Source organism: Quercus robur, chromosome 5 (assembly GCF_932294415.1).
Source record: "Quercus robur chromosome 5, dhQueRobu3.1, whole genome shotgun sequence".
In the NCBI taxonomy this organism is placed as follows: Eukaryota; Viridiplantae; Streptophyta; class Magnoliopsida; order Fagales; family Fagaceae; genus Quercus; species Quercus robur.
Window position 1 is genome coordinate 28,200,079 of NC_065538.1, and position 72,089 is coordinate 28,272,167.

General features: G+C 34.8%; 4 protein-coding genes across 6 annotated transcripts; 3 read left to right on the forward strand and 1 right to left on the reverse strand.

Annotated features, from left to right (window-relative positions):
- The first annotated feature begins 8,230 nt into the window (after nucleotides 1–8,230).
- LOC126725699 (methyl-CpG-binding domain-containing protein 11) lies at nucleotides 8,231–13,603 on the forward strand. The gene is made up of 2 exons (XM_050430534.1): nucleotides 8,231–8,606; nucleotides 12,648–13,603. The coding sequence occupies exons 1-2, from the start codon at nucleotides 8,526–8,528 to the stop codon at nucleotides 13,347–13,349; spliced, it is 783 nt and encodes a 260-aa protein (XP_050286491.1). The 5' UTR covers nucleotides 8,231–8,525; the 3' UTR covers nucleotides 13,350–13,603.
- Nucleotides 13,604–16,591: 2,988 nt separating this feature from the next.
- LOC126725700 (glucan endo-1,3-beta-glucosidase 14) lies at nucleotides 16,592–25,930 on the forward strand. 3 transcript variants are annotated; one of them, XM_050430538.1, is made up of 3 exons: nucleotides 16,592–16,910; nucleotides 17,495–18,531; nucleotides 25,686–25,930. In XM_050430538.1, the coding sequence occupies exons 1-3, from the start codon at nucleotides 16,811–16,813 to the stop codon at nucleotides 25,752–25,754; spliced, it is 1,206 nt and encodes a 401-aa protein (XP_050286495.1). In that variant the 5' UTR covers nucleotides 16,592–16,810; the 3' UTR covers nucleotides 25,755–25,930. The 3 variants fall into 3 exon arrangements, with proteins under 3 accessions (XP_050286495.1, XP_050286494.1, XP_050286493.1); XM_050430537.1 differs by lacking the exon at nucleotides 25,686–25,930 and adding an exon at nucleotides 19,029–19,258 and having other exon boundaries at nucleotides 16,603–16,910; XM_050430536.1 differs by lacking the exons at nucleotides 16,592–16,910; nucleotides 17,495–18,531 and adding exons at nucleotides 22,494–22,662; nucleotides 23,733–24,769.
- A 13,059-nt stretch (nucleotides 25,931–38,989) lies between these two features.
- On the forward strand, nucleotides 38,990–41,003 carry LOC126725701 (cucumber peeling cupredoxin-like). Its single transcript, XM_050430539.1, has 2 exons — nucleotides 38,990–39,261; nucleotides 40,391–41,003. Exons 1-2 carry the CDS (start codon nucleotides 39,078–39,080, stop codon nucleotides 40,822–40,824), a joined length of 618 nt encoding a protein of 205 aa, XP_050286496.1. The 5' UTR covers nucleotides 38,990–39,077; the 3' UTR covers nucleotides 40,825–41,003.
- Nucleotides 41,004–66,053: 25,050 nt separating this feature from the next.
- LOC126725702 (protein LURP-one-related 12) lies at nucleotides 66,054–67,740 on the reverse strand. Its single transcript, XM_050430540.1, has 2 exons — nucleotides 67,285–67,740; nucleotides 66,054–66,684 (listed from the first exon to the last, which is right to left on the reverse strand). The coding sequence occupies exons 1-2, from the start codon at nucleotides 67,507–67,509 to the stop codon at nucleotides 66,292–66,294; spliced, it is 618 nt and encodes a 205-aa protein (XP_050286497.1). The 5' UTR covers nucleotides 67,510–67,740; the 3' UTR covers nucleotides 66,054–66,291.
- Nucleotides 67,741–72,089: the final 4,349 nt, after the last annotated feature.

The following is a 72,089-nucleotide window of genomic DNA, read 5'->3' on the forward strand; positions in this document are numbered from 1 at the left end:
ATGACAAATCTCCATGAACACATCTTCATAAAAGAAAAAATCTCCTGAATAAATCTTTAAAAGGAAAAATCTTCTGAACAAATCTTCAAGGGACAAATCTCCATGAACAAATTTCAAAAAATAAATGATGAAAAATTTTCAAAGGACTTCATAAAAATCAATGGATTTTCCTTCAAAAGAGGAAATTCAAGTAAAAGAGAGAGAGAGAGAGAGAGAGAGAGGAAAATCACACATTTCAAAAATAGTCAAACAATAGGGCACCCATCATTTAAAATCAAATCCCAAATTTAGGTCTTTTGCAGGCAAAACTCCAGGTTCCAAGGTAGAGAAACCTCTTGGTTATCTCCCATTCAAATCGAGGTAGAGAAGCCCCTTGGTTGTCACAATTCAAGATTGAGATAGAGAAGCCTCTTAATCACCATAGGTTCCAAGGTAGAAAAGCCCCTTGGTTATCTTCCATTCAGATTAAGGTAAAGAAGCCCTTTGGTCGTCACAATTCAAGATTGAGAGAGAGAAGCCTTTCAATCGCCCTAGGTTCCAAGGTAGAGAAGCCCCTTAGTTACCTTCCATTCAGATCTAGGTAGAGAAGCCCTTTGGTCATTACAATTCAAGATTGAGATAGAGAAGCCTCTCAATCACCCCAGGTTTTGAGGTAGAGAAGCCCCTTAGTTACCTTCAATTTAGATTGAAGTAGAGAAGCCCCTTGTTCGTCACAATTCAAGATTAAGATAGAAAAGCCTTTCAATCACCCCAAGTTCCAAGGTAGAGAAGCCCCTTAGATACCTTCCATTCAGATCGAGGTGGAGAAGCCCTTTGTTCATCACAATTCAAGATTGAGATAGAGAAACCTCTCAATCACCCTAGGTTCCAAGGTAAAGAAGCTCCTTGGTTACCTTCCATTCAGATTGAGGTAGAGAAGCCCCTTGGTCATCACAATTCAAGATTGAGATAGAGAAACCTCTCAATCATCCCAGGTTCCAAGGTAGAGAAGCCTCTTGGTTACCTTCCATTTAGATCGAGGTAGAGAAGCCCCTTAATCGTCCCCACATGCGGATTGAGATAAAAAAGCCTCTCAATCCACCCCAGATTCAGATTGAGATAGAGAAGCCTCTCAGTCACTCTAGATTTAAAGATTCATTTCAAGTTTATCAATCATCAAGTAGGTCAACTATTTGCAATTTTCACTTTTCAAAACGGCAAAATACTAGTTCTATGTTTCAAGGTTTTAGGTTCTAGGGCTAGGTAATCTTTGAAAAGTCAACCTCAATTAAATCATGGCTGCTAAAATTAATGTCTTTGTTTTACATTGACATTCGCTTTGCAAGCTTTTTCAATGAGGGGCATTCTGTAGACACTCGATTTTGCACTCATTATGACTAGAGTGATCATTCACATACCCAAAATTTAGAGTTGCATTACATGCATTAATTCATTTATTGCATATCATAAGAATGATCTTGAGGTTCTAACGGTCACGACACTGTGTCCGATTTCCAAATCAGACCATCAGATTGAAAGATATCACATGATCAAGTTTGCATGGTTTGCATGCATTTTGTTTGGGTGGAATTGGCTAGGCATGATTAATTTAAATTAATTTTGATTAGCTAAAAAATTAAAATTAATTAAATAATTTTGTGATTGGTTGTTGGTTAGTGTCAAAAATAGACATGCTTGCATGAAAATAAAGTGGATAATCAGATAACAAAGAAGTTGTGGATAATCAAGACTTTTTGGAATGTTTATTTACAAGATAATTATCACTTTAAAGGCCTGAATATCCGGAAAAATAGATTAACTTTTAGAATATGGATTAAAAATGCATCTAAGTACAATTCCTAGCTAAAAAATCCTCAAAAAATAGTCAAAATTGGACTAAAACTAAAACTCGAGCTTGACACCCAAGAAGGCCATTTGGCACTCCCCAAGTGCTAATTGGCCCAAATTGTTGGCACGGCCTGGGGACTCCCTAATTGAGATAAGGCCTATCTTTTTCGATTTTAAAAGAGATAAGGATGCGTCCCAATTCATATCTAATCTCATTGAAGCATCCTAACCTCTATAAATAGAGGAAACAAATCAGAATTAGGGGCTCTTCTCTTCTGACTTTTCAATTCCCCTTACGTTAAAGATGTTCCGAAGACTTTTGCTTTAGGAACATTTTTTTTTTTTTAAGTAAAGTATTTTAGGCTTCAAAGAGGTGAACAAATTTCTTTGAATTCTAAAATATTCTTTCATTGGAAGAGCACGCTCATGCAAGAAGTGTTCTGTTTTTCTTTCTTTTCTTCTTTCATTAATTTTTATTGTTTGATGCATGAATATGTTTAGCATGTCTTTATTATGTTTTGTTCTTGATATATAATTACCATGCTTAAATATGTTGCTAGAATTTTCTTTAACATGTGCTTAGGTGATTGTCTATTGTAATTCTTTTTCTAAAGTTTCAAAATCTGCAATGACTAACAAAATTCTTTTATGAAAACAAAAAACTGATTTGTATTTTTCAGATCTAATTTCTTTAAAGATTCAAAAACTGATCTGTATTAACAAATTTGATTTTTTTTCAAAATTCAAAAAACTGATCTGTATTTTCAGATCTGATTTCCTCTAAACACAAAAACTAATCTGTATTTTTCAGATCTAATTTTTTTAATCCAAAACTTATTTGTATTTTTCAGATTTGATTAAAAAAAAAAAAAACTCAAAACTGATCTGTATTTTCATTAAATACAGATCTAATTTTTTTAGAAAAAGCTTTCTTTGTTACAAAATTGTAGAGTTTGAAATTTAAAAGAAGGGATTGAAAGTTAGGTTGTAGTTTTTTTAATACGTGATGCATGCATAATAAATTCACCTCATGAATGTGAATCCTCTTTCAAAAAGTCTTTTTTTTTTTAATTATTTTTTTGTTTCTAAAAACATATCTGATTTTTTTTCTTGATAAAACCACTCTTTTTTAACTTTACATAAAAGCAGATTTGATTCTTTTTAACAAAATCTTATTATTTCTTTTACATAAAAACAGATATGATTTTTCTTGATAAAATCACCTTTTTTTAATTTTACACTAAAATAGATTTGTTATTTTTTAACAAAGTCTTATTCTTTGTTTTACATAAAAACAGATCTGATTTTTTTACAAACCAAATTAATTTTTTTAATTCACAAAAAAGACCTGAATATTCTTTAAAAAGAGGGCACATCCACAAGGTAGATTTATTTAAATCAATTTTTGTAAAGCATTTGTCATGTATGTTCAACATATCATTCAATATCATGTAAAAATAGTATATTGGTCATTAGAGTCTAGAAGACCAGACTAGGTTTGGGTGGAATGGGTGCCTAACACCTTCCTATTCCATAACCTAACCCCCAAGCTTAGGGTTTTTGGATAGATAGATTAGTGTTTTGTCTTTTTAATTTTGGTAGATGGCAACTAGGACCAAAACTTTGTATTTTTTTGAATAGATTGTAACTAGGACCCAAAGCCATGTAAGGTTTAATTTACCAAAATTGTACTTGTCTTTATTCAATCAATGACATTCGAAATATTTTGATCATGTAATTTGTATTTATTTTTTCTTATTTTTTTGTATAAAAAATAAATGGCAACTCCACACCACTACCCAAAAGAGAGGTGCCCTTACAAGCACCCAAATCTCTTTTTTAAGAGCACCCCCTTAGGAAGTGCATTCTCTCACATAAAGGTTTTACTAAACCCAAAATGTTTTTTTATTTATTTTATTTTTATTTTTATTTTTGTGTAATGTTGATAGCTCTAATCTAAGTCAATTTGTTGTAGCAATTTTTCACAAATTTATTGGCTGTAGGATATGCTTGTCCTTTAACTGCTTTTCTAATTTAACATTAGTGACGAATAAGCTTTTATAAGTTTGTTCACCAATCAACCAAATTGACTCTTAAAGTTTTTTATTTTGATAAGTTACTCTAAAAGTTTCAAACTCATTTTTTAATAATAAAAGCTTAAAAATTTTAAGCAACATGTTTTATCTCATAAATTTTTATCCAAAGCTTTTAGTGACAGGTGTGATTAAAATTTTTATGAATCTTCAAACTTAAATTGTATCAATTGGTAAGGTGCGATTAAAAGTGACTAAAAAAATCCACTCAATTTGTTTTATAATATGCTCTTTTCATTTTTATTTTTATTTTACTAACCATGGTTAAACTTTGATGAAGAGAATATTTTAAATTTTGGAATATTTTGTCACTAATATTAACTGAAAGAGAGTGTTTTTTTCTTTTAGGTTTGGGCATGAGTATTATTCCCCCAAACCTCAAGGGAGGGAAGTGTAATTTGCCTTATTTTGTTTTCCTTGACAACCTATTAAGACAATTCAACTAAAATAATTTGTGCCAATAGTCTTGTAATTCAATTGACATCTCTTTGTGTTCTCAATAGAAACACTTAGGTTGTGTTTGGTAATAGTTTTTGTTTTCTATTTTCAAAAACTTGTTTTTGGGAATATAAAGAAAAAACAATTTTCTTGTATTTTTGAAATCAAAAACATGTTTGGTTAGTTGAAATTAAAAAAAAAAAAATTTCTTTAAGAAAAAAATAGAAAATACTAAAATATGCTGTTATTAGGATTTGGACTCTAATGCTAACTCATTAAATGAGACAATTTATTAAATTAAATGCATATTTTCATTGACTTTTGAAAATTAGAAATTGAAAACAGCCTTTTGCATATTTTCAATTTCCTTCACAAATTGAGTTTTAAGAATAGTTTTTGTTTTTTGTCCATTTTAGGTTGCCAAACAAGTTTTTTAGTCTCAAAAATAGAAAATTATTTTTAAAAACAGAAAATAAGGAGAAAAAACAGGTACCAAACATAAGCTTAGGTTCCATAAAAATAAAAAATAAAAAAAATAAAAAAAAACACTTAAAATTCAAATCCTTGAATTTCAAACTATAGATAATTAAAAAAAACTAAAATAATTTGTTGCCATTCTTTATTATGCACAAACATTTTCCTAATCTTTGGTCAAAGATTTTAACCCATCTAATTAGTTCATTTGAATTTGTAATTTTTTTTTAATCAAAGTAATGCTTTATTTGTTTTGGCAATAATAGTTTCTAGAAAATGAGTAATTTTCCAAAAAGTATTTTCCATAAAATTATCTCATTTTTCTATGTTTGGTAGTAACCTTAAATGAGTTGAAAAATAATCTCATAACTTTTCTTAATTACTTTGCTGTGAGATAGACTTGATTTCCAAAAAAAATTAATGAAAAATATCTCTAAAAGTAAGCCATACTTTTTCTATTGGCTAAAAATAGTTTTTGATTGTACCAAACACTTGAAAACACACAAAACTATCTTCACATAACATTTTTCATTGAAACAAACATAACGTAATTGACATCCTTTCCAAGCTACCAATCAATTTTCAAAATATCACAACAGGTTCAATACTTCAGTTAACTCAACTGGGGTTGAACACAAAAAAAAATCGATTAGTATGGTAACTTGATAATTACAATAATAATCTTGGAATTCACATTGTAAGCTAATATCCTATTATATTTATATCTATAAAAAAATACCGATTCTCAAAAGTCATAATATCACAAAAAAAAGATTTAAAAGGAAAAGTGGAAATGTTTTTAAACACCAGCATAAGAGCATTCTCATCAAAGGTGTTATAAATATTAAATGCTATTTTTTAGCATTTTTAACACTTCAAATCATAAAGTCACACCCACAATAAAGATGCTAAATGCTAAATATTTTAGCATTCAAGTACAGTGGAGTCTCATCTTTGACACCCTATTGTAGCAAGATGCTAGAGTTTTTTATTATTTTTTTCTTTCTCTCTCTCTCTCTCTTGTGTGCTGTGCCTCTCCACTGCTTTCCTCTCTCTGTCTTTCTCCTTCTCTATGCCTCTCTCCACTGCTAGGTTGATTTCGTAGTGTTGATCTGGTTGTTGCTGTCCTTAGGGGAAAAGCCAACCTTTCCGCCCTTAAGGTCGGTGATGTTGACGAAGCTGGAGGAGCTAGGGGCGAAGCCAGTGGCCTAGAACATGGTGGCGGCCAAGGAGGTCCCATTGGTGATCTAGTGGAGCTTTTTGGCACCAAAGTAGTCGAAGAGGATGTGGAGGGAGAGGATGTTTTCTATGGTGTAGATGGAAGGGTGGGTGGAGAGGAGGTCGGACATGGCAGCGTTGTCAACAACGCAGACGGTTATGGTGGTGCGGCTATTGATCTCGTCAGCGAGGTGTGTGAGGGAGAGGTAGTGGTTGAAGGTCGAGAAGTCTGGGTGTTGAGTTGATTTGTGGGTTTGGGTTGATTTAGTGGCTTTGGATGTGGAGGTTTTTTTTTTTTTTTTTTTCCTCTACTATTGTTTGTGGTTGTGGTGGATCTGATTGGTGGTAGCGATGGTGGGTGGATGCGGAGGGTTTTTTTTTTTTTTTTTTCCTCTGCTGTTGTTTGTGGTTGTGATGGATCTGGTTGGTGGCGGTGATGGTGGGTGGATGTGGTGGTTGTGGTGGGTGGGTGGATGTGGTGGCCGGCGGTGTTGGGTTGAGAAAGAGAAAGACAAAGGGGAGAGAGAGAGAGAGAGAATAAAAAATGATAAAGAAAGAATATTTAAATGAAGTGTTAAAAAAAAATAGAAGTTTTAGTGTGAGTTTGGCTCTAAATTAAAAAGCCAGTTTATTTTAATATTCAACTTATTTTTGGTACTATTCATAAGTCTCATTATACTATTTCAGTTAACTTTTATCTTTATCTATAGTATTTTTAGCTAAAAAATTTCAGTTTTAATAAGCGGATCTCAAATAAACCCTTAATGTAAGAAATATTAGAGCATCCACAGCAGTGGAGCTAAATATTTAGCTATTTAGCTCCACTAAAACTTACTTTATTTATTTTACCTATACATATGTTGCAGCAGTGAATCTATTTTAATTTTCAACACAATAAAATAATATAAATATCACAATAAAATATTATAACCACTATAATAAAATAATATATTATATTACCCAAAAAAACATCCACAGTACCAACCACAACCACCTCTACCATCAGCCACAGCCACAACCACCACCACCACCACCACCACTACCAGCAGTAGCAGTCCACAGCAGAAAAAAAAAAAAAAATCCAAATCTCCAATATTTTTCCTCAGCCACCGCCACAACCACCACCACCATCACCACCACCAGTCCACAGTAGAAAAAAAAAAAAAAAAAAAAAACCCAAATCTCCAATCTTTTTCCTCAGCCACAGCCACAACCACCACCAACACCACCAACAACAGCAGCACCAACAGTCCACAAAAGAAAAGAAAAAAAAAACCCAAATCTCCAATCTTTTTCCTCAGCCACAGCCACAACCACCACCAACACCACCAACAACAGCAGCACCAGCAGTCCACAAAAGAAAAAAAAAAAAAAAAAACCCAAATCTCTGTAATAGGTCATCGGTGGCTTGGGATGGTTGGGTTGGGCCGACGGCGGGGAAAGAGGGGGCTTGAGAGAGTGATGGTAAGAGAGGAGAGTGACGGTGAGTTTTGAGAGCAGCTTGGGGCGGTTGGTCAGACCGGAGTGAGAAAGAGGATGACAGCTTGAGGACGGCTGGTCGGGACGGTGAGATTGCACAGTGACAGAGAGGATGAGAGCTTGAGAGAATTCTGGGGAGAGGATAAGACTTCAGATGGAGTGAGAGAGAGGCATAGAGTGAGAAAGAGATAAAAGAATGAAAAAAAATGGAGCGGTATTATTTTAATCCCCTGGCTAGAATTATATATTATTATTTTTGTTTAGCTCTCATGAACAGTGCACATCTATACTGTTCATGTGGAGCTAAAAAAAATGGATATAGCTCCACTGCTAGAGCGTAATTTTGGTATCAGTGGAGCTAAATTGTAGTATTATAGTAATATAACACCACTGCTGTGAATGCTCTTATAAAGTGATGTGTTATATGTTATAAAGTTAGATGCTAAAATTTTTAAGATATTTGATGCTCTAAAGAAAAATATAGTTCACACGGCAGGAAAGAGGGTGGGTGCAATATCCCCACATTTGTGGACCTGATGTGGTCTTGGGATTTATTTTAAAATCTTAAAATTTAAATTCCGCAAACCATTTTGACACGTGCTGACATTAAATTTTGGAACCGAAAATTCCGTTCAAACCCAAAAAAAAAAAAATTATATCTTTTTAGGAAATAAAATTACAAAAGTGGTAATTACGAGGACAAAAAATCCAAACATCCAACTACGTTAGAGACGGGTTGAGAAACTTTGAAAATTGAAAAAATCTACCATAATTTCGTGGTAAAATTATCACCTCCTTCATTGCAGTACGTGACGGTTTGTGAGAGAGAAAGAGAGAGGTATATATCTATAAGATTTCTTATAAAGTAAAAACAGACACTCCCAACGATTTTTGTTACTCCTTTCTCACCACAAACACAAAAACAAGGAAGAGAAGAGAGAAAGAGGTGAAGGGTTTGCTCTGGTTTGAGAGAGTACTCTGTTTTGCAGGTGAACAATGGTGAAGGAAGCACAGAGTGGAGCCCAAGAGGAGGTTGTTTCAGTGGAGCTTTCAGCTCCTCCAGCTTGGAAGAAACTGGTCTCTCTCTCTCGACATATAAAAATTTGTACTTTTGTTACTGAAGTTTTGAGCTTTCTTGAAATCTATGTTCTTTTATGTTTGTTGGTTAAATTTTGGCATCTGGGTTTTGCTTGTTTCAATAGAGTGTTTTGTTTTTATATATATAAAAAAAGCTTTGTTTTTTTGAATATATGTTCTTTTATGGCTATTGGTAAAATTTTTGCATCTGGGTTTGCTTGTTTCAAATTAGTTCTGTTTTTCATATAAAAGAAACAGTGTTATTTTTTTGGCTGAAATTAGTGTTCTTTTTAATGTTGTCGGATTTTGCTTGTTGGTAAAGTTACGTGCTAGAATTTGGTTCTTACTATGAGTCATTTTTATTTTTATTCTTTTCCTTGGTAAGTTAGGTTTTGTGGATGAATTTTGTATTATGGGAGTGATTTTGTGTTTAGGGTTTTCTTGTAAAGTACTTTTTTTTAATAATTTTATAGTGATGCATTAAAGTTTGCTCCTTTCTCAGGATTACTAGTAAATGTATTTTGTTATTCAATTATTATATTACCTTGACAGAAGGGGACAGTAATACATTTATTTGGTTTCTGATTTTGCATTGCATAAAAAATGGGACTTGAGAGGAAAAGAAAATGTGAATATGTTTTTATTCAATCATCATATTCCCCTGAAAGAGGGTCAGTCTTGGTTTGTTTAATATCTGCCTCCATTTAGAAATCAAATCAGCTATGATGTTGTCTGATTTGATTTTGTGAGTCTCCTTTTGGCTTAAGCAATGTCTTCATTGCCCTAATATTGGTGTTGGGATTTTTTCCCTAGATCCTTTGTGAACTCTGCTGCTTTTGTGGGTGATGATATGTGTGTTTCTATGTGGTAATCAAGCTATGGGGTACGAGGAAAAAAGATATAACCTAATTGAGGGAAATAGAAATCTAATTTGGGGTAAGTAGTAGTTGTTTTTGGAAGGACGTCCAATTATACACTTAAAAATGCTGCGATTGTCGTACAAACATGAAAATTTGTTTGCTGTGCACAACTTGAAAGAGGAAGTATGAAAGTTTCATTGCCTCTGCTTATGACATTATATGCATTTATAGAACTTCTTGTCTATATGGTAAAAAATAAATTACTGGCTAGAGGTCACTGTTAAAAATTAATTTAGGTCTGTGTAACTGTTGGTAGAATATTATTATCAAGACGTACAACATTTATGCAAGGTGATCTTGTAGTAAGAAATAGTAGTATGCTGCTCAGTATGATTTGCCATGATCCTCAAATTTTGACTTGGCTTCTGATTAGTCGATCAGTATTAAATTCATTCTAGACTCTAGTACGATGATTTGAAGTGAAAAACGTATGCCCAGCTTTGCTCTTCTGCTTGGTGATATCATAATTTAAAATCAAAGCACTAGAATTGTGTTTTCCTCAAGGCCAAAATATGCTTTATTCTGCATGCCTTGAATGCTCTGTGATATATGGATGCGAATTTATGTCTTCCAGCTGCACCAGTTCTTATATTTCTTCAGCTGGAATTTGTACAACTTTTTACTCTTGATTCTTTGGATTAATGGATTTACTTATTCCAAATAAATTTTAGTAACCATGTGCAATTTTTGCATGTATTGAGGATATGGAGACTGTACAATGAGGGGCAATGAATTCTTTTGTACCCCAGCACATAAAACTAAATGAAAATATTCTTTTTGGCTCACCTTAGAATATTTGGTAACATTCTTAATTCTTTTGACTGCTCTTGTTTCTCAAGTGTGAGCCATCTAGGACCACTTAATTGTGGCAGTTGCATAGTTCACAGTAGATAGTGTTCAAAGAAGGGTGATGTTGTTCCCTGTGGTACTGCTATAATAGTGGTTGAGGACACTGCTTATAATATTCTTTCTCACACTTTTTCTGGGTAGCAATTATCTTAATATTACTTGTTTTTCAAGCATGGTAGCTTTAGAACAAGGATACAACCAGTAAATATTAATGTTTATTAATTTCACTTGTTTTTCCAAGTTTTTTACTATTTATTTTCAAAAAAGTTTTATTGTTGGTTAATATCACTTGTTTTTCCAAGTTTGTACTTTTTGTTTTTACAAAATTTTAAAAGTTTGGATCTTTCCAAACACATTTTAATGACTGAAACAATAGAAGTCAGTTTGTCATTCTTATTCTCAAAAGTTAGGGCTTTTTGTTTTTGTGTGTTCTTGTTGTTGTTCCTGTTCCTGTTCATATATATATATTTTTTAAAACAATTAGAAAAGCAAAACTGTTCTAATCAGGCCATAAATCCCCTGGATTTGTTAGCTATTGTTGTGTTTTTAATTTATAAGAGTCAAAATTTTTAGATGGTGTTCTGATTGTTGATTTCTTGTTTTCATTCTACTCAGCCTTTGCAATGATGTTTTCCCCCTTGGTAAAGGGCAATTCTGTATGAACAGTAGTTCTTTATCAAATCACTTCACCATCATTTTTTTAGCTTGCTCTGCATTGTTTCAATGTTCCATTGATATTAAAAATTTTAAGGACACTCCAGTAGTTGGTGTTAGAACTCTTGTTGGAGTTGCAGACAGAGTTGTTTGATATAACTTGTGGACTCTTTAGAATATAGAGATAGTGGGCCTTAGTGAAAGAATAAGTTGGTGGCTTATCTACAATATGTAGAATGGTATGTTTACCTGGTTTAAGATGGTCAAATTAAAGTTTGTTGCTGATCAATAGAGAAAAGACTCGGGCATAAATCTATTCCGGACAAATCCTTTTTGTCCAACTTAAAATGTCAATTATAGTGGAGTGGATGTCTTTTACTCTTCTCAAACTTGCAACACGTATGATTTAAGTAAATGGAGAATCTCCATGGTTAAGATTGGCAAATATTCCCTGAAAACTTGTGGTCTAACAAACCAATTTAAGTCGGTCCAATGGTTAATGTTCTCTTGTGAATTAGATTAGACATGTTTCATAACTTTCTCATTTTCCTGTCGAAATGATAATAATCTTACAATGGTTGTGGTTTTAAGCCAGGAGAATGTTGCCTGATCTTTATGTTAGAAGTGTTCTAGGTTCATTTAGTAAGTTGAAGCTTCAATAAGTTATTGTCTGTCAATGACATTGGGACATGGCTGTTTTGCTTGTAAAAGTGGGTTTAAGTAGATTGAGTCTTCAGTTAATATTCTCATGTCAAATTTTTTTGTCTTCAATTGTTTTCAAGTTTTACGTGATAAAATTAGCATGCGATATATTCAGTCAAACATGTCCAAAAGAATGATCTATATATACATAAAAAAATTAATACAGAAAATGATGGGTGTATGATAAAATATAAATAGACAAACATTATACATAAGCAGATTATTTAATGAATTGTTATATGTATGTATTGTAGTAAGAACCAATCAATTGACTATTCTGGTTTAGAATTGAGAATCATGTTGCATGAGTAGATTAAGATGTTCGAATTTAGTTGTTGGTATCAACATGAATTTCTTTGCTAACTAGAACTAGAAGCATGAGATTACTTAATTCTGATGTGTTTGTTGTTCTTTTATTAATTCATGTTTGAATCTGACTACAGTATGTCATTTTGTATCATATTCCATCCAGAAATGCTTGTTGGTATCTTAAGATATTATGATGGTCATTTCCATATTATGATATAATTTTATTGTTTTCATTCCTGATGCAACCTGTAGATGTTTTCATCTTGTGACAGAGAAAAATAAAAATGGCACACTAAGGATAGTGCAATAGAATTATATACGGATGGCTTTACAAGAATTAAATAACTACACAAGAATTGCTGAGAACAGATTTAACATGTTTCAATACACTTATTGCCCCCTCTTCCCCCTCTTATCAGTTTAGTATATGTTTTCATATTATTCTACTTTATGCTGAATTACAACTGAGACATAACATAATTAAAAAAAAATACTGTATTCACATTTCTGGGAAGTATTCAGGACAAGTACTATTAATCATGTTTGTAGCTCATAAATCGTGTTGTATAACTCTTAACATACATCTCTGCTTTCTGTTCATCTGCAGTTCTTTCCTAAGAAAGAAGGTACACAGAAGAAGAATGAAATTGTTTTCATTGCTCCTACTGGGGAGGAATTCCATAGCAAGAAACAGCTGGAGCAATACCTAAAATCACACCCTGGTAATCCTGCAATATCAGAGTTTAATTGGGGTACTGGTGAGACCCCTAGGAGATCTGCGAGGATCAGTGAGAAGGCCAAGGCAACTCCACCATCAGAGAGTGAACCCCCAAAGAAACGTGGCCGATCTTCGGGTTCAAAGGACAGCGAAGAAGCGGAAGCTGCAACTGGAAAAAATGAAGGCCCAAGGGAAATTAAAATGCAATATGCAGAGGAAGCTGGGGAGAACGATGTTCCCAATGCAACTGTGGTGGAGAATGGAAGTGAAGATGAGAAAAGTGAGATTGATGAGGAGGAAAGCATGAATGTTCATGCTTTTGCAAAAGCTTCTGATGCTGCTAAAACCCAAGCTGAGGATAAAGTTAAACAGCAAGATGTTGCAGCTGCAGCAGCAGGTGAAATGCCTGCTGAAGAAGCTAATGGTACGAGTGACAAGAAGCAAGATGGGCCAGATACTGTGACTGTGGAAGCAAATGGGGGAGCAAAGCAAGATGATCCCAACATAATCACATCTGCATCCGAGGAAGTAATGAAAGAGAAAGTTGGGGAGGTGATTGGAAATGGCAAGGTTAATCAAGTGAGCTGCTGAATATATTTCCATAGCAATTAGTCCTTTTGTAACACCCCTTCCACCTTTTGTTTTTGAGCTTTTGGATTCCTTGGATGACTGTAATTTTAGTGCTGCTGATGCTAGATTTCATTGTATGTAGGGGAATCAAGTTGTACCCATGGTAGAATAGGGTTTTAGATTCTGTAGCCTTTTGTTACAATCAGGAGGAACTTAGATCTTAGACTGTAAGACGTCATGTTCCTTGACTTTATGGTTGGTTAGATTTTATATTCTCTCGGTCTGTGCATTTTTTTTTGTGTGGTAGCAATCTTGGCTGGCCCCATTATTCGTGTTTGGGGAGATATTAAGTTTGCATTGGTCTGATCAATATGACCAGAACTTTAAAAATGAAAGAATGACTGGAAGGAAAGCATGCTCAAAAGGCCGTGTATAAGAGAACAAATTTTATTAGCCATACTTAGGTTAGCATAAAGTTGTGGTTATGTCGTGCTGTGTGTTACATGCAATGATGTTGGCCAGGCCTACCCAAGGATTATGCAAGGTCATTGGTACTTGATCCATTTCATGCATTCTTGTTTGAATCACATTTTCTAGCGTCCCGAAGGTTAGAATTTTGGCAACTGTATGAGACTTTGACTAATTAAAAATGTGGTTTTTGTAAACATGGAAAACGTTTACTCTGGTATGTGTCACGAATCTTAGTCCTATGCCAGAAATAAGGGTATCATGACTCATGAGGATAGGGAGGCTCCTTTTGTTGTGAAAGAATTTTCTTAAAAACTAGTATTTTATTTGAAATATATAATAGTTTAATTAAAGTCCTATTTTGAATTTATTATTTCGGTTGTCTTACTAAGTACCTGTTTGTTTCAACGATTTCAACCCAAAAAGCCTGTTTTGAAGAAAGCTGGAGTGGAAAACCCATTTGGCTCAGTATAAAACGCAACTTTTTGGAAAAAGTTGTGCCAAGGCTGAGAACGCGCAAGCCATTATGGAGCTCTGGAGGTTCATTTTAGAAAAAGTCCATGCGCGTTCTCAGCTATCCGTTGGACTCTTCGAGCAATTACCAAATTACCCTTCAATAAATCATGTTAATTTCCTCAGTTCTCACACCTATCCCCCATTCCTCTCATCTCATCTCTCTGCTTTGCCCTTTGCCCTGAAGCTCACTCACGCCTCTCATCTCTTCTCTCTGCTCTGCCCTCTCTTGCTGCTACAAACACAGCACCACCCAACTATCACCGGTCTATCACCACAACCCATTTCAACATTTGATAATCCAAACACAAAATCAAACCAAAAATAACTCAAAATCAACACAAAACAACTTAAAATCAGCTCAAACCCCATTGGAAAACTCATCCCAAACCCAACCCAAAATCAACCCAAAACAAAATTAATTCAAAATCAAACCCAAAATCCAAAGAAAATCAACTCAAAATTAAACCATTAACTGAAAACCCATAACCCAAACCCAAAATCAAAATCAAATACAAACCCAATGGTGACAGAGACTTAAGAGATTTGAGAATTAAGGAGAGAGATGAGGGTTTCCTTATGTTTCAATTCTTCATCTTCTTCTTCATCATCATCATCTTCTCTCTTCCTTGTAGCTTTCAAACTGTCAAAAAAAAAAAAAAGAGATGCAGAGACTTTGAGGGATGAGAGAGGGGCGGAGATTGTGTGGAATGTTCTGGAGGGTGAAGTGGTAGGGAAAAAGACGAAAGAAGGAAAAAAAGAAAAGAAAAAAGTAAGGGCACGTGTGTGGAGGAAGTGGTAGTGCAAAAGAGGAAAGAAGGAAATAAAGAAAAAAAAATTAAGGGTACGTGTGTGGAGGAGAAAAAAAGAGGAAAAGAAGAAGAAGAAGGAAATATGGATAAAAAAAATAAAATAAAATAAGGGAAACATAAAATAAAGAATAAGAAATTAAAATTGAGAAATACTGTCACAATATTTTCACAATACTTTCATAATAAATCTTAAGTGGTAGGTTAGTATTAGTTAATATTGATGAGAAAAAAAAAATTGTTTAGAAAGAGAAAAAAATAATTGTAATAGTACTTTCAAATTAAAATAAGTATAAATTATCACAATAAATCTTAAGTGGTAGGTTATTATTAGCTAATATTGGTGAGAAAAAAATAATTTCACAATATTGATTTAAATATGAAATAAACTCCCTTATATATACATTGTCCTTTTTGGTAATTTATCCCTCAAATTGTCACTTTTAAAAGTGCTAACCAAACACTCAGTTTTTTGAAAAAACACTTTTTCATTATGCACTTTTTGGAAACTCCACTTTTTCGAAAAAACAATTTTTCAAAAAGTTGAACCAAACTCACCCTAAATGAGTTGCGTTTTCAAGTTATATCTAGTATAGCTTTTGTGAATGGTATACCATTCAATAAAATTTTATTATGTTTTATTTATTAATTAATTAATTAATTTATGTTTATATATTTTACAATTCCATCCACCGATTACATTGTCTTTTTATATGTTACTTGCTTGCAAAAATAGCAAGGACATCAAAGATTAATGGCCATCTTATTTTTAAAATGTTAAAATATTTAATATTTTTTAATTCTAAATTATATACAAAATATGAGTTTATGAATCAAATAATATATTACATCTTAGTTAAATGAAGTTTGATATTATGTTTTGTGTATGAGTTAAGGATGTGAATTTTCAAAATATTAATTTAACAAAATGTTATTAAATAGTATAACAATAAACAAGAGTTACATTAACTATTACTCAACTTGTATATATTAACGAAAACCTTGTTAACAATACTGATTGGTTTAGTCCCCTGATTGTAAAGTTGTGTTCCCTTTGTTTTAAAAGCTTGCCTTTTGTTATTATTTGTTGCAAAAGTGAAAGGAATGTGGAAGTGCTTTTCTTTTTTGTCTTGGACAGAAAACTTGGACTTGCTAGATTGTTCAAAAGATATATTTTCAATTTTCAATCTCCAATATGTCTTTTGGAGTTGGAACAGTGTGCACCAGTACACCAAAAAGGGAAGCCAAACTGCTTAAGCTGGTGGTTAATTCTGCCACCTCTATTGCCCCAGAGGATTACCCAACCACCTTCACAAGTTTCATACTCCACATTAACCACGTAAGGTATATTAACTATCTCAACAAAACCTTTTAGATGGAAGAGAGTATAACCAGATGGGAACAAGAACAGAAAGTGAAAAAGGTATACTTTGTGAGGGGATAAAAGTGAGAGTAAAGGAAGAATCTATTTTCAGCCCCTCCAATCGAAGACACCCCTTTACATATATATTTTTCATCATCTTTGAACAAAGGCTAGGAATCTTCCTCTCATTTTCTTTCATTTTCTTCGGAATCTTGGCTCTATGGCATGCCTGAAGGAAAAGCTTTGCATCATCCTCAGAATTGTTAATATTTTAATGTCACCTTTTATGAGTTACATAATACCAGGCCATACCCACATCCTTTATACAAATGGAATACTCATACATTGTTAACATGCTCACTAAACACATGCGGTTCTCTTCTTTCTTTCTCAGGTTTCTGCTTGTGTTCTATCTCGTCTCTCTCAATGGTATGTGTCATGTTTCATTACTTGCAACTTTATTTTGAATGTTATAAACTATGTAATAGCATAGTATATATGTAATGGTTTATCTTATGAAGGATATACATACATAAACACACACACACAAATATATATAAACCAGTAATTAAGAGCATTTCACTTTCGGTTGTAGAGTAATAAGTATATATATTTGATGAATTGATAAGGATATATGTTGTTGGAACGTTAGCAATTGCTCTGTTTTCTCTGTTTAATGTTTCCTATGTATATTATTAGTTGTTTCTATACGTACGTAGATGAAGGCCAGTGTTGCAGTTTGTAACCAACAAACATAAGTGAATTTAATGAGATATTGAATTTGATTACCATGCCTTAAGCTCAAATTTTACAGTATTTTAACTGATGTATTCTCAGAACCACATAAAGAAAAACATTTTTATTTCTTTCTTCCCTTGAATAACATAGAAATTTACCTTGAAACTGTATGCCACAAAGTTCATGTGTCTGAATCTTAAATCTATTTTTTTTTGGTCTGTTATCATGGTGAAGCATTGGCTAATGGCAGTATCTATCCTCCTTCTTTTATGCAGTTTTGACAGCACAGGCATTCACGGGAACTTATGGAGTAAACTATGGGAGGATAGCTGACAATCTACCTCCACCGAGTAGTGTGGTGACCCTTCTAAAAGCTGCAAAGATAAAAAATATTAGAATCTATGATGCTGATCATGAAGTTCTCGCAGCCTTCAAAGGATCTGGAATTGAAATTGTAGTTGGACTTGGCAATGAATTTCTCACAGACATCAGTGTGGCTGAGGATCGTGCCATAAATTGGATAAAAGAAAATGTACAGCCATTCCTTCCTGGAACTTCCATACGTGGAATTGCAGTTGGGAATGAGATCTTGGGTGGTACAAATATGGAACTTTGGGAGGTGTTGTTGCCTGCAGTAAAGAATGTTTACAATGCCCTTGATTGGTTGGACTTGGCAAAAGTGGTTCAGGTCTCAAGCCCGCATTCAGAGGCTGTTTTCGCCAATTCGTTTCCACCATCATCTTGTACTTTCAGGGATGATGTTCTTCCATTCATGAAGCCACTTTTGCAGTTCTTCTCGCAGATTGGTTCTCCTTTTTATATAAATGCATATCCATTTCTGGCTTATAAGAGTGACCCTGAGCATATTGATCTTAATTATGCCCTCTTCCAACCAAATGAAGGAATTGATGATGCAAAGACTAAATTACACTATGATAACATGTTTGATGCCCAGCTTGACGCAGCTTATGCGGCTTTAGAAAAAGTTGGGTTTGAGAAGACAGAGGTTATTGTTTCAGAAACTGGTTGGGCTTCTAAAGGTGACGAAGATGAAGCAGGTGCCTCGGTGAAAAATGCAATGACTTACAATAAGAATTTGCGAAAACGGCTACTAAAAAAGAAGGGTACCCCCTACAGGCCAAAGATGGTGGCAAAGGCTTATGTTTTTGCTTTGTTCAATGAGAACTTGAAGCCAGGGCCAACCTCTGAGAGGAACTTTGGATTGTTTAAAGCTGATGGGAGCATTGCATATGACATTGGATTCCCCGGACTTGTCCCTTCTTCAGCTACCTCATCTCTTCTCTCTTTCAAGGTATGGGATTCCTAATTACTTGGTTCATTTTAATTTTATGATCGGCTGTAAACTTTCTTTTTCGCTTTGTTAACGGAAATCTAAGCTGTTGTTGGGAGTCAACCTTAGTTTTGTCCTGTCTATCTATGTTAGAGCCCTTTTCTATTGGTTCTTTATCTAAGGGAAAGTTCTATATATGTAGCTAGGTTCTTTTGGAACCAATTAACAATCTTAATCCCATCCTTCCACCTCAGTACTTGAGCTAAGACCCTGGATAATTAGCTAGGTTCTAATTCATGGCTAGAATATGCTATCTTTTAGTAGTAGATTCTTAGCTAATTAGCTTAATTTTTATGGAATTTAAGGACTAAGCAATAAGTGTATATATATGGAAGTTACAATTCACTGTCATGTGTCTACAATCTCTTGCATTAAAATTGAATCAGAGTTGTACCATTCATAGTTTTTGTTCTAGTTAAGCTTGTATTATTTCAATTTTCTGATGTTTTGGCTTACAGGGGATTGGATTATCAAACTCGCTGGTTTTTTCTATTGCTGCACTGCTGCCACTGATATTAACATTATAATTAGTGAAAAAGTCACGGTCTTATTTTGTTCTTCTAGATGTTCAACCAGCTCACGGAAGAAATTCAGGGTCTTGGATTCATAATTGTTGTAACATTACTTGTATAGCCAATTCAATTTATTCTTGTATTAACACACATTCTTGAAATAGTTGATGACTACAAAATTGCTAATAGAACGTTTTCATATTTCAGTGAAGTACATTTATTTAGTCATTCTTTCTTTTCTCCGTTTCATTTTTTCCTTTAAAAAAAAAAATCAGTTAACAGTTTAGTACCCAATTAAAATGCAATCTTGCAACATAAAGATAAATCAGTACTATTGTTACAGATGGCTACCTAGAGACTTTAATTGAAAAGTTAACAGGTGCCGTAAGGGTTTTGGTTAAAAAAATATATTTAGAAATATTTTATGAGAAAAGAAAAAGGGAAATATTAACGAGTGACCTTAGGACTCTGGTTAAGAATCCAGTTAAAGAAAGTTTTTATGGGAAAAGAAAAAAAAATGTTTTGACAGTTTTTTTCATTTCCTATAAAAATGATGTTAAAACTTTTCTAAAATGGATTATTAACAAGTGTCCTAAAAACATTCGTTAGCATGACTCAAAGAAAAAAGTAAAGTTTTTTTTTAATAATTTTTTATATTTTTTTTATAAAAGTGATATCAAAACATTTCTAATAGTCTATTAATAAATGCCCTAAAGAACACTAATTAATCAGACCCATTAAAATATGAGTGTGGCTTGAAACTTTAAATGACACAGGGTGGATTGAGGTGGGTTTAGGAGGTTCTCTATGTTGGAAGTTGAAACAATAAATAATACAGCAATGCTTCATTTGATAGCTTAAATGAAGGAAATCCATGCTCCTTTTAAAAAAAAAAATGGAGAGAGATAGGCTTTGAATAGAATTCAAAATAAAGTATTATTAACAGGTGCCCTCAAAGAATAATAAATGCTCAATTATAAGTTGTAATACATATTTTTGAATAATTTATTGGTTTGCAATATATCCAATGTTTATCTTTTGTTATTAATGGCAACATTAAAAGAAGTAAGTGCATCTCTAGACCTTGAAAGCAAAGCATATAAATGGAGGGTCCGGTTAATTTTTTGTCCTTAATAACTTAACGTAATTGTTTTTAGTCACTTTTAGCCCATAATATTTAAACAGTTAGGAAAATGCTAAATTTAATGATACTAATAATTTAATACTTGACTTTTCAAACTCAAATAACAGTACTCCACCTCTAAAGTCTTGTCCGAAAGGTAGAATGAGAAAACAGAATCTTCATTTCATTTGTTTGGAAGTCTTCCCATGTGGCTTTGGTGTGGGGCAGACCCTGCTACTGTATCAGAAGCTCCTTTCTTTTCCTTCTTACACCGTAATCCAAAACTAGCTACTTGCGGCCTGGGCACCATGCTGGTCGACAGATATTCAATAAAGATTAAGATTGTCACTTGGACCCCAAGTCACAATTAAGGCTAATGCAAAATTTAAGCTAATTAATTTAAAGTCCAATTGTGTACATGATTAGCCAATAAACACTAGTAAGCATGGATAAATCTAAGAACTGGGTGGAAAACCTCTTTGCAATCTCACCACTAAAAACTATCCATTAGAATAGATAGTTGTAGTGTATATTTGGGAAGCGCGTTTTGCGTTTCTCAGACGCATGTTTGCATTTCTGCCTTTTTTTTTTTTTTAGCCTAAAAGTTTGACTTTTCAACCAATTTTCAGCCACAGTGCACTGTTCACGGATCTACAAATTTCACTTTTTAACAACTTTTTCATTAAAAATGAGTCCCACGGTACTATTTACACGTTTAAAAATTATTTTGTTATAATATTTTTCAGTTTTCAACTGTATCCAAACAGGCCGTAGTATAAATTTCTCACAAAACCCTCCAAGTAATGTAGCAAAAAGTGTACTCAAGCCCTCCAAAATTTTGCTCGCAACCGACTCCAATGGCAACTTTAAGCCTCCATGGCTGATTCTGTGGTGTCTCCAATGCTTTCCAAAAGCTTCAATCAACACTCACAGCTCGAAGTTAGTGATGGATGTGATGGGGATGATATCCTCTCAAGGATTTGGCAATAGTGAGAGGGAGAAGGTAGAGAAAATACATGGTGTTTGGATCTCAATATTTATTGGGTTTCTCTCAACCTTCAGATAGCAAGGAGAGTTCGTAAGTGAATTCTCTCAGGTTCTGACCATTTCGGTCAACTGAGTGTCTTGCGTGATCACTACCTAACTTATTCTCAAATTGCTTTTCACGTGCCACTTCGCCGGACACCTCCTTCATTTCACTAGACCGGAACTCCATCTTGAACAACTTCAATTATATATAGCTCATGAACCCTCAACCCAATTACATAAGGATCCACAAAATACAAATTACAAGTATTTGCATGATAATTACAAGAAAATTTTGACACGGAATATGACAATACATACAGAACCTAAAAGATCTGCAATCACCAGTGGAAGTTGTGGTTGAACTAAACACTTTTGAATGTCGGTTCAGTTTTACAGACAAGTTTTAAGTGGCATGCCATGCAAATATGGGGTCGAACAATAACTTTTGCAATGTAAGCAGCAGCCATATATGGATGTGAGGAATTGGAACAAAATGGGCATATTTTGAAAGGCGATCAACCACTACTAATATGATTGATTTATCTTTTAATAAAGGCAAACCCATCAGTAAAATCCATTGATATGCTACCTTCCCATACCTGGTTCGTAGTCGGCAGAGCAAGCATGAGGCAGGAAGGTGTCATTTGCTCCACTTGGTGGCAATGGTATGTAATCACAATTCTTTAGGAATTCCTTAATGTGCTCCTTCAGACTTCAATAAAAGATTACCTGGATTTAATGTCTTGTGATAACCTCCATGCGTGCTGCCATGAAATTGGTGAATGATCTCCTTAATCAAAAGAGAGTTCTAGGAAATCTAGAATTTTTTCCCATGTAAAAATAGGAGGAGTTCCTTAAGATTATGGAGATTGGCATTCACTTCTTCTTTGAGTACCTCCATTTTCTTGCACTTGCTCATATTCTTGACAAAGCATCTTCCACTGCGTGCAACTCTTGTATTCTATAACACGAAGTCATACCCTATGAGCTTGTATAACCATCTTTGTTATGCAATGGTTGAGATTTTTAGAGATCACCTGTATCTAAGACTTCTCAGACTTAAAGACTTGCAGAACCTCCAAGAAACCCAATATCCAAATATTTTTTCTTCATCTTTGGACAAAGGCTAGGAATCTTCCTCTCTCATTTTCTTTCATTGTCTTTGGAATATTTTGTCTATGGCATGCCGCATGCCTGAAGGAAAAGCATTGCATAAATCACGGGATGGTTAATGTTGTCTAGACCCTTTGACGTGTTATCTTGACCCTTTGACGTGTTATCTTTTACGAGTTATAAAATACAAGGCCATACCCACATCCATTCTACAAATGGAATGCTCTTGCGTTGTTAACATGCCCAAAAAACACATGCGCTCCTCTTCTTCCTTTCTCAGATTTCTGCTTGTGTTCTCTCTCGTATCTCTCAATGGTATGTATCATAGTTTCTTTCCTTGTAGCTTTATGTTGAATACTACAAAATATGTAATAGCATACATTGGCCCTTCTGCTCGATCATGTTTAAATATTATATATGAACCAGCAATCCAAACCGTTGTACTTTGGTTGTGGAGTAATAATAATCAAGGATATATGTTAACGATATCTCTGTTTTATTCTATTCAATGTTTCCTATCTTATTATTAGTTACTATTTGTATATATTTAGATGAACATGTAAAATAGCAAGGATCAAACCAGTCATGATGCATGTTGCTTTGCAAAGTTTAGCTTAAAAGCATCCAGGTTCAATACTAATACTAGGATTTGACCCCAAAGCCATTATATTTGACAAAAATTAACAGATACATTTATGAAATAATTTAAAAAACTGTTTATGGGAAAAGAAAAGAAAAAAGTAACTAACTTTTTTGATTACTTTTTATATTTTCAACGTAAGTGGTATTACAATTTTCTTAAAATGGTCGACTAATAAATGCCTTGAAGCACCCATGAATTAGATTAAAAAAAATATATATGTACAAGATATTTATTTATTATTTAATTTTCAAAAGTAAATGGTTTTGACCAATTTATACATTCATGATAGAACTTATTTTGAATATTTGGATGGGCATGCTTGAGCCTGTCATTCACTGTACATATAATTTTCAATAAAAATAAATCTCGACGCCTATGTAATTAAGGCCATCACGTTTACAGTTTGTATCAAAGATGACAAAAGGTAAATTTCTATGTTCTTCTAGGGGGGTGGAAATGTTCTTTATGTGCTTTTGAGAATACTTCAGTTAAATTTTGAGCCAAGTCATGGAAATCAAATTTAATTTACATTGGAAATGAGAAAGAACCTTTAAAAAAAAAAAATGCTTTCTCCCTTCCAATGTTATATTAAATTTGATTTTCATGCCTTAGCTTAAAATTTAACTAAAGTATTCCCCCAGAATAACATAGAAATTTACCTTGAAACTGGAAAATAAATAGTTCATTAGTCTGAATTATAAATCTAATAAATCTTTTTTGTTCCTGTTATTGGCTAATGCAGTTTTGACAGGACAAGCATTCACAGGAACTTATGGGGTAAACTATGGCAGGATAGCTGACAATCTACCTCCACCGGGTAGTGTGGTGACCCTTCTAAAGGCAGCAAAGATCAAAAACATTAGAATCTATGACGCAAATCCTGATGTTCTCACAGCCTTCAAAGGATCTGGAATTGAAATAATGGTTTGTTTGCCAAATGAACTTCTGATCGAGGTCAGTGTCGGCGAGCAACGTGCCATGGATTGGATAAAAGAAAATGTGCAGCCATACCTTCCTGGAACATCTATACGTGGAATTTCAATCGGGAATGAGATCTTGGGTGTTACTCCAATTGAAATATGGGAGGCCTTGTTGCCTGCATCAAAGAACATTTACACTGCTCTTGACCGGCTGGGCTTGACAAAAGTGGTTCAGGTCTCAAGCCCACATTCAGAGGCTGTTTTCGCCAATTCATTTCCGCCATCCTCGTGTACTTTCAGAGATGATATTCTTCCATTCATGAAGCCACTTCTGCAGTTCTTCTCGCAGATTGGTTCTCCTTTTTATATAAATGCTTATCCATTTCTGGCTTATAAGAGTGACCCTGAGCATATTGATATTAACTATGCCCTCTTCAAATCAAATAAAGGAATTTATGATGCAAAGACTAAATTACACTATGATAACATGTTTGATGCCCAGGTTGATGCAGCTTATGCTGCTTTAGAAAAGGTTGGGTTTGGTAAGATGGAGGTCATTGTTTCTGAAACTGGTTGGGCTTCTAAAGGAGACGATAATGAAGCAGGCGCCACAGTGGCAAATGCAAGGGCATATAATAAAAATTTGCGAAAACGGCTACTCAAAAAGAAGGGTACCCCCTACAGGCCAAAGAAACCTGTGAAGGCTTATATTTTTGCTTTGTTCAATGAGAACTTGAAATTTGGGCCAACTTCCGAGAGGAACTTTGGGTTGTTTAAAGCTGATGGGAGCATTGCATATGACATTGGATTCACAGGACTTGTCCCTTCTTCAGCAACCTCATCTCTGATCACTTTCAAGGTATGGGATTCCAAATCACTTGGTTCATTTTAAGTTTATGATTGGCTGTGGAAGTACTGTCTATTGCTTTCTTGATGAAAAATCTATGCTGTTGTCAGGAGTAAACCTTAGCTTTGTTGAGAGAGTAGAGCATCTTGTCTATCTTAGATTAGAGCCACTAAATATAACTTGCATTCACATCATATGGAAAAAGCCAATAAATCAAGTTCTCGTTTAGGCGAAGGAAATACTGATATCATAACATCAATGACCGATTTAGAAGGGGAATATTTTGCAAAATTTGTTTTTGGCAAGTAACCAAAGATCTTGGGGCAATTTCTTCTGCTATCTTCTCCTCTTCATGATATTGTTATTTTTCTAGTTGCTTTGCTAAGTCTATTGAAATTCTTTGTTTGACAATTTGTGATGGGACAAGTTCAATTGACAATTACATTACAACTTCAGCCATATGAAACCTCTTCCATCATAATGACAATGATCTAATTTAACCAAATTCTGCTATACAATGGACAGTGAAACATTTGGGCAGCATTATATTGATATGGATATTCCATAAGAATTTAGGAATTCTTTATGAGTAGCCTTTTTAATTGGTGTTTTATCTAGGGGAAGTTCTTATGTAGCTAGATTCTTTCAAAGAAAATAGAACCAAAGACCAACCTTAATCCCTCCCTCCCACCTCATTACTTGAGCTAAGACCCTGCCCTGTATGCATGTCTAGAAGATGTTATCCTCTAGTAGTAGATTGTTAGCTAATTAACTTAATTTTCTATGAATTCAAGGACTAAGCAATAAGAATACAATTCATTGTCACGTTTCTATAATCTCTTGCTTTAAGATTGAATCAGAGTTGTACCATTTATAGTTGTTATAATTAAGCTAATATTATTTCATTTTCTAATGTTTTGGCTTACAGGGGATTGGATTATCAAACTCGCTGATTTTTACTAGTGCTACACTGCTGCTACTGATATTAACATTGTAATTAGTCAAAAGGTCAGGGCCTCATGTTCTTCGAGATGGTCAGCCAGCTCAGGGAAGAAATTCAAGGTCTTGGATTCATAATTGTTGTAACATTCGTTGTATAGCCAATTCAATTTATTCTTGTATTAACAAACATTCTTGAAATAGTTGATGACTCCAATATTGCCAATGGCCATTTTCATATTTCAGCAAAATACAATAGTCGTTCTTTCTTTTCCCCCCATTCATTCTTCAATTAAAAAAAAAAAAAAATATCCTTTTTGAAATTCTTTCATCCTATGGGCTTCAAAGCAAACTGGTTTACTGAATTTTCATTTGACATTTTAGTACCCAATTAAAATGCAGCCGTGCAAAATAAAGATAAATGACACGGGTGAATTAAGGTGGGTTTATGAGGCTCTTAAAGTTGGCAAAACAATAAATATGACTGCCCCATTTGAGGGTTAAATGAAGGTTGAGGCTTTGAATAGAATTTAAAAGACATCCAAAGTTTTATTATTCCAAGTTAGGAACATGGAATCCATTCCGGAGACAATTCAATTTATTCTTGTATTAACAAACATTCTTGAAATAGTTGACGACTCCAATATTGCCAATGGCCATTTTCACATTTCAGCAAAATACAATAGTCGTTCTTTCTTTTCCCCTATTCATTCTTCAATTAAAAAAAAAAAAAAAAAGATCCTTGTTGAAATTCTTTCATCCTATGGGCTTCAAAGCAAACTGGTTTATTGAATTTTCATTTGACATTTTAGTACCCAATTAAAATGCAACCATGCAAAATTAGGGGTGTCAATATTTGACCCAACCAGCAAACATGACACGAACCCAACAAAGGTTTTTTCAGGTTAGGGTTGGACCTTAATGGGTTTGGGTTATAAACGGGTCGACCCAAAAACGACACAATAAAAAACATGTCATAAGCGGGTTAACTCGCGTAACTCGTAATAGACACGTTTGACACATCAATTTTTTTGTGTCAACCTGAAATGACCCACTTAACACAACCCGTTTAACTTGTATAACAAATAAATATTTATTTTATTTTAGATTTGTCAAATATCTTTTATATCCAACATATATTTTAAATTTAAAAATAAAAGTGAGTAATTACAAAAATTTACAAGGGATATAATTGGAAATTGAAACTTTATAGACCCTAGAACTACTAATAACTTTTTTTTTTTTTTGGCATAGAACTTGCACAAATGAAATTGGATGAGCTTGTGGAAGATGTTATGAATTTAGACATCAACAAAGAATTTATGGATGATAATCGTGGTCATAGTCAGGATTAGTCTACTCTTTGCTCAAATTCTTTCAATATTGATACTTAGCATTTGGCAAGTTCTAAAGATATTATATTTTTGTTGAACTATGTTATTTTATTTTTGTTAAACTTTGTTATTTTGAATTTGGGATGAAGTGTATGCACTTCTTTTGGAGTATAAAGAACCTATTTTCTAGATAAATGTTATATTTTTGTTGAACTATATTATTTTGAATGTGGGTTGAAGACTTGAAGTGTATGCACTGCTTTTTGAGATGTAAAAAAAATTATTTCTAGATGGATGTTATATTTAATATTATGTAGGTTGAAATGGATTGTGTTACATTCGTGTCAACCCAACACGACTCGTTTATTAAGCATGTCAAATGGGTTGGGTCAAGTCAACCCACCTTATTAACAGGTCGGGTTAGGGTTAAAAGATTATGACACAGTTATTAAATGGGTCGGGTTAGGATTGAGTCATTTAGTTGAATATCCCTACCTCGACACGACATGAACCCGACACGCTAACCCGAATTGACATCCCTATGCAAAATAAAGATAAATGACACGGGTGAATTAAGGTGGGTTTATGAGGTTCTTAATGTTGGCAAAACAATAAATATGACTGCCCCATTTGAGGGTTAAATGAAGGTTGAGGCTTTGAATAAAATTTAAAAGACATCCAATGTTTTATTATTCCAAGTTAGGAACGTGGAATCCATTCCGGAGACAGTGGTGATTTTGGGAATTTTTTCTAAATGTGGTCATTACGAAACTTAAATTATACAAAATCTAATAAAAAAAGAACTTCATATATTGACAACAAAAAATAAAATAAAATAAACATGTGTAAATACATAAAAGTCTTACAATCTCCTTCTTATTTTGTGATTCTCAAATTTGAAACCAAACTTTATCAACTTAAGGATAAAGTTTGGTTTCAAATTTAAGGATAAAGTTTGGTTTCAAATTTCACTAAACAAATTAACATAGCTACATTACATATTTTGAAAATTTAATAATTGAATTGCATGTCTTTATGTTATTAAAACATATGTCAAATTTTATGCTAATCAGATATTATTTATTATTTGTAGGGACCTTTTATGCTTTTGGGCCAAGGCTATTTGTTGAGGGTAAGGGAGTTGGGCCTGACTCTTTTTCCGCAAAATTTGTCCAGAACCCGTTTGTGTACAAGACAAGACACTCCAAGAAAAGGGAAACAAGCAATATATATATGGAACAGAAGAAATGAATGTCAATCCAAATAATTTGTCAGCAGTTAGGCATAGAGTTATACAACCTTAAACTTTATTCTTATTTTGTATAATAGTCTCATTATACAACCTTATTACCCTATCAGACCATAAAATTATACACTTTGGAGGATGGGTCAAAATAACTACTCTGCCCAATGAGATCATAAGGAGTGGGTTTGTTATGTGATGGAGGGAAAAGATTTGCCTAGTGATGCATACTATTTCTACCATAATCACTCTTCTCTCTTTTCTAAGTCTCACTTCGATCACCTTTTCCTTTTTTCTCTTCTTTTACTTTCAATTTCCTATTCAGATTGCCTAGGTCACTGTTGTTGTCACCCTTATGGGTACTGTTCCTATTTATGTGCCAAATCAAACTCATGTAATTTTTCCTTTTTACCATTATTGTTCACCAACCATTTTGTCTATTGCTCACAATCTTCAGAAGTGCCTAATGCACTCTGGCCAGATGGGCTTAAACTCCACAAATCCTTGACTGTGGACAGGACTTTTTCTCTCGTCCACTACCCACTTCACAACAAACTCTCTTCTACATGTTCTGTCGTGTATGCCTTTCTATCTCTATTTCTCCCTCTAAATGGTAAAACCTTGAGTCTCTTTCTATCTTTTCCCTCTAGCACGCATCAAGTGGTCTCAGCCAGTCTATTACCTATTTTGGGTAAAGATGCCTTCCTAGCAGTATATCCTCCAAAAGAGGTCATGGCAGGATACCAGAACTAGGCTCTTTTTCCCTTTTCACCAAACCACATATTTTGTAATCCATTTAGCCGTGGGCCCACCTTCTCTGCATTAGCTGGGTTATAGGTTGGTGGTACTCCGGCCATTACATTGTTGTCTTCTTCTTCATGCTTTGTCTTTTCTTTCTCTATGTGTTTTCGGCCCCTGCTACCTGGTTTTGTCTCATTATTTTTCATTCTCTTGGCATTTGGTGCTTCTCATTCGTGTTCCTGGTATAGGAGTAAGATGGGCCACGTTTCATTTTGCTAGGTTGGGCCCATTGGTTCTTTACCTCATTCTTTCTCATTTCTTGTTAGTTTTTGCTGGGTGGGTCTATTGGGCTCTTGCCCTATTCTTTCTTTCCTGGGCCTTTCCAAGGCTCATTCTTATTCTTTGAAGAGGGTCATCCCACCATGGCCAACTCCCCTACATTGCCCATACCCTAAGGTGGGCTAATGGGTTCTATCTCTTGTCCCTTTTAGGTATTTTCTTTCTTTGGGCTCTTGCTTAGGCCGTGCTTATTTACTTTCTGGGCCTTTGGAGCACAACCCAATCGCCTTACTTTTTCCACTTCTTAGTCCATTTTTGGGTTATTTTGGGTTTTCTTTTTCTGCCGTTGGGCCTTCGGGTCCATATTATCAAAAATGAGTATCAACACTATTCGATCCATAAATTTATTTTTTATGTATAATTTTAGACAACAAAATTTTGAAATTCAAATATTTGATTAATGACATAACAATTGATTTTTGATCTTTTTGAAATTTTGTAAGTTCGGAGGATATAAGAAGAAGAATTAATCCAAAGGTGAATTTGTCAAAATTTATATTCAATAAAAAAAAATATTGAATTGAGTTATAGTTTTAGTCTACAACTAATTTTGTTACCAAAATTTTGTCCAAAGTTTAATTACGTTTACCTGAAAAAATTTGTAAAACAATTTCAAGATGGCCACAAAATTCTTTTTAAAGATAGAAAATCATAAATTTTTTAAAATTTATATTTTATAGTATTTTTTATTTATTTATTTTTTTTTTCAGGTGTCTTTTGACCAATTCTATGTGAAGCGCCCCTGATTGGAGAATGTGCCTAATGCCAATGTCCTTTATCTGATTCTTTGAACAAAAGTGGAGAAGGCAAAATAAAACCTATAGACTCTACCACTACAAGTACCAAAGCAAGAAAAAAGAAACAAAAAGAATGAAAGAGAAGATAGGAAAAGACTTGTAGGGAAGAAGAACATGAACAGTGAAAAGCACAAATCGTGACTGAGGAGGATTTCTTGAGACAGGTATTGTACCCCCCATGTCCCTAGTTAAATGGGTCATTGCCAATCGAATCAGGCCTGCTTTTCTCCGAAAGCGACTAGTTCTCTTTTACTAGCCCGGATCAGGCAAGCCCACACTACTAGTACCATAAACGTACTCTGTAGGATATGAAACAACTCTTTTGAGTCTCTCCCACTAGATGTTTTAAACAATTGGGTCATTTTATAATCATTATGATTTCATCGCAATTTAAACCTTATACACCATATGTGTTCCATTTTCTATAATCCATGTGATCTACTAAGTCATGTCACGATAGCACGATCAAACTCAATTTAATCACATAAAAGTTTTGTCATGTAACTTACAAAGTAAATACCCTCGGCACAGAGCAAGGCCCATGACGAAGGCAAGGTATCTACTCATATTACTATAAACTTGACAATGAAAGTCAATAGAGATGACAATTTTGCTCCATCCCACCTTGACCCGTCTCTCTCCGTTATACCCATGTGAGTTTTCTCCATCCTGCATAGGTGGTGGGGTGGGATATAGCGAGATTTTAACCCCTGCCATGTGATGGGTAGATGATGAGTATAGACATTTTAGTCCCTCTTTGTACCATTCCCGCCTCGCCTAACAATTGATAAAGACTATAATTATAAATTTTTCATACTCTAAATCTCTACTATCTAAAGTTTAAACAAACAAATCAAAACTAGCTTATTTAAATGCATGGATATTAATATTTTTTGTTTTTGATTGCAATATTTTCATGTTAAAACACTTGGATAATATTATTCAGTTCTTGCTAAAAATTAGTTTAATTTGATATGATATAATTAGTTGTAATTTCAAACATATTTATTTATACAAATTTCATTAAAAAAAAAATTGTAATAATTGTACGAAAAATTTCAACTCTTAAATCCAACTCTCCCAATTGTTATTTTGAAAAAAAAAAAAGAAAAGGTTTTCTTAAAATTTATTGTGATCTTATCACAATTCACAATGTTGACCTTGCACTTTAATTATGATTTTAAATATTTAAGAATTCTAATCTCATAAGAATTACTAACTAAATGGAAAGTTGTAGGTTCTAGTTAGTTCAACCGGTAAAGTCTTTGATGGTTGAATAAGAGAGCTGAGATTCAATCCTCGCCTACATCAAAAACCTATTGGTGTTTTGATTTGATGATAAAGAAGGCAATCATCAGAAGCGGACTCTATAGGTTGAAATTCTATAATAAAAAAAAAAAAAGGAAATTCTTAGGATTACTTATTCTAATGAATCAAAATATTTAGTTACTGCAGAACTTTATCCTTATCTGACCTAACTAGAAATCTTAAGCATTCAAGAATTCTAATTAACTCATTATAGTAGTTAATTAAAAGAAACTCCTAAACTAATTAGGACTAAAAGTTTTATACAGAAGCATTCCACCAAGTTCCTATCAACACTTGGTTCCAGGGACTCCGAGTTTCAGCAATTGTTCAAGGCAATTGGGGTTTGCAATCTCATTAGGAACCCTAATACTTGAAATCTTTATAATATATTACAAAAAAATACTTTGAACACTCAAATTAAATTATTTTGAATGTGTAAGTACACTAATTTAATTAGAATTACAAAATCAAAATACTAGTTTACTAGAAACTTGAGAACAAAACCCTAACCTCATACCTCATTAGGCGGGTTTTTCTTTTGATGGATTTCAAATAGGGTTTTATAAAAACTTAAAATTTAATTTGATTTTTGTTATTTTCTTTTTTATGAAAACAATCAATCAAAAGTTTAAACATCAAACAAGTCATGTTTTCAAGATAAATAAATTAAAAAAAAAAAAACATGTTATCAAACAAGTATTCAAAATATCAACTTCTTTACATGTTTTATGTTTGAATATTAAAGAAAACGTATAAAACATGTTACCACATCAAATCGTGCATTGATCATAAACCTTAATATGTTTCTACACATAAAATGCTTAAATTCAAGATTATGCACAAAATTTTATTGCATAATTTAAACATCAAGAAAAAATCTTTCTTTGATTATTAAACTCAAACAACATGTGAAAAAAGAAAGATAAATGATGATGCCGAAAAAATCACCAATGAGCCATATGGTTCTCGCACACTTGAAATAACACCTGCGCAACACAAAAAGAGAAGACCTTGCAGAGAGCATCGGTGTAGTGCCGGCCAAATACCCTCCAAAGGTCAAGTTAGAATTTCTCATAACTCCAGAGTACTAGAGTAGGTAAATTATGCGTATCTTGGTTTGTGAGGATATTGGGACTTTTTATAGTAGTAAAGGGTTGACCTCTCTTCCTTGGTGTAGAGTTCTTTTCCTTATAGGAATCCTCATGAGCGTATTTTTTGAAAACCTTTCCTTGTAGAGTTTTTTTGATTAACACCAAGCGTGGGGTGCAAGATATTTCTTTATATATGCAAATGTGAAGACCAAGTAAGGCCACGTCAGGGTTGTTAGCTTTGCCTACTGCCTCGTTGGGGTCGTCAGCTTCGCCTACTCCCTCGTCAGGGTTGTTAGCTTTGCCTACTCCCTTGTCGGGGTCATCAGCTTCGCCTACTCCTTCATTGGGGTCTTCAACTTCGCCTACTACCTCATTAGGGTCGTCAGCTTCACCTACTCCCTCATCGGGGTCGTCAGCTTCGCCTATTCCCTTCAGCTTAGTAGTGTCAGCTTTCCATTTATGACAAGTTAACCCTGTCTTCCTAAAGCTGTAGACATCCTAAAGCTGTTTGACTACCATTTATGACAAGTAAGGCCGATGGGTCTATTTTGAATGTCGCTTCATAATACTATATTCATGAGTATTCACCTTCACAATTTTACCCTTATCAACTGCCCCTCACTCCATGATCTCGTCAACTTAAATTGACAGGTTTATGTAGTTTAAGTCCTTTTCATTTGGACAATTCCAACTTGTCTCTTCAGTAGACTTGTTCATCTCATTATCTTTTATGTTAAAATTGTCGTCTTGTAATATTAGTCATATCCTCTGGTGGACGAACTTGTCAGCTTTATGGGCTCGTTCACTTTGGGGACTTTGCGCAATTGTCCATTTCGTGGGTATTACTAACTGACTCATCCAATCTGTAGACTTAATAATAAACTCATCCACTTTGTGGACTTAATAATTTTTCATTCTCTTAGGATGAGATTGTCCACTTTGGACTTATCAATGTCGTCCACTTTGTGGATTTAATAGGGTCGTCCACCTTGTGGACTTTATAAGGTCATCCAGCTTGTGGACTTAATAACACATAGTTGTCCACTTTGTGTCAATTTTATGGACTTCATAATTTTTTCATCCTCCTAGGATGAAATCATCCATCTTGTGGACTTAATAAGCTTGTCCATTTTATGGACTTGATAACATTTCATCCTCTTGAGATGAGGTCGTCCACTTGATGGACTGCATATTAGGGTCGTCTACTTTGTAGACTTGGATTCCTCTACTTTGTGGACTTGTTGAGGTGACTAAGTGTTGGTACATCGTCACCTTGTGAGTCATCCATTTGGGGTCATGGACTAATTGAGGTGTCTAAATTTTGGTGCCTTATCACCTTTTTGGTCGTCTACTTGTAGGCGACTTAGTATGGTGATCATCAACCCATAGTCGACTTCGGTCATGCATTTACCCGTAGGTGACTTAATGTAGTGACCGTTCACTCGTAGGCGACTTTGGCCATGCATCTATCCGTAAGTGACTTAACGTAGTGATCGTCCACCCATAGGCGACTTTGGCCATGCATCTACCCATAGGTGACTTAACGTAGTGACTATCCACCCATAGGTGACTTTGGCCATGTGTCTACCTATAGGTGACTTAGCGTAATGACCGTTCACCCGTAGGTGACTTTGGCCTTGCGTCTACCTATAGGTGACTTAGCGTAGTGACCGTTCACCCATAGGCGACTTTGGTCATGCGTTTACCCATAGGTAACTTAACATAGTGGCCGTCCACCTGTAGGCGACTTTGGCCATGTCTGAATAAACTCCTCTTATTATAATAAACCATGCATTCGTAGAAAAAGTAGTTCTTAAAAAGAAACCGAAGACCTACCCTTTGGGCTTTAAAAGAGTTATTGTAGCAAAAACTAAAGTAAATAGAAAAACTGAGGAGTATAGCTAAAATTCACTAAGGTAAACTAGAAATAAAGGGGTGTTGCTATTCATGCTATCCTTTTTACTGGTAGTACTTCCGTATTTGCTTAGTGTTCCACGGGTGGTGTAGCTTTTGTCCGTCTAGCGTCTCCAGTTCTTGCCATCTTTCGCCCTCTGTCCTGTCGCGTATCCTCCTGCCTTTCTCTCTTCTCTTGAGTCAGAAACGCGTCTTCAACATTCATGTACTTGGTTGCCTTGTAAAGCATGTTCGACCTAGTCTTCGGGTTGTTCTTGTATAGTGAAAATAGGAACTTACCTTTCCGCAACCTATTTGTGAAAGCGGCTACAAGTATCTTATCGTCAGCTTCATCGATTGAAAGTGCCTCTTTTTTAAAGTGTGCTATGTAAGACCTTATCGTCTCATCTTCCTGCTGCTTGATGCTTATCAAGCATGCTGTAGACTTTTTATACCTGTGTCCCACGATGAAGTGCGAAGCAAACTGGGTGCTTAGCTCCTTGAAAGTATTGATGGAGTTAGGCATCAACCTGCTAAACCATATCCTTGTGGGACCCTTCAGTGTGGTGGGGAAAACTTTGCACATGATCTCGTCAGGTACCCCCTAAAGGTGCATCAGGGTTTTAAAGGACTCCAAATGATCTAAAGGGTTTTTGTTTCCGTCGTAGTTTTCCACCTGCGACATATAGAACTTTGGTGGAAGGGGGAAGGAGTTAACGGACGCGATGAATGGCGAGTCAGTTCGGTGGACCAGATCATCAAGGTCGTTGGACACCCGTCCTTTGAGGGCGTTCATCATGACATCCATCTGTTCCTTCATCGCCTATATCTCCACGACAATGTGGGGTGGAGCCATATCAGTGATGGATGGTTAGCTCATATCATGTCGTTCTTGTCTGCTTGGGGCATTACTACCTTCCGACCCCTCTTGGTCTATTCGCTCGACACTGGTACCTTCTTGGTCCTCTTGCTGAGTGCCGTGACCCGCGTTCTTCTAGTGTAACTGCTTTACCAAATTGTGGTTTTGTTGAGTGAGGCACTCCACAGCTGCGGTGAAAGTCTGAATTTGTCTCTCAAGGGCAGTTGGGCGTGGTTCATCTCCCTGAACGTTATTTGTGGTCGTCATCGAGCGAGTAAGTACAATGCAACTCTTGGTCCGGGAAGCGTTCGTATGGCTTTCAAATTGCTAAGAATAGCACAAAACGAGTTTTCCCACAGACAGTGCCAACTGATGATGCCGAAAAAATCACCAGTGAACCACACGGTTCTTGCACACTCGAAACAACACCTACGTAACACAAAAAAAGAAGATCTCGCAGAGAGCATCGGTGTGGTGTCGACTAAATACCCTCCAAAGGTTAAGTTAGAATTTCTCACAACTCTAGAGTGCCAAAGCGGGTAAATTATGCGTATCTTGGTTTGTGAGGATATTGGAGCTTTTTATAGTAGTAAAGGGTTGACCTCTCTTCCTTGGTGTAAAGTTCTTTTTCTTATAGGAATTCTCATGAGCGTATTTTTTGGAATCCTTTCTTTGTAGAAGTCCTTTTGATTAACACTAAGTGTGGGGCGCAAGATATTTCTTTATATATGCAAATGTGGAGACCAAGCAAGGCCACGTCAGGGTTGTCAGCTTCACCTACTCCCTCGTTAGGGTCGTTAGCTTCGCCTACTCCCTCGTTGGGCTTGTTGAGGTCGTCAGTTTCGCTTATTCCCTTTAGCTTAGTAATGTCAGCTTTCCATTTATGACAAGTTAACCCTGTCTTCCTAAAGCTGTAGATGTCCTAAAGCTGTTTGACTGCCCTTTATGACAAGTGAGGCCGACGGGTCTATTTTGAACATCGCTTTATGATACTATATTCATGAGTATTCATATTCACAATTTTACCCTTATCAATAAAGTAGTAGGAATTGATACTATAGTTGTAGGAAAATCATGCACATCTCATGTACATCATACACAACGTAATGAAAAACCTAGATATGCATCAAACCAAAAATACTACTTGTACAAGTAGTATTTTTGGTTTGCACATCAAAAATTGAGCTTGAGTCTAGACTATGATTGTGTTCAATGCCTCCAACAATATGTATTTTACATTTTAATATAGACAGCATGTTTCATTTTTGGAAATTTCAAAAGCCCAAACACATGTTGCTCTAAACATAATTTGTACATTGTCTGTACTTGTTATTTATTGCTCAAGTGATCTAAATTACTCCCTTAGAGGTCCGAGAGGAACTCATTTACAGTAAGAAAACAAGTAATATCACATATGTTAAATCAAACAAGAAATGTCAAAGAAGCAAGATTAATGTTGCGGCATTGAGGTCTTTCACGGGCGAGGAGAAGAGAAAGAGTCCTCGGAGGCAGAGGAAAGCTTCAAACTACAAGAATTTTGGGAGTTCTCGAAGTTTAAGCTTTAAATTCATTAATGTCAAGGAGGCATGATATTTTTCCAAGTCTTGGTTTGGATTTAATGTCTCTATTCACCTTTGAATACACACATCTAAATATACTCAAGACTCCTTCTCAAAAAAAAAAAATATATATATATATATATTTATATACTCAACACTTGATAGTCAATTAATGGGAAATAAAATCTTCCTTGTGGGCTTCTTGGTTTCTTCAATGTAAACTAAAACCCACCATCACTTGTCCTAAGAAAAGTAAAGAGAAACTAGTTTTAAATAAAATAAAATAAAAACCAAAAGAAAAAGGGAAAAAAACCTGATTCCATTAGTTTGAACTTTGAACTAAAAATAATGAATGGATGAATGCAAGCGTAACCTCGCCTAACCAAAGGGTGCTAGTAAATCTAATTACAGTTTTTAGGGTAAATTATTTACTTGGCTTCTAAAATTTACATTGTATGTCACGTTTTAAATATATTAATTTAATCTCTAAATTTTTAGTATTATGTCAAAACAATTTTTACCGGATAAAGATTATGTGATTAATTATGATATTAAATTATTATTTTCTCTTTTCAATTGAGCTGTCACATTAACAATAATGTGTCCTTATTTATTTATTTGTAAAAAGACTGACTTTTCTTCCCCACATTTAAAACCTCTCCATCGCCATTCTCTTTCGCTGGACATCAACTTCATCCTCTCCTGCCCGGTGCCTTCCAATTTCAGGTTTTGCAGAGCTAGGTTTCAGATTTGGGGAAGAAAAGCCAAAGTCTTTTATTTATTTTTTAATTAAGGACTTGTGGTGGTTGATGTGTCAGCTTCAATTGAAATAATAATAATAATAACAATATCATTGCGTTAGCCTTCTGTATTTTTTATCCGCAACTTAACAACATGAACTATTTTTACACAATACCAAAATGTTAAAGATTAGGTCTGTTTGGTCACCAAGTTCAAACAACAATTTTCATATTTTAGACAATATTACATACATTTTTACATACTTTTTTACCTACACGTATTTCAAAAAACTTTAAACAACAATTGCCAAACTACCCTAACTGTTTGTGACCAAATTGATATACAATGCAAAAGTTAGTGATCAAATAGGTGATTAACCCAAGTTTTAAAAATAATAGTTAAATAAATGAATTCTTTACTTCCTAACCGTTTAAATTTTTAGGGCAGGTCATAATTATGTAGTGAGTCCACACATGAGGAAAATATTAAAATAATAATTAAATGGTTAAATTTTTTATTTCTTACCTGTTAAAGGTTTTTTTTTTGGCAAATGGTAATTTAAGGCAAAAGAACCGTGCTTTTCCATATCTATGAGGAAGGAGTTGATTAAAAGTAAGTCTTTATAAATGTGAGTAATAACGACTATAATACTATAAATTAAGTAAACCAATTTTCAAAGACCTTGTAGCATAATTGATATTTTTCTATGCACAAAGTACATATATATTGGTTTTAATTGTTGAAATCTTGAATTTTGTCGCGTACCCTTTGAACAGAGACTTAATCTATTGTCTATTAGATCCTTCTATTGTATGCAATATTGAAAGATTGATTTATTATATATATATATATATATATTTTTTTTTTTTAGAATTTAATTTTGGAAGACTTTTTTTTTGGTGAGAATAACATTGAAAGACCTTTTTATTTTTTATTTTTTTGGAGAATCAACATTGAAAGACTAAATATTAATAGGTTATAATATAGCCTATTAAGTCTTTCAATATTATTAATGCTATATTAAGATATGAATGATTTGAGCTAGTTTCAATGAATATTATGAACTTGCGTGTGATTTGGTATTGGACGTGGTCCAAGTGTCCAACTAAGAGAAAGTCTAGCCTTATTGATTGTCCGTATGTTCCAAAGAAATGTAAGACTTTTCAAATCAAATCTGCAAACTTTCTACTTGGGTTTGAGGTCAAAGAGATGGATTCATAAATGTACGTACATAATGGACCTACGACCAAGTAATAAAATGAACAAAAGGGACCGGCATTTACATTATGAATTAGCTTAGAGTCAAAGTCCAAGATGAGCTCTTCCTCACCATTTTTGCGTCACTATATATAGTCTACATGCAACTTCACATTGTCATCGAAGACATATACAATAATACATTGAGAACTTAGATTGTATCAAAGGCATACAAGAGCATATACATACTGACATTGTTTAGAGAGATAGAGAGAGAGAATGGAAAAGCTTATGAGTGTTGTGATTGTTCTTGGTGTTGTTGCTGCAGTGCTTTTACAATGCACGACAGCACAAACAGTGCATGTTGTGGGAGATAACATTGGTTGGACCATTCCACAAGGTGGTGCCCAGGCATATCAGACTTGGGCTGCTAGCAAGCAGTTCGTGGTTGGTGATATTTTAAGTATGATTTTCTATCTCTTTTCTCACACTTTTTCATTTTTCTTTACTTTTAATTTTTTATCTATTCTTTTTCATCATCGCTACTAGAGGTAGCAATTTGTGTTCATATATCGGGTTTGTGTCGTATCAACTTTTGAGTATTCGACTATATAGATTAGCACTAACCCGATATGTTTGTTAAACGGGTCAAGATTTCTGAACCTTAACACAACCAATTTATTAAACGGGTCAGTCGTGTCAACTTGTTTATCAAATTTTATCAAAATGAAAAAAAAAATATTTATGAAAAAACAAACAAATAAATATTTTTAATATAAAATTAAGAACTAACTACTAATTGCATCACAAATAATCATTCAAAACTAAAACATATCTAAATATCACAAATAATCAATCACAATATGTCAAAGAAAATAAACCATAATAACTAATAAGTTTATGTACCTTGGGTTTGATTGATATATTAGTAAAATGTTATTTAAGTAAATGGGTCAAACAGGTCAAACGGGTCTCATATGTTGAACATTAACCCAATCCATTTATTAAATAGATTAGTCATGTCAATCCAAATATGGCACTAACCTATTAAGTCTCGACCCATAACCTGCTTATTTCGTGTTGTGTCGTATCGGGTTCACGGGTCGTGTCCAATTTTATCACCCCCTAATCGTTACCAACTGCTTAGGGCATTTATTCTTCAAATAACATTAATGTCTTCTACTTAAGACGTACTTTTGTGTTGGAACCTAGTCCAAACTTCCAACCATATTAGATATGCTCTTTGCTATGTTTATCTGTAACAATGTCACCAACAAATGGGTGATTAATCTCATACCCAAGAGATTAATTAGGTGCCCTATGATATGAGCCTTGGAAACATAGTCCCACATAAAGAAAAAAGTGATTAATCGAAAATCAAGTAGCTATAAACGTGTTTGTATACAATTAATTTCAAAAAACAACTACAGAATGTAGATCATCAAATTTTATTTCTCTAATAATATTATATACACTAAAAGATAACAAATCAATGTGCATCAATCCTCCTATCAGGAACTCAATTATTAATTTAAGTATTATATCAATATATCTAATACATTTTCCATCATATTAATTATAATGTGTTGCAGTGTTCAACTTCACCACCAACGAGCACGATGTCCTTAAAGTACCAAAAGAATCCTACGACGCTTGCAGCAATGCCAACCCTATTGGCAACACCATCACAACTGGCCCTGCTAATGTGACTCTCGAGGCTGCTGGCAGTCACTACTACATATGCACCGTCGGCAGGCACTGCCTAGCAGGTCAGAAGCTAGCCATCACTGTCTCGAGCTCTCCGGGCGCCACTCCTCCCTCCACCAACACTCCTACTACTCCTACCACCCCTACTCCCACATCAACTACCCCTGCTGCTTGCAGCCCATCTCCTACGCCATCTCCTGATAAGGTTGAAGGTCCATCCACTATGGCTTCACCACCTCCTCCTAGTTCTTCATCATTTGGGCTCTTTGCTAGTTTCTTTGTCTCTTTAATGTCCATTGCTATTGCTTTTCTTTTTTAGGGGAGAAGAGGCATAGCCCGATAGGCTTTATATACATTTTGAGTTATGGCTTTCCCTCGTAATTGTGTTGTTGTTTTGTTTTGTTTTTCTATTTTTATTGGATTTTGTATCGGAACTAGATATTGTCTTATTCACGTGATTAATAAAGGGATTTTTACAGATAAAAACCAAGAAGAAAATGTCCTTTGTAATCCTAAAGACTTCCATACTGTTCCATTTTTCTAATTTGGGAATTATTGTCAATGGTTACTATGTGATAGATAAAACATATGAGTTATTATACTCTTTGTATATGGTGGCCCATTAGGCCAGGCCTTAAACTACAGCTTAATTCTCAGACTTAGTTAGGTTAATGATGCAGGCCCATTAGGTTAGGCCTTAAACTACAGCTTAACTCTCAGACTGAGTTAGGCTAACGATGCAGGCCTTGTCATCAGATACACACACCCTCTCTCTCTCATGATGTTTCTTTCCAGTCATTGGGTGCATGCTTTAATTGGTGCACTCATCTCTTCGCCTAAATTGCACGGGTGCAAATACAGGGGTGATATTCCTTAAAAAATTAGGGAATGACACATCTAAGATATGATAATTAATCAATATTCTTTTTAGGAGTATTTTAAATATTTTATGGACATAATATGCTTATTTTTTGTTTTAAAATTAAGTAACAACATATTTAAAATTAATTTAAAGGCAATAGCAAATAGCAAAGAAGTATAATGACGTCCATAAATTGTTGTCTAATGTACAAATAAATAGTTCAAATAAACTAGACACTTATTTGTACGGCAAAATACACCATACATCAGATACATGACTCTTCTCTCTCACATGAGGATGTAGCCCACAAGTATAAGGTCCATCCTTGTGCAAGAGGGAGGAGAACTAATGCACCCGATGCATAATACACCTTCTCAAGTTGCATGAATACCACAATGGGTATGAGTACTTCAGTACTTATCCATTTTAGTCGTGTTCATGCAGCATAGGTCTTCACATTCCCTTCAATATATCATTACTATTTACTAGCAAAGATTTTTTTTTTTTTTTTTTTTAATTTGTTTCTTAAATAGTAAGCATCTTACTCCCTAAACCAGCCGAATTAGTAATTATGACTCGTTGGACATACACCACGTAGGTGAGATGACTTTGACCATCATGGGCCATTTCAGAGTTTTTATCATAAATCACAGAGATGGTTGAAAGAATTGAAGGACGTTGCTTTTAATTTATTTTAATGATATGAATTGGAACAGAATATTTTAGAATTAGCTTATTCAACCAAATATTTCGGGTATATATATATATATATATATATGTATTTATAATAATTCTAAATCAAATCATGAAAATTCTAGACATTATAATTATATAATTTATATAATAAGGTCTATAAGTAAATACCGATGTATTCCATTAGATCTTCATATTTTCAAAAATTAAACAATCTATTAGCTTCAACAATTTTACAGTTACATTCAACCTTGGAATTATTCCACTTTTTGTCCATGCATATTTGATAAATATAATAATAAAAAAGATGATGTAAACAACTAGGCCTGTCCATAGGTTGGGTTGGATCGAGTTTGTGCTCAACCTGCATCCGACTCGACCAGATCGGGTGGACAAACTTTCAACCTGTCGCCAACCGAGAGAATGATAAATTCGGGCGGATTGGAACACCAACGAGGGGCTGTCAGGTTTGGGTCAGAGTCGAGATTTGGAAAATAGAGGAAATTCGGCGAGAAAACGACGAAAATCGGCCAAAATCCTCTGAGATTTCATCGGAAATAGCCAAGATCTAGACTAGATCTGGCGATATCTCATCGGATCTAGCCAAGAACTCGACTAGATCCAGCGAAATCTTGCCGGACTAGCCAAAAAAATCTCAAAACTCGCCGGAAGATGAAAATCGACCAAAATCCTTTGAGACTTCGCCGGAAATAGCGAAGATCTCGACTAGATCTGGCGAAATCTTGCGGGATCTAGCCAAGAACTCAACTAGATCTAGCGAAATCTCGCCAGATCTAGCAAAAAAAATCTCAAAACTTACCAGATTTATCAAATAACGCCAGAATATTTGTGGGTCGGTCGGATCGGGTTTATCGGATTTTGAAGAAGGAGAACCAATGTCCGACCTGTCAAAGTCGGGTTCTGGAGGAAGCAATCTGTCGCCGACTGTCGGAGAAGTCAGTTCAGTTGGCGATGGGTCGGGTTCGGTTGGCAGAGGCGGGTGGGTCGGGTCCATCAATTGACTAGACAGCCCTATAAACAACATATATGGACATGTCAATGAGTAGCAGTATGAATCTCGATCCTATCCAATCCATTTTGAAATTTCAATCCTCTCCAATTCATTTTTCCTAATCTAATATGGATAGGGAAAAAATCTTGATTCTTGAGTTTGGAAGTCTAGTTACGTGTGGGGAATGTGTTAGGCACCCCATAACGCTTATCCAAGGACAGCATTTTGTTTTGGTAAAATCTTAATTTTCGGACATTAGCAATTAAAAATGAGCTATTGGCATTAGCTCTCGAGGCTTTAAATGAATTGGGTTTTAAGGTTTGGTTTTGGAAAGGGTGTGGTCTTGATCGATGCTTCCTTAGTGCGTTTGGAATTGGTGCCAAATTTCCATGATGAAAATCCGGTAGCATTTTGCCTCATTTTCGTGGCGGAAATCCGACAATGCCTCGCCTCAAGTGCATCATAGCACACAAAACACTATTCTCACCAAACTTTCGCTATGAGAATACAACAACGGAGGTGCCCAATTTTCACGATGAAAATCAAGCAGAGTTTTGCGTTTGGTGAGCTATGGCGCACCAGCAAGATTTCACACTTATGTATACGGCGTGTGCCAACATGATCGTGCTAGGACGAGCCGGAGCCCCTCAAAGCATTAAGTATATTGATGTGTGTCACATACACGTGGAAAGCAATGTCACTCAGATGACATGGATCGAGACAATCACACCGTGATGACTATGCATGCAATATAGCATGAATATGCATCTACAACAATTGCCTAGAGTACAAACCCAAATGAGAACTTGATGCAGATTCATTCTTTGGTGGTTGCTTGACAGTGGCTATATTAGGTGTAACAGCCATTGAAGTGGAACCACTCCTTCGATTAGAAACACCCTCTCAATTATAGGATTGTAAGCTACTGCTACGCCTTTCCTTCAGTTGCTTCTCCACTTTTATAGCAAGTTTGCAAACAAAATTGTAGGTCCAATAGGTTTGTAGTTGGACCACATCACTGATTTCAACACGTAACCCCCCAAGATAATGTGCAATCATTTGCTCCTCTAGTTCTACAATATTACATCAAGTCATAAGATGATTAAACCTTGCTGTATACTTGTCCACAGAAAGCTCATTTTATTTGAAATTATGAAATCTCAAAAAAGCATCTTGCATGAAGTGATCAAACAACTATTTTTTTCTTGAGCTCTCTTTTCATCTTTTCCCAGGTCACAATATGTTCTATTCCTTTCCATTGTCGCAACCTCTTGAGATGCTCCCACTAGATTGAAGCATGTTTTCTCAGCTTGATTGCAACAGTCTTCACTTATTCGTTATTAATTTCTATTTTTTGTTTTTGTTTTTATTAATAAAGTCTAGGAAGAATTTATCAAAGACCTTATTTTTATTTGCCAATTATTCTAGATCATCATAGCGTAAAAAATATGTTATCAAAAATCTTTTCTAATACTATTTGTATTTTGCATTGGGGTCACTAATAAGCTGAAACTATTTTAAGTCGAGAGTATGAAATATTCATCTATGATTAACTAGCGAGTTATCCATACAAGAGATGTTAAAATTTTTCCTTTTAAATTTTTATTTTTGTACCTATTAGTGCATGATTATATTAAATAGGGCTATCCAATGACCCGGATCAACTGACCCGCCTGCCAAAACCTACCCGAATCGAAGGTCCATGGGTGGCTCCAAATTTAGTCTGCAGTCGGTCACGGGTTGGCAAGTGAAATTACCAAAAAAATCGGTTTAGATTCAGGTTTTAAAGTATTTCACCCGAACAACCCGAACCGACTGAATTATTTATACAAAAAAAAAATATATGATTTGACATGCCAGTAGGAGCAGTCTAGCAGTGCCAACATGAGACTCAAAGACAAAAGTTAACTTTTTCTCACACAAATTCCTAATATGCATATCAACCATTTAACTCAAATTAAAATTTAAAATCAACGATGTTGATGAGAGTAGAAGCTGAGAACTCAGTGATGATATGATTGATTTCAGTGGCACAATAACCCATTTCTAAATCAACGGTTATAATCCAAAATCAAGACCCAATCTAACAGTGAGAATTAAATATCAAAGATCTGATATCTCTCACTATCTCTAATGAGTCTCTTAAGTTTTCACTTCAGACTCTCAGTCTCAGAGTTCAGATGGTCATGGCTTCCCCTTCACGCTTCCTCACTCTTCCTCACCTTTTCACTTCTTTAGTCTCAGTTCTCTACTTGGCTTTCTCAAACTCTCTCAAACTCTCACAATCTCACTTCTCTATTTGGTATTTTGGTTCGCTCTTCAACACTCTCTAAACCATTTCTCCAAATCCAAACCCTAGCCGCCTCCAATGCAGTAGCCCACTCCCCTCTTCGCCTCCAATGCCTAGCCCCCACTACTGCTATCCACTCCTCTCTCCGTAGCTACCGTCGGTGTTTAGTCTTGACCTCGCTACTGTGTACTCTTTATTGAGTCAGTTCTTACTCCAAACACTTAGGTAATTCTTCTCTGTTTCTCATCTTTCTTTTTTGTTAGTCTCGTTGGTTTTATTTGTTATGGAAATCAAATGTTAAAATCAAATAAACCCAAAGATTTATAATATGAAACCCTAACTAAAAAAAACCTAGAAACCCTAACTATTTTACTTTTGTTCTTTTTTTTAATCAATTTTGATCCTATTTTAATTTTATACAGGATTGAAAGCTGACTCCAAGTAGCATTTTTTGCCTTCAAGTTCGAAACCCATACACCCACGGTTTTCTTTAAGGTATGGTTTTTGCTTTCCTTTGTCTTTAGTGTTTAAGTTGAGGTTTCTTTTTTTTTTTCTTTTTCTTTTCTTGTTAAATATGAAACCCTGACTAAAAAAAACCTTGAAACCCTAACTATTTTGCTTTTGTTCTTTGTTCTTTTTTTTAATCAATTTTGATCCTGTTTTAATTTTATACAGGATTGAAAGCTGACTCCAAGTAGCATTTTCTGCCTTCAAGTTTGAAACCCATACACCCAGGGTTTTCTTTAAGGTATGGTTTTTGCTTTCTTTTGTGTTTAGTAATAATAATAATTATAATAATAATAATAATAATATGTAGTGATTGTTTCTTTTTACTAATTGTCTTTTCCTTCTTTGGATTGACTTGAATGTCATTCATCCTGCAATTGATTTAGCTACTGCAATTGATTTTTTTTTTTCTTTTCAAATTCATATTTTATGTTCTTGGTGAAATAACATAATTGACCTGCACAAGTTTTGGGTATTTTAATCTAGTATTACAATTCATTCTTATTTGCTTTTGGATTTACTTTTTTTTTTCTTTGTTAATTCGAATTGGCTATTGCTTTATTAATTTATTGGTAAGTTACGTACACACTGTCATGTTCTCGGGTTCGTAACCTAGCCCTCCATCCCATTATTATGGTAGGAGGATGTGCATTGTGTTAAGAGTTTAGTGGCAAGATGGTCTTTGAATTAAGTGTGTTGTTTGCGCTATAAAGTATGAATTTTGAGCAATTTTTCGCCATGAGTTTCACTAGATATGCATGTGCATTGTTTTTTAATTATATAGCATTTCTTATTTTCAAGCACATATTCTAAGAATGATTTTGCTCTCTTAAAATGATTTGGACATAACCCATTGTATTTTTGTCTTAGATTAGTGAGTCATTGATTACTGTCATTAGGAGATAAGTCATTAATGCAAGTATTAGAGATTGAACACCATTTTCTTATGCATTCATTGAATTAATTATGCAGGTGATATCACTGCAAACGCACTGCGGTAGAGGCTTATTTCTTGTAAGTTACCACTTATCCTAATCATTATTCTATTATTCTACAGAAAAGCACTGCTCCTTTAACTTTTTCATACTTTCTTAATGATGATTCCCTGGAGATCATTAGGTTGAAAGTCTCAAGTGCTGATGATCTTAGGGCTTGATCCTGAAAACAAATACTAAGTCAGAGGGGACCGGCCAAAAGTCCTCTGATGATAAAGTCAGTGGATTCGCAATTCCCAGTAAAAAGGAAGTAATTTCTGAGAAAAGTGTTTGAATGAATCTTACCTTCTCATCGATGAATGCTTATATAGCATACGTGGAACGGTTATCTGTTAAATAACTGTTCCTATTGTCGAGGAGTCTGGAGGATTTGGAGGTAACTTCCATAACCCCTATGGAAGTTACCTTATTTGGACTTGTGTTCCGTAATGGTTAATAGAGAACTTGGCACATAGTAGTTCAACTCGTCCCTTACGCTTGGTGGAGATCAAAGTCGTCCATAGTCCAACATGTTCAACCCAATGAACTCGTCCATCCTTTATTAAGGATAGACGAGGCTATTAGGGATAAATTTTCCTCGTGCATTCATTTTTTTCTTAATTTTGTGTAGAGCTCGTCCATCCAAACGATTCTAAGGATGGACAAGCTTTTCATGGGACCTCATCCATCCAAAGACGAACGAGGTCATCAAGGATGCTTGGGACAATCACCTCATGTGCTTGGTTCCCCCTAGTCGGTCTTTCATTGGACGAGCCATATAGATGAGTTCAAGAGTTGGTGTTTTTTTGTAACACCATCACTTAGTTTTACAAAGCTTGCTGCCTGATGGTTTTGTATTTTGTTAGATTAATTTCACAAAAAACTAGTTTGGTAAGTTAATAAAATTCTATAAGAATTATATCTAAACTAGTTTAGGACACATCTTTACCTATAATTGGAGCCTAGATTGCCTATTGTTGTTGATAGGCAAATTTTTACTCATTAAAAGAATGAGGTTCATTTGGCGACACTATCAACTTTAAAACACGACAGAAACTTAGGGCAATGTGGTCCAACCTATATAAGAATCTCTCTACCCTGCCTCTGTCCCCATAGTTGTTGGTCATGATTATCATATGCAATGTGTATATGTTGCTTGCCCCTCAAACTGGAGTGACCTTGTTTGTAATTGTATAAGATTGCTTCAAAGAAGGTTTCTATTAGCATTTGTTTATGTAATATTGCCATAGCTGAAATGAGGTCTAATGGTTTGTGGTGATACAATGATGGTGTTCATGATTAAGATTGCTTAGTGATTGTGTTTCAGTATGTTTGAAGTTGTCATCTCCTAGTTGAGATTTTGGGTTTTAGTTGGTTTCCAGATTTCTATTGCATGAACTATTTTTGTAACATAGTTCTTAATTAATTACGGAAAATAAACATACATAGAAAAAATAAAACAAGTTGTAATTATGTGAATGAAGAAAATTGGAGTTAAGGACTTAGGAGGGATAAGAAAGGAGGGTTTTGCTTCATTGGTCTTGGTTGAAATTTAGAATTCCTAATTAGATAATATTTTGCTTGGTTGAACTTTGAAGATGAATAAAACCAAGAAATGTTCACACAAGTTGTTGTTTAAACAACACAACACATATTTCTACAATACTTTATTTTTTGCTTAAGTAGGATACTATTTTTCCTTTTTGGTTTGTGTGGTTATTATTTATTTATTATTATTATTGTTATTATTATTATTATTATTAAAGCTATCAATTATACTTGTTACTCTAGTTTGCTAATACGTATCTTTGATTTTTTTATGTCATGGAAATCTCCACTAATGAACCATGTGTCCAAACACTAGTTGCAACACAAGATGATGGTGCTATTCTCACCCAAGCTGAAGCTTCTGCTGCTACCCAAGCTAAAGTAGCTACTATTGCTGAGTTGCCCCCACTTCCACCATGCCAAGTGAGTATGACAGTTTCTGTTAGTGGTACTTGTAGTGGTAGGAAAAAGTTAGTTGTTTGGGGACATTTTGAAAAAATAAAGATAGGTGAGGGTGATACTAGTAAAACTAAGGCTATTTGTAATTATTGCCAAAAATCGTATAATGCTAATAGTAAGAGTTGTGGTACTAGTACTTTGTTAGCTCATGTGCCAATATGTCCCAAGAACCCTAATAGAGAAGATCTAGTGAAAGGGCAGAAAACATTAGCTTTTGAACCCAAAAAGGATGGAGAAGATGGGTTCCACCTTGTGTCAACAACCTTTTCTGTTGAGACTTCTAGAAAGGCATTGGCCAAAATGATTATAATTGATGAGTTGTCTTTTAGGTATGTCGAAAGGTATGAGTTTAAGAAATATGTAACTACCTTACAACCTAAGTTTTGATTAAAGGATATCCCATTTCGTCAAACTGTGGCTAGAGATGTGATTGACATTTATAATAGTGAGAGAGAGAAGCTAAGGAAATCCTTGAAGGGTTATAGGGTGTGTCTCACTACAGATAGATGGACTTCTATTCAAAATTTAAATTATATTTGTCTCACATGTCACTTTGTTGATGATGCTTGAAAATTGCATAAGAGAATTTTAAATTTTTGTCAGGTAGAAGACCACAAGGGGGAAACTATAGGTAGAAAGATTGAGATGTTTTTGTGTGAGTGGGGTGTTAATGGGATATTCACTTTGACAGTGGATATTGCTCGCTCAAATTTAACAACAATTAAATTTTTGTAAAAGGTGACTAAAGATTGGAATGGGATAGTTTTAGGAAATGAGTTCATGCACATAAGGTGTTGTGCCCATATCCTAAATCTCATTTGTGGGGGAGGGTTTGAAAGAGATTGATGCATATGTTGCCAAGGTGCGTGAAGCTATGAGGTATGTGAAGTCCTCACCCAATAGAAATCAAACTTTTAGGAGTTTTATGGAGAGGTTAGGTATGAAGTCCAAAAGTCTTCTTAGTCTAAATGTACCTACTAGGTGGAATTTGACTCATCTCATGTTAGAAACTACTGAAAAATTTGAGAAAATGTTCCTTCGAATGGATTTTGAAGATGATGGTTATTAGTCGTACTTTAGGACCAAGGAAGATAGTGGTGGTTTGGGATCTCTTTGTAAGAGTGATTTCCAAAATTGTAGGGCAAAATGCCCTTTCTTAAGGCCTTTTTTATAATGCAACGAAGAAATTCTCCAGTTCTTTGTATGTTACTTTAAATGTCTTCTATGATGAGATCTTTGTTATTCAGTAGAGTATTTCTAATTTAGTAAAATCCCAAAACACTCTCTGAAAATATAGCCATTTGAGAAGTATTGGGGGAAAGGAGAGAAAATTAATCCTCTTTTATATGTGGCTATGATTCTTGATCCACGAAAAAAATTGAGGTTTTTGAAGTTTTCTTTTTCTGAAATTTATGAGAATGCAGTGGCAGAATTGATGGTTGATAAGGTGAAAGATCTTTTGTATAAGATGTATAATTTTTACTCTTCCATTCATTCACCAAATGTGCAAGAACAAAGTGAGAGTGAGAGGAAAGAATTGGAAAGTAATGCTAGCGATCCATATGTGATGGTTTACTCGCGATATGAACGTTTCTTGCAAGTTGAGCAATCTGTAGGTTGTAGTAATGAGGTTGAAAAGTATTTGGCTGAAAACTGTGATGGTAGAAAGGATGTGAATTTTGAGATATTGGAGTGGTGGAGGCACAATTGTAGTAGGTACCAAGTGTTGTCTAAAGTTACTAAGGATGTGCTGGTTGTATCAGTTTCCACTGTTGCATCTGAGTTAGCATTTAGCACTAGAGGCTGCAATGTTGATCCATTTTGAAGTTAACTATCTTCTCTCATGGTTCAAAACCTTGTAGGTTCACAAAATTGGCTTTAAGCCACAATTCCAATTTCTCATCGCTAGTTAAGGGATGATGTAGAGGCATTGGAGGAGGAGTTACTTGACTTAGATAATATGTTTAAATTTTGAAACTTATTGTCTATAAATTTTATTGAATGTCTCATGTATTCAAGCAAAATTTAATCTATTGTTTATTTCCTATTCTTTTCTAGTTTTAAATCAACAACCAACAGCAAGTGCAACAACAAATACCAGCTCAAGCAAGGGTTCCATTTCAGGCAAACGACCTTTAATTAGCAATGATGATTAATCACTGACTTGGTATGATTCTGCCTTTAGCCCCTCCTATTATAAACTTGGTTTCCTTACTAGTTGGTCTTGTATTTGGTACTAATGTATTGTTTGTTGAATTTTGTTTGTCTATTGTAGGAGGATGGTCATTTATTTTGTAAAGAAGACAGCTTTTTGGGAATATTTTGAAAGCTTTTTTGGATATATCACTTTTCTTACTTCTAACAATACTCAACTATCAATGCTTATAGAAAAGAAATCTTAGTTCATAGGTTTTCTTTTCTATTAGTTATAGACTTATAAACTATAAAGTAGTCATTCAATGCTTTGGGAAAGCTAGTTTTTGGAAATACCTATGGTATTTGATTATTGTAACTAATTATATTGCTCGGAACATTGTATAATTAGCAAGCTTTTTGCCTTATGGCCGTTTACTGTCCAAAAAACTTGCAGTAACTATCTCTATGGTACTAAGTATATATCTCCATTAATTGGAATATTGCAGTATAGTATTATCTGTTGTGATTTATTTGTTGTGGTTGGCAGGTTTAATAGGTGTTGAGCTACTAGCTTACTGCCTAGGTGCTTATTGTGTTGTTTAACAGATCACATATGGTAAAATTAGGGTTTTTATAGGTTGGGTTGTGCTATCTTTAATCTATTTTGTTGTGTTTATTTTTTGTGGTTAATGTGGGAAAGATTATGTATTTGGATTGATATGTACTGCTTAGGTGCTTTTATTGTTTTAGAGATCACATGTGATTTAAAAAAAAAAAAAAAAAAGGCTTTTTGGTGTGTTGTGTTATGTTATTCTATCCAGGTTTAAATTTGTGAAAATTTGTGAAAAACTGCAAGATTATATTGGGTTTGATATGTCCTGAAGACCAAAAAGGTCTAGTGTAGTTCATAATATAAGCTAAGTTTGAAGCCCTATTTTAAAATAAATTAAGTAAAAAGAGGCCCAATTTGAAATATATAGGGAATTCAAACAATCTAAAATCAATATTCAGCAACCCAATCCAACCGGGTCGAGTTTGGTTTGGACCCTAAACCAACTCGGCCCGACCCGTGGACAGGCCTAATATTAAAGATTTACAATATTGTTCTAAAAATATATTTAGAATATCAATAAGAAACAAACAATTTGTTTTTGTTATTTCAACAACAATAAAATAACAATATCAATATTTATAAAAACACCATTGATAACAATAACAAAAAATATAATAAACATTATTTTTTATGTTTATTATAATTTTTTTTTGTTGCGAAGCTCATTCCAACTAAACTTGATGAGAATAATATAATAATAATTTTTTTTTTTTTTTTTTGATCCTCATGTAAAGTTGCTATTTTTAGCTATTGTTGATTTCTACAAAATGACTGAAATCCTTTTTCATATCGCATCAAATTACAATAGTGATATATCAGTTTATTATATTTATATAATAATTTGTATTTATAAATATAATAAACTGAGATATCACTATTGTAATTTGATGCGATATGAAAAAGGATTTCAGTAATTTTGTAGAAATCAGCAATAGCTAAAAATAGCAACTTTACATGAGGATCATCAAGATTCTCTTTGTTTAAGTGAAGTTAGTTACAGACTAAAACTAAGCTAATTTACAACAATTACATCAGTTGTAGCTATCTCAAATGACAGTTATAAAACATGCACAGAGTGAAATGATAACTCTAGTACCAATTTGGATTTTTTTTTTCGCAAATTTAAATAAATTGCATTACGAATTCATTTATATAATGTTATACTAGGTTGCATGGAGAAATGAATTAAGCTACCTTTTTCCTTATTTTATGTACTATTTATAGGTTTTACAATACTTTTTATTTCAGTTTTATTTCAAATCATCCAATAAAATTAGAAGCCCCTACGCAAGGATAACACGCATAAATTGAGAAATGGTCTGATGATAAAGAGTTATCGTTAGAAGCGGACGCTATAAGTTGAAACTCTCAAAAATAAAAAATTGAGAAATGGTCCAAATTTTTTCTCATAAAAAAAGGAAGCTAACTTTTAGTTCTTTTGTCTCACATTATGAAAATAAGGGTTTGTTTGGTAAAGTTATTTAAACAACAGTTTTCATTGTTTAAACACCACAACATGTATTTCTATAATACTTTTTCACTCACACGTATTTCCACAACACTTAAATAATGTTACTAGAAATCTCTTACCAAATAGGCTCTAAACTATTGGAAATATGTAGTTTTTAATAGGTGTAATACTACTTCCATGTTCCTTGTTGGAGTGAGGTCTTAGACTTACATTACTCTTGAAAATTAAAGACTAAAAAGAGGGAAATAAAAAAGAAGGAATATAAAAGCATGAATGGTGAGACTGATGTGGAGAATTGATACTGGTAGAACTTTATTCAGATAAGTATTAATCGGGTCCAACCCGTTTGATCCTCAAAGACCCATCTAGATCAGACCCGTTCAACCCAGTCTGTCACCCCCCACAGTTCGGTTCAGTCAAAACCCAGCCCAAGTCCAATCTATAAACCCCACATAGATATACTCACATCCACATTAAACTATTCAATTCACTACCTTAGCCTAACATCTTTTTTCCTTCAAAGCCCAAGTGGAAACCGAAATAAGCTAAGCCCAATTTTTTTTCTCTTAATCAAGCCCATCACTATTCTTAAAGGCCGAATAATCCATCAAGAGAAACTTTTGTTTAAAAACCCAAAGGCCCACTAGCACATTAACTTTCTTCAAATAACACTCAAAACCCCCAACACATAGAAGTTAGAATGATAACTCTTAAACCTCTAAAACTGTAAAAACAACTTTAGGACAAGCACTTCACACAAAGACACTTTTGCCCCTATGTTTTCCATAATTACGCTTATGTTCCCTACACTTTCGAAAAATTACAACCCCAGTCTCTTGAAAAATGCATTAATGCACAAAACTCTCCAAAAAATTCCTCCAATGCCCTTAAACTTCTTAAGATTACACAAATATGCCTAAAATTCTATAAATTTCACAAAAGCCCCAAATCCCCAAAAGTCGCACTGAAACCCTCCAAACTTTTAAATTTTACGTAAGTTTTTATTTTCATTATTACTTTTGATTTAAAGGTTAGAATAAGATTTTTTTTTTTCTATTTTTTGGACATTTCCTAGAGACCATATGATTTGATTTTGTAATTTTTCCATTTTTTTCCTTTTTTTTTAAATGATTTTTTTCCTATTTTATAGGTGTTTAACACGAATTAGGGTGTTTAAGCATCTCCTAACTGTCCTAGGAGTAATTATCAAAAAAGAATTGTCCTAGGAGTACTTTAGCATTTTTAAATGGTTGGCTCGAAGCTCTAAGGTTTCTTTTCCTATTTATATGCATTGTAGCTTCCAAGACAAATAATTTTTTTTTTCTTTAATAAATTTTAGAGAGTTTTCTCCCTTCTTTATGGTGCATTACAAAATTCTAATATTATGTTTAATGAACCAATTGTGGATTCAAGCATTATCAAGCATCAGTAAATATAAGACTCATGTCAAGGGAAATATGTAGAAGACACTCTAACTTGTCAAAGTTGAAGTGGTCTTCAAGGCCATGAGATAAAGATTTCGTTATATTTTCTTTTTGAAAGAAGAGGGTTGAATTATCCGAGGGCATAAAACTTGATTATGTTTTTATTTGTATTTATTTATTTATTTTTAGGGAAATTAAACTTTACCTCTCTAAACCATACCCCCTTTTATACTTACCCTCCTAAATTACAAGAATATGTATGATCACTCCCCTAAACTACTACTTGTATAATACTTTGGACCATAAACGACAATCTTCAAAACCCTAATCCGTAATTCCCCAAACCATCAATGGCACCATGGTACAAAACTGGGTTCTAGGCTTCTAGCTCTCATTGTCATAAGGTACCACCGACCTAGCAATAATTTAGTACGATATTATTTAAGGGTTTCAAAAGGTGATGCTCTCTCATAATAGTAATATCCTTTTAGCCAACTAAATATACCCACGTAAAAATGACATAAACTCGGCCGCCCACAATCTGCAACTTGTTGCAAATTGCAATCCAACATGCAATATATTTCATGCCATGCCATATAAACAATTGATATAAAATCTTTGTCTATCAAACAAACAATAAAAATGGTTATAAAAGTTCCATGCTTTCTCCTTTTCTTTTCTTTTCGATCTTGATTGATTACATTACATGGGCTAAGAATGTTTCTCAGATTGTCAAATCGGAATATTCCGATTTTGCAACTTTTCAATATCTTTCTTTTTTTAAGTATTGTTTCCTCTTTCCTGTTGAATGCAATTGGGTTAAGATTTCTCTCACACACGTACAAGATTCCAACTAGCAATTTCAAAAAAGAAATCAAAGGTACAACTTTTTGTTTCTGAAAAAGAAAAGAGCTGTGCTTTTTGTCTGCAACAGTTGTTCTTCCTTTTGCCGTGTTAGCATGACAGTTTGCCACTCATCTCCACAACGAAAATGAGGAAAAGAAAAGAAAGAAGAAAAGAGTAGAATATGTATGAATTTTTTGACCACATCACAATTTTGGAAAATAAAATAATAAACAGGAGAATCGACTGGGGTATTCAAAATGCCCACAGGAAAAATAACTGCTTGCCGACATTGACCTGGCTAAATTTTTGCTCAATCATGGGGCAGGTCAAAGTTGCTCAAATTTGATTCTATTTATGATCAATTGCTCAACTTGAATTATATATTGAAGTTCTAAAGGTTCTTTTTTATTCTTAATGTTTTTGAGTTTTGCACTTTTGCTTTCTTGCATTTGCAAATAATATGATTACTCATTTAGAAGCAATTGAGTTTTGCTTTCTTGCATTTGCAAATAATATTATTACTCATTTAGAAGCTTTGAGTTTTGCTTTCTTGATTTGCAAATAATATGATTACCCATTTGCACGCAATTTTTACTTTGTGTTAAGGTGACTTGCGAAAGAAATTTAGTTTTCAGTTTTGTTCCTTTTATGCAATGATATCGCCAAAATTTGGGCAAACATGATTTTTTAAACTTTTGTTTTCTTCATTTTTTTTTGAAAGATTATTAAATATATTTTGCTTATGAGAAATCTGTACGTATTACTATAAACAAACTAGCCAAATTATATTTTTAAACGAAAAGTAGTAGTAGCCAAAATTTTCTCATATTTTAACTTGTCAAAAATAAACCTCCCACATCTTTCTTTTTTTCCTTTTAATTTATAATTCAATGTTTGAGAGATAAATGATTAAAGCGCTAACTGTTTTATTATTTTAATTCAACAAATATCAGTAGAATTACAATACTCTTGAATATTGACTCATTCTTTCAAAACAAAAAATTGAACAACAAAGGTTAAAAGTTAAAAAACAAAAAATCAACATTTTCTATTATATAGTTGTCAAAACTTGCATCATATCGTGAATCTTTTTTTTTTTTTTTTTTTTTTTTGGGGTATTGTATACTATAATAGACATAAACACCTAATATTTTTTTCTAAAAAAATAGATATACATATATAAAAGATATATTCACTACAAATTTGAAATTTATTTAACTAATAACTAATTTATGTAATAATATTTAACAAATTGATTAAATTCAAAATTAAGTGAAAATACATAACATATGAGCCAAAATTATAATTTCTTTTCATTATATTATCATCTTGCCAAATTAACTCCATCTAAGTTAATATTATCATCATGCAAATATATTTCTCCACTGTCATTTTCTTCATTATCATTAACATGAAATTACTACCTTCTTGTTCTTTTATGTTCTTTTATTTATTTTGAATATTTCTTATTGGCATTCTAGCTACTTAGAGTTATAACAATAATAACAAAATCACAGCACACTCTTGGTGCAATGGTCACTCCACAAGTATAAGTACTGGTGGAGTGTGGGGGGTAAGGACCGGGGTTCAAGTTTCTAGGAAGGAGCTTCACACATATATACACTTATATTATGCTAGAGTAGAATTCTATCTTGTAAAAAAAAAACAATAATACAAATATATATATATATATATATATTGTCATTTAATACCTTATCCGTAGTATAGAAAAAAAAATTGCAAATATAAAAGCGAAGTGTTAAGTGTGTAGCCAAAATTTTGTAGGAGAAAGAGAAGAATAAACATAAATTAAAAATTTTCATATATATCTATATATATATATATATATATCTTTGACATGTTATTTTATTGGACTCAATTAAGTAGCCTAATAATTTTGTATTCTAACAACTTGTTGGACTCAAATAAAAACACAAATTTTAACAAAAAAACTCGTTACCTACATGTCTAAATATTGAACAATACATATGATTTTATGATACAATTCATATAATACGCATTTCTGTTTCTAATGATTCATGAGCACTTCCAATACGTCTTTATGTTATGGATCTTTTTGTAAATGATACAATACATATCGCGTATCATATCATATTGACAAATGACAACTATGGACCCATATATTTAGGGGTGTCCACGAGTCGAGTTTGTGCTTAACTTGCAACAGACTTGATCTCATCAGTTCAAAGAAAATTCAACCCACCGTCCATCAAAAGTGAGGTTTGGATTGGGTGGTTCGGTCTCTTATCAAATGGCGGATGGTTCAGTCAGCACTAGAAACAGAGACAGACAAGATGAAAATGACAAAAATCCAGTGAGATCTCATTAGATCCGTCAAAGATCTCACAAAATCTAATGAGATTTTGCCAAATCCAATGAAAATTTGGCAAAATCTAACTGAGACATTGTCGAATATGGCTAAGATCTTGCCAAATTTGGCAGAGATTTCACCAAATCAAATGAGATCTCGCTAGATTCAATAGAAATCTTAGGATCTAGTTGAGATCTTTTTGAATATGGTTGAGTTCTCATTGGATGTAGCAAATCTTGCTAGAAAACACTTGGTTCGTCAGTTGGTTTGGGTGGTTTAGGTTTTGGAGGAGGAGACCCACTATTTGACCCACTGCAGTGTGTTTTGAAGGAAGAAACCCGCCGCCAACCACTGGAGTGGTTGGGTCAGGTGGTAGTTGGCTCTAATCTAGTCGGATTTTTCGGGTGGGTCGGGTCTCCAGATCTGTTGGATAGCCCTACATCTACATGTACTCAGCTTTATAAATTCAACTTGCTAAAATGCCCCTACCATAATTATTCTTTCAATATTCCAACAGAATAATAAAAAAATAAGGTTATAATAGAAAACTACAAAACTTATTATGTACCATATATATGTAAATTTTATGACTGAATTACTGAAATGCTTTACACATATGGGAGGGATGTACGTACACACGCATTACACACCTAGTTCCTTCAGAAAATGTTTAAAATATTGAGAAAATAAGTAGTGGGATAAGGATTAAAGTTGTTATTTCACGCTGTCTTGGCTACCTATCATGTTTCCTGTCGGATCCTTTTCGGTGCACTAGACGTCAAATGCACTCCAGCCCAGTTGGTACGATTCAGCTATTATTTTCATTAGAAATTTTTCGAATAAGTCTTAGGTATAGTCCATAGACAGGTTGGCAAGAATGGATTTGTGGTTCTTGGCCAAGCAAACAAGAAGGAATGCTAATTATTTCAACCTCTATAGCTATAAGTAGTGGTTAATACAACACAAGAATATCTATATGTTTGGTTGACTGAAGAGAGAAGGAAATGTTTCATTCTTACAAGTAGTGCGAGAGAGAAGAAAATTATTTGATTGTGGGAGCTATGGAAGCATGGAAATCTAGTAAGTAAAAAATTTGTAGGGAGTCCCAAAATAATTAAATGTTAATAATTGCTAATTACACTCGAAGAAATCTAACTATTGAGAATGCTGACGAATTAATGAAGTGGTACGTTTTTTAGTTCCAAATTATGTTTGAAATTAAAGAGGTGGCAAATTAATTAACTTCTTTCGGGACATATTGAGGTGTTTAGATGAAATTAGTGGACAATAAGTCTAATATCACAAATATAAATGCTTTTGGAGTGCGGAGAGATAAGGGTTGGAGTTCAAGTTTCCAAAAAATAGCTTCACACTCATATGTACTTAGATTAAGATAAAGTAGAATTTCTGTCTTGTATCAATTCAATTCCAAACTTTTCTAATACTTTTTTTTTTTTTTATCGTTTTACAAAAAAGAGGGATACTTTATGGTCAGTCTCATTATTTATTTCCCATTGCTTATATTAATTGTCCAGTCAAATTCAATAGACAATAATAGAATTTTAAATTTCAGTTTCAAATTAAGGAAAATTTTAGGAATGTGATTATCATGAAAGATAGTGTGACACATGTAACTATAGATAAAATAGGATTTGGAAAATGATGGCTTTTTTATTTAAAAAATGGATAGGTTAACCGGTGCTTTTAGGGCATTTTTTTTTTTTTTTTTTAAATTGATACAAGATAGAAATTTTACTCTAGTTCAATCTAAGCATATATGTGTGTAAAGCTCCCTCTTGGAGACTTAAACTCCAGTTCTTACCCCTACCTCACAAGTACTTATACTTATTAATCAACCATATTAAAAAAAAAATTAATACCACTTTTATAGAAAATATAAAAAGCTGAGAGGAAAATTAATCGCTTTATCATTTTTTCATATATATTTCTAAAAATGATTCTTAATCCAATGCCTTAGGGCATTTGGTAACATTTCCATTCAAAAAATTAGGTAGGTGGAATTAGCCATTAGGTTTTTTATTAGAAGAAAAAAAAAAAAGTCTTACCAAGATATTTGGAACCCTTCAATGTCTGATTGTTATCATGAAAATAACAAAGAAACAGTTTTTGGATTAATATTGTGGGGGGTAAAAGACTAGTAGGCCCACATTGATGTCTATATTGGGCCAAAGGCCCAGCTTAAGGGAAAAATCCCTCCTCAGTCGTGGGGAGGAAAAGCCCTTCCTCGGCCACGGGGAGAGCCCTCCTTGGCACAGTGTAGCCAAGGATGGAGGAGGTAACCTGTCACGGGTAGTGACACTCCCTACCATCCCACGGAGCGAGAAAAGTACTAAAGTAAAAAATGACAACGAAAGTGTTTAAAGGAAAGGCTGCCATTATTACATTCAATGTCTTGTGCCTGACACAGCCATACTTCTCTGTCCTTACAACCACTCCTAACAATTGGAGGAAATGGCTGATGGGACAAGTACCTACCTTAGGGACCCCATTCAGGAGGAAGAAAACTACTATAAAAAGGGAATAAAGAAAAACGGGAAAGGTGGGGCGAAGACCCCCCAACACACAAGAGGGACCAGAAAGGGCTCCCGAAACTGTACCGAGGACCAATTCTCCCAGATGAACTCAATCCATCTCATCCTATCGAGTAAAACACCATGATAACTGTTGTCCATATACCAAAGTTTAGCTCTTTGGCCCACTCTTTACAAATTCATTGTACCGAGCTCACTGGTTTAAAGTCCCACACATTCTAGGCCGAACTAGAAAAATCGAACCTTACAATTGGCGTCGTCTATGGGAAGAGCTTGTGCGTTGACAAATATGACAGTTAGTCACGGTCAAACTCCTATCAACAAGAATCCCTCGATAGGACCATTTTGGCAATGGTGCGAGCTGCACGAAAGCCCTCCATCATTTCCAGGAACACACCGCCACTATCATAGCTCAGCCTCCGTTTTGGGTCACGCTTCGAAGTGTTCATTACGAGGGGAGGATCGCTAGAAAGCGCAGTTCAAGGGGCTTCGAATGTCAAATATGCGCCCCTATGCACTTGTCAAGGGGCTAACTCTTGAGACCCCTAATACTCCAGTTCGCTGAACCCCTTACGGACAGAGAAGCCGAGGGCTAAACCAGAATCTTTTGAAGTGCTAGACAGAACCAAAGTCTTGCATAGTCCTCGGACTTAAACCTATGGGGAAACTAGACACTCCAAGAGCCCAAGTGCTAGACAGAACCAAGGTCTTGCATGGTCCTTGGACTCAAACCTATGAGGAAACTAGACACTCTAATGGCCAAGTGCTAGACAGAACCGAGGTCTTGCATGGTCCTCGGACTCAAACCTATGGAGAAACTAAACACTCTAAGAGTTAAAGTGCTAGACAGAACCAAGGTCTTGCATGGTCCTCGGAATCAAACCTATGGGGAAACTAGACACTCTAACGGTCAAGTGCTAGACAAAACCAAATTCTTGCATGGTCCTCGAACTCAAACCTATGGGGAAACTAGACACTCCAAGAGCTCAAGTGCTATATAGAACCAAGGTCTTGCATGGTCCTTGGACTCAAACTTATGGGGAAACTAGATACTTTAACGGCCAAGTGCTAGACAGAACCAAGGTCTTGCATGGTTCTCAGACTTAAACTTATGGGGAAACTAGATACTCTAACGGCCAAGTGCTAGACAAAATCAAGGTCTTGCATGGTTCTCGGACTCAAACCTATGGGGAAACTAGACACTTCAAGAGCTTAAGTGCTAGACAGAACCAAGGTCTTGCATGGTCCTTGGACTCAAACCTATGGGGAACCTAGACACTCTAACGGCTAAGTGCTAGACAGAACCAAGGTCTTGCATGGTCCTCAGACTCAAACCTATGGGGAAACTAGACACTCTAAGAGCCCAAGTGTTAGACAGAACCAAAGTCTTGCATAGTTCTCGGACTCAAATTTATGGGGAAACTAGACATTCTAAGAGCCCAAGTGTTAGACAGAACCAAGGTCTTGCATGGTCCTCGGACTCAAACCTATAGGGAAACTGGACACTCCAAGAGCCCAAGTGCTAGACAGAACCAAGGTCTTGCATGGTCCTCGGACTCAAACCTATGGAGAAACTATACACTCTAAACGGCCAAGTGCTAGACAAAACCAAGGTCCTGCATGGTCCTTGGACTCAAACCTACGGGAAACTAGTAACTTCAAGAAAGGCCTAAGTCTTAGGTGGAATGGAGGTCTTGTATGGTCCTCGGCCCCTCGGCCTTATGGGAACTAACACACAATGGTGCCTTTCTGAGTGTTTAGACCAGGTACAGTCATGCCTCGGTCCTCGGACCAGACACTTAAAACAAGTTAAAGTTACGAATATCATCGGAAATGCGGAAAAGAACCCTAGTACCCAGCGACCCCCTTGGACAGCCTATTTTAGATTACACGTCCTCAGGTAGTCACCCTGTTCGCAATACAGAACGTGCGGCGGTTATCCCGGTTAGGCTTATATAGTTAACCTATTTAAAGTCGGCATTGTTGTGCCCGTGGGTTTTGATAAGTTCAAAGTAATAACTCTTTATCGACAAGAGCATAGGTTCTAAGTACGGTTCGAAAGAAAAGACACCAGCACATTCATTCACAAAAACATTATTGCAGAAAAGAAAGGATACATAAAATGCGATAAAATCATCTTTTATTAGATAAAGAGATAATACAATATACATAAAAGGGCTTAGACAAGCCTATGCCATAAGTTAACTATAAAAAAAAGAAGGGAATACATGGGAACGATAGATCCTTCAATTTTGCTTTAGCAGCGACTAAACAAGCCTGGATGGCACCAGTGATGGAAGAGAAGAAGAAGCAGAGGCACCTGGTCTACAACTTTGCTCTAGCAGCGACTAGGTAAGTCTGGATGGCACCAGTGATGGAAGAGAGGAAGAAGTGGGGATGCCAAATCCCCATACCTACTCTAGCAGCAATCGAGCAAGTATCGTGCTAGCAACAATCGAACAAGTATGGATGGTACCGGCGATGGGAAGTCCAAGCCCTCACATGCATAATATACGACATCGGATGGAAGTCCCAGTACTGTCGCACCAAAAATCTAATGCGACCTCCACTTGCTTCAGATTTTGGCTGAAGGAAGAAGAGGCTCCCTTCTTGCCTTATCAAGGGAAGAAATGTCTTAAGCCTTTGTCTCCCTTGTCCTGACCGGGCCATTCTAAATCTCGAAGATACCCAAGGCTTCTGAAGAGGGCGTGGTTTCTTCACCCTCACCCTAACCTTAACCATTTCACCTCCTAAAACTCAGTCACATTGGTAATGGGGACTTTAGGAACAATTGGAGAGTTAGGAATCTGAAAAGATCAAAGGGTCTGCAAATAAAGGGAATGACCTCTCACTGTGCTTCTTATATAGGAGACAAACCTGGTGGCAATCAATTCACCCAAATTTCGAAAAAGGAATTATGGGCGAAATAAATCTCGCTCAATTTCCAAAGTGATCTTCAACCATTGAATTTATGTCACCTCGTGAAGGGACCATCATTAAAGCACGCCCCGTATACCGAAGCGACAGGGATGCGGCTTGGATAGATTAAAAGAATGTTTCACAGCCGGAAACGCGCCTTAGGCAAACGAAGAGGCTCTGGCCTTTAGTGGAGAGCTTGACGTGGCAAGCCGAGACAGAGGCCCGACATCACCAAAACCCTCCTCTCTGCCCGAGGAGCCGGACAGCAGGATTTTGAGAGGCTATTGTGGGGGGTAAAAGACCAGTAGGCCCACGTCGATGTCTATATTGGGCCAAAGGCCTAGCCTAAGGGAAAAATCCCTCCTCGTTTAGGGAGGAAAAGCCCTTCCTCGGCCATGGGGAGAGCCCTCCTCGGCACAGTGTAGCCGAGGATGGAGGAGGTAACCTACCACTGGTAGTGACACTCCCTACCATCCCACGAAGCGAGAAAAGGACTAAAACAGAAAAGGACAACGAAAGTGTTTAAAGGAAATACTGTCATTATTGCATTCAGTGCCTTGTGCTTGACACGGTCATACTTCTCTGTCCTTACAACCACTCCCAACAACTGGAGGGAAGGGCTGATGGAACAAGTACCTACTCTAGGGACCCCATTCAGGAGGAAGAAAACTACTATAAAAGGGGAATAAAGAGAAACATGGAGGGTGGGGCGAAGACCTCCCAACACACAAGAGGGACCAGAAAGGGCTCCCGAAACTGTACCGAGGACCAATTCTCCCAGATGAACTCAGTCCATCTCATCCTATCGAGTAAAACACCATAATAACTGTTGTCCATACACCAAAGCCTAACTCTTTGGCCCACTCTCTACAAATTCATTGTACCGGGTTCACTGGTCTAAAGTCCCACGCATTTTGGGCCGAACCAAAAAAATCGGACCTTACAAATATAAATATATAATTTTTTTTAGTAGGGTTTGAATGTTGATTGCCAGGTTGGATCTAAAGAGAAATTAGATTTACAAAGTGTTGTTGGAAATTGGGTTATACAGGGTAGAAACTTTTAAAGTTTTCTCCTAGTATTCAGAGTCATAGTGAATCAATATGTGGCATAACCATAGTGGGTAATGAGTGAGGTCACATTCAAAACAAAATTTTTTTGTCACCAATATAAATTGCCCAACACGTGCTTTCCCTATGAGATTACAGCCATGGAAACGCTCTACTTTTTCTACAAGACATCTTTCATTCTAATTTTAGGTGAAACAATCCTCCTTTTTTTACTATTGTAAATTTGTCATTCTAGTCTACTAAACAAACTAAGTCTAAAAATAATTTAAGTGAGAATAGATAGTCTAACTTATATGGTAATATTATATTATATTATGTGTACCTAACAGAGATTGAGAAATTATTTTCTAAAGTAGATATTTGCAAGGAGGATATGACCAAATGGATTAAGAATTTCAGCTGGATAAGTTCTGAATCAATTGGGTGTTCTTAAATAAGAACTTTGTCCACTTGAGAACGAGCATGAATTTATTATTATTATTTTTTTTTTGGAAACTCAAATTATGCTAAAATGCAAAAATACGCTCTAGAACGATCACTCCACATTTTTTTGTCAAATGTAACTAACAAAAAGTAGTAATGTGCATTGCATGTGATCACTTTACTTTGAAAAGAAATTATTTTTATTTTAAATTATAGTTTAATAAAAAATTCAATTTAAAGAAAAATATGAGTTTGGCTCTCTCTCTCTCTCTCTCTCGTTATAGTCATCACTAATTTCTTCTTGTAATGGTGAAAGGAGTCATTGCGCTCCAACCTTCGATCTTCTCATGATTGTTGCAATGACCTCTAATCTTTGACCTTCCTCACTAGTGCCCCTAGGACCTACCTTTGTCATCTTCGCAGCTTTGGTAGAAGTAGAAGCATATGGGAGGCGTCTTGGGAGGATCATTGAGCTCAGATCAGAGTGGCCAATTGAACGTTGTGAGTTGATTATGATCTCTTCATGGTTGCTGGCTTTGCGTTTGGGTTTGAGTTTTTGAGTCTTGGAAGCGAGGCCAGCAAATATTGGAACAGCATGACCGCAAGTTCAAATTTTATTTTTTTTGGGGGGTTTGCATTTGGGTTTGTTTTTTATTGATTAGTGAGAAATTGCATATTTGGTTGGTGAAAAAGTGTAAGAAAGATAAATAAAATCTTGCTTTGTTTTAGTAAGTTGTATTTATTTGGTTGATGAGTTGTATATATCAAAATAACATAATTGGCAAATTACACCAATTAGGTTTCGCGAAATGACTTTTATAAAAATTAAAAAAAAAAAAATTCACAAAATGACACTTTCACCTATATGTTCGAGAAATTATTATTTACACAGGAAGGATTACTGATGTGATTTTTCTTGACTAATGAGATGATGTCATCTATGCAAATGTATGTATGAACTTCTTAATCAACACAATAAATAAAAAATAAAAATTACCAAATGATGTCATATTTGCATAAATAACTGCATTTTATTGGTTAAGAGATTATAAATGATCACGTCAACAGTCCTCTTAATAGACCTAATAATTTTTCTATATGTTCAAGTAAATAACACTCTTATCGCTATAAATGCTAAGAATAAGTTCTTTTTAATAAGTACGTATTTAAAAAAAAAAATCATGTCCTTTCAAACTATTACTTTAAATAATGAAATACTATTTCATTAGGGATGTACCAATTTGAAAGATATGGATTTTTTTTTTCTTTTTTCAAGTTTCATTTCTTAAAATGTCTAGTTGGAGAAAGTACCATTTGGTACAAACTCAAGAAAGTTGAGTATAATTTACCCATAAAATAATTTATAGAAGGAAAACAAAACAAAAAAAGAAGGGGAACAAGAGTTCAGACTGTTCAGTTTCCAAAATCAAGCAGCCATTGGGAAGTGCTAAAAACTAGCCCAAATGGTATAATTTGATTTGATCTCTTTTTAAATTAGCAACATGTAAATAAAATAGCAACAGAGATCTAGAACCAAGACAAAGAGTTCCCTATCAACAGACAAAGAGTTCCCTATCATTATAATACCACTAGTCTACTAGTACTTAAAAAAAAAAAAAAAAAAAAAAAAAAAAAAAAAAAAAAAAAAACTAGTATTAATCCTCTGTGATGGGTTCCACTTGTGCTCCCTCAGTAATAGTCTCATCACCATTGATCTGATCAAGTACAAGCACCAAACCCATAGCAAAAGCTCCATCAAAACCAGGTTTTAGGCATATAGAGAAAACGTCTTTCCCAAGCACCACATTGGTGGAAGCATCAACTTTGCGTTTAATCTCAGCCACTGATTCTTTCCCAGCGTTGAAGATTGTGCAACACCGTTGTGCAAAGCTTCCTTCGATCTGGTACTCCTCTCCTGGATTGTTGTACACCTCCACGCTCACGCTTGACCGTCCGATTATCGATGATCTCCTCACGCTGAAGAACGGTTTTTGGCCGTCTGATCTTTCACCCTTGAACCCTTCCCATCGTTGATGCAGACTCGGCCTCTGTGAAAACCATAAAAAAGTGGTTTGAGTTAACTCAGCTTGTTGACTCGGTTTATCATTCAACAAATTGTATTAGTGAAGAATATCCTCTCTGTTTTTTTTTTTTTTTTTAAACAAAATTAATTTATTTCATATCTGAAAAATAAGGTGCCAAAATTAATAATACCAATTAATGGGCATTGACAAATTTAATTATGAACCATTTTTAACAATAATGATGATCTTAATGGACGAGTTGACTCGGCATGAGTAATAAATCTTTGAGTCAACTCAGATCAAATCGGTACCCATTAAAAGATATGAAAAAATAGAGACAACCCATTTAGTTTCATTTCATGTTTGTACATCTTCTAAACAGAATTCAGCAAAATAGTGGATTGGATCCACGACTCGCCGAGTTGACTCAGAATTTTGAAGGTTAATGAACAAACCCTTTTCCTGGAAATTCAATTTCTCCCTCAAATTCCTAACATATTTGTTAAAAACGTAAGCCCAAACTAGACTCAGTGAGTCAACTCGTCCCCCCCCCCCCCCCCCCACCCCCCCACAAAAAAAAAAAAAAAAAAAAAAAAACTGTGAAAAGCTGGAGCGAGTCCATACCTTTCGGCGAACAGTGAGGAGGCACTTTCCATGAGCGTCCATGAGAACGATCTCACCTTTGTCACGAGTATCAGGACCGTACGAGTCGACTCGGAAGACCAACTGACCCTTGCAGTCATACACACTGTAACCATCGTTGGCAAAGAAAAGAGAGGTCTTTAGAACGGTGAGAAGGGTCTCTTGTTTATACACATACCCACCTTCACCAATTATGGTTTCCTTCATTGTTTTGTGTTGGGATTCGATTGTACAAGACTTTGATGCAAATTAATGCAACTGTCTCTTAGTTTTGAGGCTGAAAGGTTAGCGTTTGCTTTGTGTATATGGGAGAGCGTTGAAGAAATGCAAACGTTGGAGGAAGATATATATTGTTGGACAAAGCCAGAGAAAGAGAGAGAGGTAACAGTAACACGGCGAGAACTCGGAGCTCAGTCTTTTTGACATGTGGGAATATGGCATTGCTTTAAAAGTTAAAACTTTTTGTTTTTTGTTTTTTTTTATTTAGCTATAAATATGATAATTTTTTTTTTTTTTTTGAAACATGATAATATCTTATATATATAATAAAAAAAATGATAATATCTTCTCAGGAATGGACCGACTGGACAGTGGACACTCTTTCTCTCTCTTATTAAGGGTCATGAGTCATGACTTTTCACATCCCCTTGTTGTTTTGGACCACCCCCAAAGAATATGGAGGTAGACTGGTGGTGGTACTAGTGTACTAGGCTCTATGATGAACCTGATTACCTAAGGTTGAGGCCAGGTGTAACTCGAATACGAATGACTCGGTTGCTTTTGGCTTGTAAATTAATTTAATGGTATCTTGTACGAATTAGATTTAGAACTTCGAGGAAGGGGAACTTTTACTCTCCTTTTTTTAGTAAAGACTTGAAAGGATTGTAAGAGCATTAGCATTGGAAAATGTTAATGCTATTCTATTTTACAATTCTAAAAATCACTTTATCATTTATACTATCTTATTTTACAATACCTCCACATCTCAAAACTCTATTTCTATTAAAATATTATTTTTTAATATTTTTTTATTATTTCTTTATAACTGTCATTTTTTTTCGGACTCATTTCGTAGGCTTTCCAACAATCTTTTTTTTTACTCTCCTTCTCCCTCAATAGCAACACACAAGCCATCAACAACCACAGCCACCGCACCAAAAACCCAAGCCACCGATCAACTCAAGCCACCGATCAACCCATCAACAACCACAGCCACGACACCAAAAACCCGTCAGCACCTCAACCCATCAACAACCACTGCCGTGCAACCCATCAACAACCACAGCCACGGCACCTCAACCCATCAGTACCTCAACCCATCAACAACCACAACCACAACCACAACCACAGCCACCGCACCAAAAAACCAAGCCACCAATCAACTCAAGCCACCAATCAACCCATCAACAACTACTGCCACCGCACCTCAACCCATCGGCACCTCAACCCATCAACAACCACAGCCACGGCACCTCAACCCATCAACAACCACAGCCACGGCACCTCAACCCATCAACAACCACAACCACAGCCACGGCACCAAAAACCCAAGCCACCGATCAACTCAAGCCACCGATCCACGACACCAAAAACCCAAGCCACCGATCCAAGGCACCAAAAACCTAAGCCACTGATCAACCCATCAGCACCTCAACCCATCAACAACCACAGCCACGGCACCTCAACCCATCGGCACCTCAACCCATCAACAACCACAACCACAGCCACGGCACCAAAAACCCATTAGCCCATGCCGCCGATTTGAAACCCATCGGAGCATACCCATTAAAAAAAATCATCACCGGTCACAGCAAAAAAAAAAAAAAAAAAAAAAAAAACCACCACAGCACCTCAACCCATCAACAGCCACAGAACCGCCGGATTGCAACCCACCGGAAAAACTAAGCCACTGTGATGTGTTATGTGTGATGTATTTTGGGAGGAAAATGGAGTTTGGGTCTGAAGAGAGGAGAGAGCAAATGGAGAAAGAGAGATGTGATGTGTGATGTCTGTTGGGAAGAAAATGGAGTTTGGGTGTCTGAAGAAAGGAGAGTGCAGATGGAGAAAGAGAGAAGGAAGAGAGGATAACTGAATAATGAGAGAGAGGAGAGATATTTCGGGGGAAAAGAGGGAATAAAAAAGTATTTTATTTTTAGAATACTTGCTACAGTACAATTCTATAGATAGAATTGTACTGTAGCACTATTGCAAAAAAATTTGCAATAGTTGAGTTTAGCATTGTCTGATGCAAAGGATTTTTAAGCCTAAAATGTCAAATTGGTCTTAGATATAGCATTAGCATTTTCCAATGCTAATGCTCTAAGTTTTCATTTTCAAATTCAGAAAATTAGAGATGGAGACATTGCAATTGTGTAGAAAGATGTTTTTGAGAAAATGATTAAGTTCTACAACCCTCAATAATACTAGCTTAGGATTTGTTTGAAATCCGTTTATATTGTTGAAATTTAAAAATTTTTCACTGAATTTTAAAAATTTTTCACTGAAAATACTGTAAATAAAAGTAAAAATTAACTGAAATAGTATAGTGAAATTTATGAATAGTAACAAAAAATATAGTAAGACTTATAAATAATAGCAAAAACAAGTTAAATAGTAAAATAAGTTAGCAAAAATAATTTTTACCAAATGGACACTTAGTGATCATCCTTCCATTCATGTGTAATAATTAGATTCTAGTTACAAACCTAGTCATAGAGATTAAAAAGAAAAAGCATTTCTTTGTGGGTTCCAGTTAGCTCAACTGGTAAAGTCTCTGATGGTTGTATAAGAGATCTGGGGTTCAATCCCCGTCTACACCAAAAAACTGATTGGTGTCTTGGTCTGATAATAAAGAGTTATTATCAGGAGCGGACGCCATAAGTTAAAACTCTCTCAAAAAAAAAAAGATTAAAAAGAAAAAAATTCATCTCCTTCACATTTTTTATCATTGCCATTAATTCCACAACTACCATCATCCATTCCCCAACTCTGATGCCAACAATGATGGGTCGACTCCTTTAATTCTCAATTTCACATAACTCTTTGTGTCATTTCCTTTTTTATTTTTATTTTTTATTTTTTATTTATTTATTTTTTTTGTAATTAAGAACTTTGATGGTATTTGAGTCCAATCAAATATGAGTTATTCTTCCCATAACAAAAGAATAGAGTATGAGTTATTCTTTACCCTGTTTGGAAAGGAAATGCAGCCAAATAGGGCCTTAAGGCTTTGTTTGGATGGAGGAGTGGAAAAATGGGAGGATGGAAAATTGTGGAAGGATGAAAAAGTGGGAGGATGGAAAACTCTTTTGTTTGGTTGGAGAGAAAAATGAAAGGATGAAAAATGTAATTTATATAAATTGACTATTATACCCTTGTTACATAATATGTAAGAAATATATTTATTTATACTCATTAAATAATATAAAATTTACCATATCATATATATAAATTTATATTTATATTTTTATTATTATAATGTAAAAATTACATTATAATCTTTTTTTTTTCATGTTGAAAAAAAAAAAAAAAAAAAAACAACAACAACAACAACAGAGGAGAACCTGGACTTCTCTGGATGGTGTGCTAAATGAGAAGATGAGAAGGGTATGAATGAGGGTAGGTGGGCAAAAGTCTTCAGCTGGGTAGGTGGAGGGTATGAATGAGGTTACGTGGATGGGTATTACGGTAAAATAACAATGAGGGAGTTTTCCCTCATTGATTTTCCTCCCGATTTGGGAGGAAAGTTTTTGTGGGCTCGGGAGAGAAAAGTTTCTCCCGGATTTTCCACTCTGATTTTCTCCCCATTACCAAACAGTGGAAAACTAAGTTTTCCACCCTATTTTCCCTCTTATATTTTCCATCCTCCCTATATTTCACCCATCCAAACACAGCTTAAGAGATCCATTCAAGTAGATTTTTTCATTTTCCTTTTATGCTTATTATTGTTTTTCCATTTTTGAATAGAATAGTAATTCGAACCTCATATCTAATCCAATTGGTTGGAATTTATATAATAAATGTCTTAATTCTTTTTGTTAGATAAAAAAAATTGGAAAGTGAAGGATGACAAAGGACCACCATAACTATTAGTACTGGAGTTGGAGTTGGAGTTGGAGATGGTGGTGGAGCCAGTAGCACTGACGAAAAGGTGAAGGGAATTGTTATATATAATGGCTGAGTTGGAGACTAGATAGCTGGATCTATTTTAATAAATTATATTACATGAAACAATATTATTAAATGGGAGGTCCATTGAGAATCCAACTTAATTGTGAGTTTATTGAGATATTATCATGTGTGGTAGAATCTATTAAATTTTTAGTAAAAAGCTAATGTGACAATTTATTTTTGATTGATGTAAAATATGAGTTTTACACCTCATCATTACCGAATTCAGACTTATATGACAACACAAAATCGAATTCAGACTTATATGACAACACAAAATGCTTAAGGATTTTTGAAAACCCTTTTTAGTCACAAGGCGAACGAGTTAGAATTATAGGGAAAAATTATGCTTTGGTCTTCCAAGTGGTGCCCATGTCGGTGTGCTTTTGTACAACCCAAAATACATGATAACTAAATAAATGTAATCTTATTATTGACAGTAGACGATTGTCGTTGGCCGGGAATCCTTCTCACTTTTTGGTTAATGAAAAGAACAAAAAGGAGGGGAAAAAAAAGTTTTGGTCATGAATATTGAATTCTCCCTAAACAAAAACATGACACAAAAAAGAGTAAACAAATTGCGTCTCCAATTATTGTGAATCAAAATATTGAAGCAT

Coding starts and splice junctions, on each gene's coding strand:
- LOC126725699 (XM_050430534.1), top strand. CDS start 8,526: ATGGTGAAGGAAGCACAGAGTGGAGCCCAAGAGGAGGTTGTTTCAGTG. Junction 8,607..12,647: donor CTCCAGCTTGGAAGAAACTG/GTCTCTCTCTCT, acceptor GTTCATCTGCAG/TTCTTTCCTAAGAAAGAAGG.
- LOC126725700 (XM_050430538.1), top strand. CDS start 16,811: ATGGAATACTCATACATTGTTAACATGCTCACTAAACACATGCGGTTC. Junction 16,911..17,494: donor CTATCTCGTCTCTCTCAATG/GTATGTGTCATG, acceptor TCTTTTATGCAG/TTTTGACAGCACAGGCATTC. Junction 18,532..25,685: donor CATCTCTTCTCTCTTTCAAG/GTATGGGATTCC, acceptor TTTGGCTTACAG/GGGATTGGATTATCAAACTC.
- LOC126725701 (XM_050430539.1), top strand. CDS start 39,078: ATGGAAAAGCTTATGAGTGTTGTGATTGTTCTTGGTGTTGTTGCTGCA. Junction 39,262..40,390: donor CGTGGTTGGTGATATTTTAA/GTATGATTTTCT, acceptor AATGTGTTGCAG/TGTTCAACTTCACCACCAAC.
- LOC126725702 (XM_050430540.1), bottom strand. CDS start 67,509: ATGAAGGAAACCATAATTGGTGAAGGTGGGTATGTGTATAAACAAGAG. Junction 66,685..67,284: donor TCCTCACTGTTCGCCGAAAG/GTATGGACTCGC, acceptor TGGTTTTCACAG/AGGCCGAGTCTGCATCAACG.